Here is a 72,089-nt window from a genome sequence, read left to right on the forward strand (position 1 = left end):
GTTTTAAGGTAAAACCAGCACAGTCCTTTTTGGTATCCAACAAGGGGTTCAGAGGGTTGAGATAACAACAGATTGGATTATAGTGCTTTAGAGAGAATTTACAGTTATCATACTTAGTTAACAGTTGCTAGCCACAGTCTTGTCTTGTTTGCTCTTAATATTGTGCTATGTGATCCTGTTTTATGTGATCCATGTCACATCATTCTCCCTTTTGCAATACATAGATTGTTAAAGGCTGTGTTTTTGTTTGTTTGTTTGTTTATTTGTTTTTCAGTTCATTATGCTGTAAAGCACTGGCCTTGAGCCTAATCTGGTATTCGGGCCCTATCAATCTGATGATTGCTATCATCTCTGTCCTTCAGGAACTATCTCGTAGAGAATATTAACAACTACACTCTTTTTTTCTCCTCTGGAAGTCAATTGGTGGAGGATATCAGGAATGGTACCTCCTCCTCCCTTCTTTATAGGTTAATTACAATAGATTCTGAGCATTTTGAACATCATAACCAACATATTCCTATTGTTAGGAAAACTGAGCATGTCGCTCACCAGTATAGACAGTCTTCTGGAATGTCACAATAAAAGTTAATATTACAAAGATGAGAGTGGAGACACTGGCCACAGCAGTGTCAATTAACTTTTTTTTTTTCTTTAGAAAAATTTGAACTTCTTCACATGAACATTTTTCTTCCCCCACTGACTATATGGGGATTTTATTGCCTGCATATTTTATTGTATAAGTGCCATATATAAGTAAGTCAACTCAGCCTAAAGCTTTCTGAATGAAGGGATTTTTCATTTTCTTTTTTTTTTTTTTATTGTTGCACTTTAGATCTTCAAAATGCTCCACTACACAGTAGAGGTTCGATAGCACCATAAACATCTGCAGAGTAGGGCAGGTTGCATGCTTTAGCAAGTGGGACGGAGAAGAGTTCTCATGGTGAGCACTGCAGAGTTCACCAAGTGGCTAAAGACAGAGTTCAGTAACCCTTACACTCCTTGAGGAATACATTTCAGAAACTGTTGAGCTATTCTATAAATTTTATAGGTTGCTGAGGTGAGAGTGGAGAAGAAAGAGTCAGCTTTTCTAATGCTCTTCATGCTGTTTTCCCACTGAGATTGCATTCGATTACTTGGATTGCTCATTGTTTGCCAATGGGTTCAAACATGGGTGAGGTTACAGTTTCAAATATTGTTTGGATCAAGGCTTGTCATTTAGGAACTGGAAAAATTGGGTTGTAAGGTGCTACAAAGTATGTCTGAGGAAAACAGAGACAGCACGTTTGCTTTTTTTTGCTCTAATGTCAATGAAGTGGACTTTTGGGGTGGGAAGGAGGGAGAGTAGAAGTGCAATACAAGTGGAACTAACTAATAGTATATGTCAATGTAGCATAGATACAATAAATAGCTTCTTAATGGACCTGTATTATTTGGTCTAACTAAATTGGCATAATAGACTGCAGGTAAACTTTGTTGTTTTCTGTTATGCTAGTCAAGTTTAACATTTGCTTAACCAAGACAGAGTTCAGATCTGAGCAGTCAGTTTAGACCCTCACCAAATTGCCATGTTATTCAGTCCAACGGGATCCATATGTGGTAAGGTCACAGTTCTCTATTAACAGCAACAGGTTTCATGTCAGTAGGCTTATTCTTTAGGCATTAATCCTCTGTCTAGCACTGTTTCCTAAGAACTTGGATATTGAAAATGAGTTTTTACTTTCTAGAACTCTCAAAGTCATTGCAGGAGATGAGCCACCCAGGCCTGTGTGTTCCACACTTGAGACACACAAATAAAATAAAATAAAATAAATAAATAAATAAATAAGCTAATACTGCATGCAATTCTTAACCTATGTTTTAATATTGCTGCTGGATTACTGTTCTGAGAGAGGCATTTAGGTTCTCTGGGCCAATCGGGCTTTTCTTCAATCTCGTGACTAATCTTCTCAGTTCTAGAGATTTCCTTGTTCAGCTCACCATACTGGGTTTATGTGGCAAGATTTTGGTAGCAGGGAGGCTGCAGGGATAGCCTCTGTGAGCAGAGCCCAGCAGCTGCCCCATGTCAGATCAGAGCCAGCTCCAGCCAGCACCAAAGGGGACCGACCACTGCCACCACTGGACAGAGCCGAGCCACTGAGTCACAGTATCACAGTATCACAGATTTCTAGGTTGGAAGAGACCTCAAGATCATCGAGTCCAACCTCCGACCTAACACTAAGTACTCCACTAAACCATATCGCTAAGCTCTACAGCTAAACGTCTTTTAAAGACCTCCAGGGATGGTGTGACGCTGGGTGAGCCTCTGGGAGAGCTGAGTTAAGGAAGAGGAAAAAAAAATGCTGTGTGACAGCATCTTGGAGAGAGGTTTGAGAAAATGTGAGAAAAACAACCCTGTAGATACCAAGGTGAGTGCAGCAGCAGGGCAGGAGGTGCTCCAGGCACACAGCAGCAGTTCCCCTGCGGCCTGTGGAGAGGCCCCTGGTGGAGCAGGCTGTCCCCCTGCAGCCCACGGGTCCCACACGGAGCAGATCTCCACGCTGCAGCCCGTGGAGGAGCCCCCGGTGGAGCAGGTGGATGTGGCCTGGAGGAGGCTGCGGCCCATGGAGAGCCCCCGCAGGAGCAGGCCCCGGGCCGGAGCTGCAGCCCGTGGAGAGGAGCCCACGCAGGAGCAGGGGGTCTGGGGGGAGCTGCCGCCCATGGGGGACCCGTGCTGGAGCAGTTTGCTCCTGGGGGATGGATGGACCCCGTGGTACGGAGCCGTGTGGGAGCAGTTCCTGAAGAGCTGCTGCCTGTGGGCAGCCCCCGCAGGCTCAGTTTTGGAAGGATGGCATCCCGTGGGAGGGACCCCGCATGGAGCATGGGCAGAGAGTGACCTTGAAGGAGCAGCGGAGATGAAGCGTTAGGGACTGACCCCAGCCCCCATTCCCTTTCCCCTATGACTGCTCAGAGGGAGAAGGTAAAGTGTGGATGGGGGGTGGGGTGGGGTGGGGGGCAACAGTGCATTTTTTTATTATTATTTTTTGTTTATTTGTTTTTTTAAGTTTCTCACTGCTCTAGTCTGCTAGTTGTAGGCAATACATTTTATGAATCTCCCTATGCTGAGTCTATTCTGCCCATGATGATAATTGTTGAGTGATCTTCCTGTCCTTATCTCAGCCCTTGAGCTCTTTCCACCATCTTTCCTCCCCCTTTTTCTTTGAGGAGGGGGAATGAGAGAGTGGTTAGAGTGGAGTTCAGCTGCCTTGCAGGATAAAAGCACCATACTCACATCTTTGATTTTCTCTGCAAGTGTTTCTGTGCTAATGGATATTGTCTTCTCTCCTTCCACAAACCTCTACAGTCCTTTCTTTCTTTTTCCATCCCCTAACTGTGTCATGTTGGCTTCCATGACCAATATGATTTTCCCATGTCCTGAATTCCTTCTTTCTGTATATGGTAACTTCCATCATTCCAAGCCACTTAACAAACGAGAAAAAAAAATAAAAATCTGAAGGTTTTCAGTTGTATCAAACTCCCAGCTTTCCCTAAATATAGTATCCACTAATTTTAGTCAGCAGTCTAGGTCCCTGCCAGAAATGGTGACTTCCCATTCAGCTTTTTGTATTTAGCAATAAAAAAAGATAATCAAAGCAAACAAATGAAATTTTAAATACTCTTAATTTTATAATGTTAAGTAAATAGATAACTTTTTATATAGGCATAGTAATGTGAGGTGATTTGTTGTATGCAGAATACTAGTCTATATAACCCGGAGTCCTGTTCTAGATGACTTGAAATGTCATTTCTCCAACAGTGTGTCATAAAAGAATACATGAACAGACTGATCTTTCCCCTCTTAAAAGTTCCCACAGTTGGTAGTTTAGATCCTGCCTGAGCCAGAAATTGTTCAGTCTACTTACTTAATAGCTACATATCTTCTAATTTGCCTAATCCCTTTTTGTAGCTGTTCTGGTCCCCACAAAATCCTATTGCAAGGAAGTCTACAATTAAATTATGAATTGGATGAAAAAAAAAATGCTGCTTGGTGTTTGTACTGAATCTGCTACCCAAGAAGTCTGCAGTGCACCAAGCTACTCCTACTTGAGCAATTCCTTACTAACAATGTCTGTTGTACTATTCATGATGCTTAACCTACCTTCTGTTTTCTGTGCTGAAAAGGGCTTTACAACTGTCGCAGTAGATGTGATTCTGATCAGCATATTTCTCTCTTTTATTCCTTTTCACATTTTGTTGCTTCTTCTCAAGGACCACATACAATGGGGAAGGAAATGGTATACCATGCATTTATACAGGAGCAGCATTTTCTATTTATCTGTTCCTTTCCTAATAACATCTCATAATCTATTTGGCATTTTGACTGCCATGCAACACTAAGCTGATGTTTTCAGAGATCTGACAGCAGCATAATAACTGAGAATACATCACTGCATAGATCTACTTAGAAATGCATTTATTCAAGTACACTTCTTAACACTGAATGTTGTCTGTTCATTTTGCTACTCAGTATCACAAGATTCTTCTAAAAATCTTCAGTCAGCTTTAAATTTGACTATCCTGAACAATACTGTATCCTTTGTAAGATTTTTCACCACTCCATAGGCTCACTCTACCAGGGCATTTATCAATGTATTGAACTGCTCTTGTGCAGATTTTACAAACCCTCATAGCTAGTATGTAACACGGTGTTGCATTCTCTTGATTTTACTTATGACAAGGGAGCTACATTTGGTGATCAAGATCTATTACAGAAAAGCTAGCTTATTATTCACAAGAAGTCTTCACATTTACTACTGTAAATATAATCCTCTAATGTATTCAGATATGCTGTTAGTAAGCTGGACCTCTGCAGTCTCTCAAAATGTCCAGGGAAAGGACACTATTAAAACATAATACAAAAACATAAATATATTTCAATGTTGTGAATATTATGCATATAATGTGATTATTGTACACCTTTGAAAAGAAGATTCTCTGTAACCATAATCAAATATAAAAATGTTGTCTTGATTTATGGCAAACTAACTGTAAATCTCTCTGAGCCTGATTCAAGTCTTGTGCTGATTTAATCATTTTAATTGCAGTGAGTTGGTTTAGATTCAGGTCTTTCTGTGTCAGGCTTCTGAACATAAGACCCAAAGCAAACCTTCTGATGCTGTTGCTGGCTATAGAATAGTACATGGTTCTCCCAGTCATGGTGACAGAGATGACAACCTGTTTATATTTATTTATGCAATTTCAGCCTTCTTTCTGAGTTTCTTGGTAAGATTTTCAAATGTGTGATTTTTTATTTTATTTTTATTTTCCCAGTCAGTGGTGGAACTATGAAAATTCAGAACTGTTTCAGCTGTTCAATGTAGTATTACTATAAAATCTAACTGTTTTGCCTCTGGAACATTCAGTAAATTCATAGGTCTGTGTTTTGCATACCATCCCTCTCTATCACCTGCCCCTCTATTTTGTAAAAGTTGTCAACATCCCCAGGCTATTCGGTACCTAGAATTGAAATGCCTCACTTAGGAAGATTTTCAAGAAAACCATATCAGCTATTCTGAAATTAATATTTTTTTTGCTTGCTTGAAAAAAGTCATTAAGTTAACCAATATTCATAAATGTCTGAACTACAACTGCTTTTTAAGCCAGTAAGTTTTTTAATTGACAAAATTGTACCAATACCCATTTCAGAGTCAGTATACTAGTCCTTGCTCATTTCTGTGCAAAAGTGTTCTCAAATTACTAAATGACACAGAATAAGAGTTCTGCAGATTGAATTCATTTCATCTAACAGACTGGTGAAAATCAGGACCCATTTCACTGGAACCAGTGGAGCTAGATTTGATTGCTATAATATCTTGATAAATAAAATAAATAAATTTATAAATAAAAAGAAAAGATTGAAATCTTTCTTTCTTTACCTCTTCAGATTTAGGTTTACATTAGAGTATTGCAACCCCATTAGTCATAATGGGATTGCACAAGAGTAGTTCGTAGCAGAAATTTTTCCAGCATATCAATGATCCATTAAGGATAAATGCTTTAAAATGCTAAAATTCTGTACAGTCTTCCTATTTGAAACACAATAATGTCTGATGCTATTTACCTTCTTAAAGTTAAATTTTAATAATCTTTTACTGTTCCAGCAATACACTGTATCCTTGCAAGCTTGAATCCATTTACCTTACAGCAGTGCTGCATCGGTCTTTTCTGGTGAGTACGTTCTTTGTAGCATGCCAAATTACACCACTTTGTTTATCACTGCTCTAGAAGGCAGCAAAAGTGTGCAAATCATAATGTTCCCTTTTTCTGAACAGTTAAGATGAGTAGTTTTCTGCTGTTTAGTGTCAGGAGCAATGGACTCAGAGTTTTAATGCTTTCTAAGAAATGTAAAATCAGAAGCTCCATGCATGCTTTCAAAGAAACTACAGTGCTTCCATCATGCTGAAGGAAAAAAAAAAAAAAAGAGAGAGAGAAAAAAGAGAATAAAGAGATTAACTGTTAAACTGAAACAGTGGTGTCTAACAATAATACAACAGCCAAAGTTTGCTTTGTGCCCTATTCTTTTCCTTTTTTCTGTTTTGTTTTTCTTATCATCCTTTTATTTGTGCAGAACAAAAGGTGGTGTTTCCTTCAGGGTACTTCGATTACATGAGAAATAAAGCATGAAAAAGACAGTTACCATCTGATAAAATACTTATTAAACTGAGGGGCCATTTATATCATGTGGTGTTATCTCTTGGCACTTGAACTTTCTCATCCTGAAACCAAGACTTGGCAGCAATCCTTATTATTAATACTATCAAGAATGATACTAAAAATCATAGCTTCTGGTTTCTTCTACTGGCATTTTAGACTGTTTTTCAACATACCAGAGAAATTACCTGAATTTTTTGGGGGCTATAGATAGATATTTCAAATGGGGAGGAAAATGTGTAATATAAAAATGAAGAGGAAAGAAAAATGATATCTGAACAGAAGATATTTACAGGCTAAGAATTAAATATGTAATAGGAAATGCAAAGATAACAGTCATTCCAATCTGAAAAGTGCAGTGAGATGAAATGATTAGAACTCCATGGATTTCTTAGTAAACATTTGACAAAAATCTCAGAACAATGCACTTTTGAATAATAAAAAAAAAAAAAAAAAAAAGGCTGAATCCTCCATTTTCTCAGATTTTTATCAAACAAACAAACAAATAAAAAAAACTCATACTATGCTATTCATTGTGCTGATTATTTTCTCTGGTCTTCATTTCAAGACTAGTGTATGCCATTGTTCTCAATTCAGGTTGTAAAGATGTTTTTAAGTATTCCGTTCAAGTTCAGAGATCTTTCTCCTGCTGAAGTTATTTGCTATTTCAGGGGCCAAATAACTGATCCATATTTAAAATTCCAATTACACTTAATGTGAACTCTATACCAGTAATGGGCTGGCCTGGTAATGTTGTTAAAGTGACTAAGGATGTCTCACAAAGTCAATAATATGTAAACCTCAGTTTAAGTTGGATATTGTTCTTACCAAGTTTACATCATTCAGGTTAATAATATTTATGCTGGGTTTCCACAGTCCAAGTAAAATCAGAATAATAATTTAAGTGAAATATTTCATATGTTCAGGAAAGGGATTAGAGAACAGTACAATCTCTTGCTGAAATTAAGTAAAACAAAAACTTTCCATGACCTTTCCAAAGCAATTTTCTGTCATTTATTTTGGGCTTTAGAATATGGCAGAGAGGTGATTTACAACAGATATCTCTTCCTAAATCTGACTATTTTAATTCTTTAAAAATGTATTTGCACATTTGATAGAGATTTATCAATCTGCAGCTATATTCTCTGTTTAGAATGTGATAGCTGCTAATATAAGAAAACGGCTATCTGTCAATAGCCATTGGTGAAATAAGAATTATGAAGTGACCTGATATCTTACAGTCTCCATTGCATTTTTTTATTTACATTTAAAGATGCCCAAGATGATAAAGACTGCTTAGACAGATCATTCTCCAGTACTCAACATTCCTTCTATTTCACTGCTGTGACAAAGTCTTTCAGTGTGAGGTACAGCTGCATGGGACCTGTCTAGATCTGAGCGCAGTATGATACAGTACCAGATCATATCACCCACATCTTATATTATTCTTGGGGAAAACACATTTGTTTACCAGAAAAGTTGATATTCTATTCATGCCTTTTATTTGTCTTTGACAGATTCTTCTGTTAAACCGGACTTTAACTCTTTCACGTACTCAATGAATTCACATATTTTGAAGAATATGTGAAAAACAGAAAACCATAATGAACACTTCTTCTCTTCAAATGATATTTTTCTACAAGTCCTGCTGACTAGAAATGTTAGATTCTGTGTTTATTTAAGACAAATATATGGTAGACTTAAGAGATGGTTCTTCTAAACTCTATTTCTGTTAAGAGATTCTTATTTTTGTGCATCATCTTTCACTCCAGTATTCCTTCAACACTGTTCTATGTCTGCTTTTAGAAATACATGTTTGTGAATTAGGTGAAGCAAACTCTGAGATACATCTTCAGTACTTGCAGAATACCACAGTCAAAGAATGAGGCAGGTTTACCTTGAAAATAACCCTGGACTGCTCCACAAAGTACTGAAAGCAGAGGCTGCTGAACATCCAGCAGTTACAGAATCGTCACAGAATCGTCACAGAATCGTCTAGGTTGGAAGAGACCTCCAAGATCATCTAGTCCAACCTCAGCCCTAACACTAACAAGTCCTACACTAAACCATATCACTAAGGGCTACATCTAAACGTCTTTTAAAGACCTCCACGGATGGCGACTCAACCACCTCCCTGGGCAGTCCATTCCAATGCCTAACAACCCTTTCAGTAAAGAAGTTCTTCCTAACATCCAACCTAAACCTCCCCTGGCGCAACTTTAGCCCATTCCCCCTCGTCCTGTCACCAGGCATGTGGGAGAATAGACCAACCCCCACCTCTCTACAGCCTCCTTTAAGGTACCTATAGAGAGCGACGAGGTCTCCCCTGAGCCTTCTCTTCTCCAGGCTAAACAACCCCAGCTCCCTCAGTTGCTCCTCATAAGACTTGTTCTCCAGACCCCTCACCAGCTTCGTTGCCCTTCTCTGGACTCTCTCGAGCACCTCCATGTCCTTCTTGTAGCGAGGGGCCCAAAACTGAACACAGTACTCGAGGTGCGGCCTCACCAGAGCCGAGTACAGGGGGACAATCACTTCCCTAGACCTGCTGGCCACACTGTTTCTTATGCAAGCCGGGATGCTGTTGGCCTTCTTGGCCACCTGAGCACACTGCTGGCTCATATTCAGCTGCCTATCAACCAGTATTCCCAGGTCCTTCTCTGCCAGGCAGCTTTCCAGCCACTCATCTCCCAGCCTGTAGCGCTGCTTGGTGTTGTTACGCCCCAGATGCAGGACCTGGTACTTGGCCTTGTTGAACTTCATGCAGTTGACCTCAGCCCACCAGTCCAGCCTATCCAGATCCTCCTGCAGAGCCTTCCTACCCTCGAGCAGATCGACACACGCACTTAGCTTGGTGTCATCTGCAAACATACTGAGGGTGCACTCGATCCCCTCATCCAGGTCATCGATAAAGATATTAAAGAGGACCGGCCCCAGCACTGAGCCCTGGGGGACTCCACTAGTAACCGGCCTCCAACTGGATTTGGCTCCATTGACCACAACTCTTTGGGCCCAGCCATCCAGCCAGTTTTTAACCCAACAAAGCGTACGCCAGTTCAAGCCATGAGCAGCCAGTTTCTTGAGGAGAATGTTGTGGGAAACGGTGTCAAAAGCCTTACTGAAGTCAAGGTAGACCACATCCACAGCCTTCTCCTCATCCACCAAGCGTGTCACTTGGTCATAGAAGGAGATCAGGTTCGTCAAGCAGGACCTGCCTTTCATAAACCCATGCTGACTGGGCCTGATCACCTGGTTGCCCTGCAAGTGCCGCGTGATGACACTCAAGATAATCTGCTCCTAGACTTTCCCTGGCACTGAGGTCAAACTAACAGGCCTATAGTTCCCCTGGTCTACCCTCCGGCCCTTCTTGTAGATGGGCGTCACGTTTGCTAGCCGCCAGTCGACTGGGACCTCCCCTGATAGCAAGGACTGCCGATAAATAATGGAAAGCGGCTTGGCCAGCTCCTCTGCCAGTTCGCTCAGTACCCTCGGGTGGATCCCATCCGGCCCCATCGACTTGCATACATCCAAGTGTTGTAGCAAGTCGCCAACCATTTCCTCATGGATAGCGAGGGCCACATCCTGCTCCCCATCCCCTTCCACCAGCTCAGGGTACCAGGTATCCAGAGAACAACCGGTCTTGCCGCTAAAGACTGAGGCAAAGAAAGCACTGAGCACCTCAGCCTTTTCCTCATCTTTTGTAACTAAGTTTCCCCCCGCGAAGTTAGAAAGCCTGCTCTTAAATATTAAGTCAGTCCAGAAGGAACAATGAAAAGAAAGATTTTCACAGAGACCTGGGATACTGGAGGAAGTGAGAGAAGTGAGGAAATAAGGGACAGAAAGGGAGAAGGAGGGAGAAAGATAGAGGGAAACAAGTGGAAATTGGTATGGGAAGAGGACTAAAAACGTTCTAGGAGTGAGAAGGAGACTATAGGGAAAAAAGATGCAAATAAAAAGTATGGTTAATACCTTTGGGAAAAATACTGCAGGAAACTATAGTCTGTCTATTATTTGATGTCTTAAATCCAAATTGGATGCTATTATGACAGACATTTTCTAGTAAAAAAAAATAATAATATATATATATATATGTAAAACCACTGAGTAATATGTTCTGTCCAATGTAATTCTTTGCTTTTCCTTGTGATCTCTGTTTACATTTTTTAATTTCTCTGAAAATATCATAACACCTATCGGATGTCATGTCATTCATAGCCTGGATGTGTGAAACTAAAGTTTCAAAGTTATGGGATTCAACATTTTACATAGAAGGCTTTATTTGGGCATTCTACTATTCCCAATTTATTTTAAAACAGTATACAGCTGTGAATATAGGTTAGTATCACTAAAGCCATCAACATATGTAAGATGACTTTTTGAAATGCAATGCATACATTGGGGCACTTCAGCTAGATAACATTCTTATAGATTCTTTTTATAAAGCATATATATATATATAGCATATATATACATATGCTTTGTAAAAACACAAACCCGAACATATTAAGGGCCTAATCCTTTTTTAAAGTATGTGCTTCATTACGAGTTAGTTCAATGAAATCAAAGGATTTGTATCAATACAAGCAAGAGATGGATTGAAACTTTTACATCCAGTTTGAGATCTATCTGAACATCAGGAAACACGTCTTTATTGTGTGGGTGATGGAGTATGGGTGCAGGTTGCCCAGAGAGTTTGTGTAGTCTGCCTCCCTGGAGACCTTCAAAAGCCACCTGGACATGGTCCTGGGCAACCTGCTCTAGGTGGCCCTGCTTGAGCCTGGGGGCTGGACCAGACGTCCTCCAGAGGTCCCTTGCAATCTCAGCGTTTCTCTGATTCTGTGAATCTTCTATGTATTTAAAGCCCAAGTTAAAAATCCACTGATAACTGTACTAACAATAGATCACCCTTTGGCATGAACAGGATTACCTTACTGTGCTCTTCATAAATAGCTCTTGAGAGACTCCAGGCCCTTCATAACTCATCTCACGGGGATATTCTCTTCATCAAGGGAGTTGAACCAGATGTACTCCAGAGGTCTCCTCCACTTCAACCACTCTGTGATCCTGTGAGTCTGTGAATCTGATCTGTTTCTGAGAGGAAATAGATGTAATGAATTAATATTAAATAAATTTTGACAGATGGTAACTTTTCAGTACAGCAGAATTTCTCATATTATCCAATTAAGAAAACAATATGTTTGAGAATCTGAAGGAAGACTGGAGACTACTTTTGATCATTTATGTAATTACATTGTCTTTTTTAGGTCTTAAAGTGAAGGTACAACATTTTGATCAAAATATAATACCTTGGTTTACTGTCATACTTCACCAATGGCTTGTATTGTTTTTAGTTTTTAGTTTGTTTGTTTGTTTTTCTAGAAAGTTAGCTCCACATATAAAATAAACCTGCCGATGTAAACAAATCTAATTGTGAATCCTATTGGTCAAAGAATTCAATGCTATTTTTTTCACCAAAAGATATATGTCCCAGTTTTCTTTGTGAAGAAGATTCACACTAGACAGAAATGAACTGTTTTCTCCTTGCTTACCTGATTCACAGCCCTCTGTTCTCAATAAATAAATAAATAAATAAAACTTATTAATATTTCATATGTCTAGCAACCTACTGCATTCAAATTAGCACAGGATTGTGAGGCTATATTTCCCAATATTTACTTGAATTTTATGATCAGATACTAATAAAGGAAAAATATGCATATATAATTCTCAAATGCTCTTATAATGCTTGCTGTTTGGTTCTTTAAAATGTTAGATGAGTGTACAGTGAGGAAATATAATTTCTATTTAATGAAATAATAAGTACTGAAAGGAGCCCATTGTGTCTGAAACAGAGAGCATAAGAGCTGAGAACTGACTGATAAGTCTCATTCTGTTTTCCCCCAAATATATTTTCTTTAACCTGTTTAACTGAAGTCCATAGTTGGATTTTGGAAATCTGGCAAAATCATGTGTCTTTTGAAATCAGAACAAGCATTTCCTCAGAAGCTTGTAGTCAGCCTCTGGTATGCTACTTGGCCTAAGAAAAGTGAAGTTGATCAGAAACAGTTGAAACAAATACACACTCATATTTGTTGAGGGCATCGGATCTGTACATAACTGACAGTTTTAATTCAAGGTTTATCACCAAGAAGTTTATCATTTAAGAGAGTCACACCTAGAGCATAAATAACTGCTTATCAGGTTTGATATGTGTAAAATCCTCTTATTCTGCTTATGCAAACGTGGGGTTTATAATTTTAAGGAGATTAATGTTTATATTTTACTGTACCATTTTATTAATTAAGGTTGCTTCTGCAGAATATGATGTGCAGAAACACCCAAGCTACATTTGGTAGCATGATGCACCATAAGAATTATTTTAGGTTACTTTCTAGCCTGACAGAAAACAATGTTCTTTTTGATCATGTAAACTGACCTAGAAAAGTCAGTCACAATCTACCCATTTGTTGTGCTTGCTATGCATAGCTGTGATTAGAGCCACCACATCTAAACATCCCTGGAAAAATGGTATTCTTCCTGCTTTTGGCAGTTCACACAGCTAGTTTGCTTTCAGATTGTATGAAACAGATCTCTTGTTAATTTATTTTGTCTATTGCAGGAATGTGAATAAAAATAACCTGCTTTGTATGTTTGCAGCACCTTATTGTGCCAGCTTCACTACCTTGTACACATTAATAATCCTTAAGTAACACTGTGAATTAGAGAATGATTGCATAAATGCAGAGATCATGATTTTCTTGTAAGATGCCTGTGGTGGAACTTGGATGGGCATGACCAACTATTACCTCTATCGTCTTCCCTCTATCAGCTTCAGAAGTCTTCAACTAGAAATCTTCAATCTCCATAGTGCTTCAATTATAATTATTAAGTAACCTTGCCACTACAAGCCCTTACTAGTGTAACAGAGTGAAGGCTATGATCTGTACACTTTATCTGTTCCATGTGCATATTTAATGGAGCAATTAATACAAGCTATTAAGCAGTGTATTGTCCATTGCCCAACCTTCTCATAAATACAGTCCCTTGCCAACACAGTCAGCTTTAATACAGCAGGGATCAGTGAACTGTATTTAAATGTGTCCTGTCTCTGCAAAATGACTAAGTAGTATATGATAAAGATGTTATTTTCAGTCTGTGGTTCCATGACATGTTAAGATCAATGGAATGCAATGAACCACCATACGAAGACAATGAAGAAAGGGATAATTAGCAGAAATAAGCTTATAGTGTTATAAAAGGTTACATAAATCAATAAAGTCTCTGAAAGATATAACATCTTTTCCTCTCAGCCCTCCTCCAACCTTTTTTTTTTCTTTTTTTCTTCTAATTGCACAATACAATTAAGACAAATCCATTTTCTACCCAAAATAGAAAGAAAATTGTATCAGTTCTAGTGGCATTTCAGAAGAGCTTCTCAGAATAGGAATATAGCATTTACAATATAGTACATATCATTAGAATTGCTGAGCAGAATGACTTCATAATAATTTGAAAAATAAACAGCTGTTTATTTCTATGCTACTGTTCCAGCTGCTTTAAACAATTTTGTGATAATGGATTATTAATTACACTGTACTTGCATGTCATTTGACATGAAGGAAATGTTTATATTGCTAAAAGATTTGTGTATACAAGTGGCTATGCAAACTGAGTACTTTAGAACTGGAAGTCTCAGACATTTAATGAACATTAAAATAAAAAAATAAATACATAAAATAAAATAACAAAAAATAAAATAAAATAAAATAAAATAAAATAAAATAAAATAAATAAAGAAATAAAATAAAATAAATAAAATAAAATAAAATAAAATAAAATAAAATAAAATAAAATAAAATAAAATAAAATAAAATAAAATAAAATAAAATAAAATAAAATAAATGAGAGAGAATTACAAATAGGCAGACCCACAATGATATATAGGCTGCGGTTCACCTTTGGTAATATCATAAATCTTCAACATCTTCTGTGTTAGCTTTAAGCATATCCTTTTCCCAGGAGGCTGTTCCATTAAGCTATTGTTCTGGATTTGGAATAAACTAAAGAGCAAAAGGAAATTAGACCTTATTTCCTGTAAATGAGACCCTATTTCATGTTCTCACAGGGCACTGATTGCTTCTGCCATAATCCACCAGCTGTTTCCAAAGTCCTAACTCAATAAAATAAATTAAAAAAATATATATTCCAAGAAGTTTAGTCTGCCCATACATTTTATACTGCATACTCTAAAGAGACTAATTATTACTGAAACTTTTTTTTTTTTTGAGTGGCAAGGAGGAAAAAGAACAGCTTGAGACAGGGATAAAAGGCAGAATATTTTATTATGAGTGGCAAGCTTTGCAAAATTATAAGATACTGATAGCTAAGATATGAGAGTTTTTAATGAAAAGCATTAGGTGACCTTAATATAAATGTCACTATCACTTAGTTGCTAGAAGGAGAGCTATAGCAGTTGTGAATTGTCAGAATTCATTTTAGTCTGAAAACTAATTTCAAATAGAACTTGTTCGAGAGTCTTTTGGGATCACTTTCCATGAACAGTTAATCTTAAGTAGTCAAAATACATGAATGTAGGGCCTAATTCTCCTCTCATTTATATCATCCTTGTGACTTAATTAGCTTCACACAAAATTATCCTAGTCTAACACAGGAAAAACGGGAAAATCAACTTCAAAATGAAACCATGTGTATGGATGTTAAACATCTGTTTATACCATTTATGAGTAACATTTTATATTATGTTATCATGTTAGTGTTATTGGGATCTTTTCAATGAATCCACCTGTACATGCTTATGCCTAGTCATGAGGAATCTCTTCCTTTCCTGAGATAATATGTTGTAAACTATTTAGCAGGAATCCAATCCAGTCAGGCATTGGAATGGATTGCCCAGGGAGGTGGTAGGGTCACCACCCCTGGGAGTGTTTAAGGAAAGGTTGAAGGTTGGACCTGGAACTTAGAGACATGGTTTAGTGGGTGACATTGGTAGTAGGGTGATGGTTGGACCAGATGATCTTGAACGTCTTTTCCAACCTTAATGATTCTATGAAGAACTAGTCAGCCAGTGCTTTCTGGTCCTGCGTTTCCACTGACTGCTCCAATTCATTCAGTTACAACTGGTCTTTAGGTGAAAATGCTCCAGGCACTGGCTTCTAAACCCATTTGTGTCTGTCTTTGTTTTTGTTATGTTTTTTTTTTTTTCTACCCTAAATTTCAATTCAACTCTTCAAAACAAGGATACATGTATTAATACAATCCAGAGGAAAAAACTTTAAATTCAAGTACATAAGGATTTTTTCTTGCCCTTTTCCAGAAAATGTTTCATTTCATCAAACTGTCATGGTGAAAGCTAAAGACACATTGCACCAGAGCTGAAAAAAGAATTTTTATACAAACACTAAAATGTTATTTCCACCTCCATATCTGCCTCAAGTTCTTTCACTTCTAACTTTTTGAACTCATGCCAAGACTGGCCAAGCAGCTAATATCTCAAGCACTGAAAAGCACACTGTTCTGTATCAAAATCAATATTTAAAAAGTGGAGAGGAAAGAGAGATAAAGTCACTTTTGAATAATCAGAAAACACAATATCATGAGCAGCTGGCCAAAACAGAAAGGGCTTATTACTGACTGTTAAGCTTTAGTGTGTAAAATACTCCCTACACAAAACCATATTCAGTGGCAGAAGCAGGTTTCCAGTTCCAAATACTTCTATAAATCAACTAAATCCCATGAACTGCTGGAATGTTAATGGGGAAGTTGACATGAATTACTGTCTAACAGGAATACTGAATCCTTAAATGAACTGTACGCTCACATTTTTTAATGGCAGAAAGCTGAAGCCAGGCATAATAAAAATAATTGAAAGGAGTTTTTGAATGCATTAATCTAGATGAGAAGTGTTTTAAAGAACAAGTGAAGCAGAAAAACAGCCAGAATGTATACAGCATTTACTTGTAGACATCATTTACTTCTGATATTAGCAGTTACCATTAGTAAAATGCAGAAAAGTAGAAGAAAAAAAATCTTGTAAAATATTTTTAATGTGTGGCAATTAAGGAAGAAAATCATGAAACTACTGCTTTGTATCAGACTTCAGTGGTAATCACATTCTGTCACAGCTGAGTCAGTCATATAGAAATAAGTGAGGGGAAGAAATGACCAAATGCCAAAAGGGGGGCACTGGCAAACCATTAGGCTTCCTGAACGATAGCTACAAAGTAACTACCTACAAGAGGCTGCAAGAAAAATGTGAAAAGTGAGTCTGGTCTTTTGATCACTGAAAGGAATATTGAGGACTTTCGTAGCTCAGAAGCACCAGCATAAGAGACCCTTTATAGATTGCTGCTGTCACCAGTTGTAAAATCACTGATGACCACACTGAAAACAAGGAACCAATGATACCATTCAAGACCAGAAAGATCATCTAACAAGCTAAGAATCATTGTTGAACATTGCAAGAGTAGCTGGATTTCAGGACTTAAATACCTACATTATATGTTGTTTTCAAAGCAGTTCAGTTCTTTGCAGGCTCAGTGGAGAAGCTGTTGAGAAGCCATACTATAGAAAAAGGGCCCACTCCATGTGCTCAGAAGCCTGTGTGTATGTATGTATATACATACTTTTCTATATCTTAAATTTGTCCTGCCTAGAAGACATTGTCAAGGGCAAGATTTCCTTTGTAAATTTATACATTTCTTCTTTTATTTTTGCTCTATGAATAGCTTAAACCTCAGCAGCTCTTAGTCTCTGTTCTTAGAATAGCTGGTAGCTACATTATGAGAAAATCAGAATGTCGATATGTGTATTTCTTAGAAGCATTCCTGCCAGACATGATTTCTAATATAAGGCCAGCATGCTCTTAATATAGAAACCTCCTCAAGCTCTGCCAAATCTGAATAAGTGAATTGTTCAATTCACTTATTTCTAGGCTGACCTGAGAAAGTCAGATATATTAAGAGTGGCAAGGAAGGAACAAACATTGTAAAAATCCTCTAAAACCCCCTGTGATTCTACAGCACTGCATTGTAGGCTTATAGCACTTCACATCAGAGCTTTATTGAAAGTACATTAAACTAACAGGATTTTTTTAAATATTATAAATTAATATATATATATATAATATATGTATAACAATATGACCAGCAGTGAAGTTAGTCTCAGAGTTAAAACTAAAAACTGAGAACAGAAGTCAGGAAAGACTTCTGCTGTGACTCTGATACTGGGGAAGAAAAAGACAAGAAATGAAGGAAAAGGAAGTCAGAAAACCTGAGAGGGTTAGGAACTAAAAGAGCTAGTCCAAAGCATTAATAAGATGTGAAGCAAGTAGGGTATCTCATGATTCTAAAGGAGACTTAAGGGAAGATGGAACTCTCTCTGTTACAGGAGCAACACAGAAGAAAAGCCTTTTTTATATGTTACTAGAACACAACAGAGTATTCTTTTAGAAGTAATGGTGTTAAACCCATACAACAACAAAATAGAAAAGGCAAAGTTTAAAGCAATAAGTAATCATTCCTACTGAACCAAATGGAAAAACAGTGGTTTAAGGATTAGACACAGAGGGGTCTTTCATGAAAGTCTACACGCCCAAAAGCTGTCTGTTATTCCTTGCTACATCAGCTGTAAAAGATGCTACATTTCCCTATAGACTTTATCTTTGTAGTATTCTTTTACGAACATCCTTGAATATGTATGCTTGAGAATTTTCGTGTACAACTATCAATTCTTCAAGACACATCTTTAACAACAGGACATCAATGTGTGTGTTATTAAGAATGTCCCTAAAGATTATGTTAATTTTTTGTTTGTTTGGTTGTGTTTGTTGTTGTTGTTGTTGTTGTTTTTAATCAAAAGTGAGTGACTCTTATTAAAAACAACAACAAAAAAAAAAACCTCTGTTTTTCAAGGCCTAATGTGATCTGTAACTTCATTCCTAAGGTACTTGGAATATTTTTAGGTAAATCAAGGAATTTCAAAAATTCTTAGAAAGTGCACATCAAAATGCATCTCTTAAGCTCACTTTGCTGAAATGTTTCATCCTTGGCTGTGCACATTATCATTTAATATCCCAAACTATAACAAGTTCTGAAACAATGTTTGGCAGAGAGAAGGAAGGTTAAATATTAATTGTAAATGACTCAGCTTAATAACAATTTTCTAGGTTTTTATTTACATATGTGGGTTACGAACAACAGTTTTAAAGCAAAGAATCATCTAGCTCCCTTCAAATATTACCTTAGACAATATCTAACCATCTTTTCTCAATTAGCAGTTCAAATATATCATAGAAAATGAACATTTTAAAACTTTTCTAGTTTATAGGCTGTACTGCTGAGATAGACAACTGTGTGTACGTTGAAATGTTTAGTTGAAAGATATGCTGAAGTATGCTAAATTGTTGTTGCAAATTTGCCATTTTGAAAAAGAATTGGAACACAGAATTGCCAGTGGAAACCTTTTGGTGCTTCTACTCTGGCAATTACTGCCATAAGCAAAGACAGATATGTTTGTTTCTGCCTTCATCTGCTGCTTGGAAATCTGTTTCTGTTTTTGCTCACATATTTATAGATTTTTAGCTAAGTAGTTATTCTGAGTTTCCATAGTGATAACTGCAATATGTATTAACACTAAACTTCAAAGCATATTTACTGTTGGCATTGCTTCATAAATTACTTTTTCAAGTGCAGCTTCTCAAAATGTATTTCCTCAGTTCAGCTCCCCACTTGATTTGTGATAGATACTTTTGATATAGCTGTATTTATCTAGAAAAGACATTTTTCTCTTTGCAAGATTCAGTATATAGAGTTTACCTTTTTTTTTTTTTTTTTTAATCTTTACTATCAAATGGCCTGAAGAGATGAAGCTTCTGAATTCAGGATATCTTTGAAATAAAAATGGACTTAAATTGGCCTTATCTTCAATTAAGATTTCATTAAGTGAAGCAACATGAATAAAATAGGCAGTATAAAATAATACAGATAGCTTATCTGTATTCATAATCATGAGTATTTGTATGCGGAATTTGTTTTTCTGGTTACCATCAGATTAGAAAAGGATAACCCATTCATATGATCTTATTTAATCAGAAAAGCTCAATTTCAGCTCATCAAATATGTCCAATGCATCACTTCTTGAAAAAAAAATTCTGGCACAACATTTTTCTAAACATTCTGTTCATGTTTCCCACTGTGCTTGTCTGAAGATTATTCCAGCCTGTTCTGGGATGCCATAATGTCATGGAGAAAGAGGCAACACTAACTCAAAATTGATTTGTATCACCTTCCATCAAAAAGAAAATGTTTGTGTATTGCTTGTTTTGGTTTGTTTTTAATGAGTGTTTGAATATCAAACACATTTGGAGACAAAGATAAATGTTTTCAGGAAATATCTGGAGGAATGACTAAACAAATTTCCTCTTCATTTCTGTTAATTTCTTCTATAAATGTAACTGAATTAGAGATTATTGGATGAAAATCTTTCACTGTTTATGTCAAACATACCCATGGCTGGATTCTGTTCTGTACTAAACAGAACTGTCATGCATATAAATACAAGGTGACAAGTAATGTCAGAGACAAAGCCTAGACAGGGACTTGAGCCCGAATTACTGAAAGTGCTTGCCTGGCTCCTATTTTACCATGTTTGCAAGGAGACATGCTTTAATCTCTAATTTGCCTACTTGGTCTGCTTTTGATTTAAAGAAGGGAGTGCTTACATTTGACAAATTGCACTCTCTATTCAGGTGTTTTGGAAATCTAAAGCAGTAGAAAGCAGTCTCATTAACTGCAGCTGCCTGTTGTGTGCCATAATCCTGTTGTCCTTATAATCCTTCTTGTCCTCTAAAATCTTAACACCTATGCTCACATGGCAACAAATATGAAACAATACTCTCCAACTGTTATCTCAGCAAACCCGTATCTCCAGGTTACAACTCCTGAGCATCCTTTTTCATTATCCTTACCTTAAATAACAATTTGTATTATCTTAGCCTTTCAGGGTTCATAGCAGTTCAAATGTTTGGGTTCTGAATAGTGTCTCTCTCTCCTTCACTGGCTAACAGTGGAGACTCCTGCACAAGGAGGATGCCCTCTGCAGTCATGTCTTGTGTCTTATGCAGCTCTGGTCTTCAGTCATCCTCACTAGGACTAAAGAATAAAATGTATGACTCTCCATTTTGTTCCCTGCCATCCCTGGTAGCTGTCAGAGTCCTGAAGCTTGAAGGCTTTGTGTGCAGAGCTGTATTTAAACTCAGGCCTTCGATCCTTGGTTGCACAATGTTGTAGGTATGCCTCTACCAGGCCACAGACCTTGCTGGCCCTGACCTAGTGTGAATAGGATGCAGCCAAGCTGTTCATGATGGCCCAAGCTCTGCACAGTGCCTTCACAATTTCAGTGTAATCAGAAGCTCAGCAAACCTTTTGCTAGCAGTATCCTGTGTCCGATGCGGTGACTCCTAGGTCCCACTTCTAGGTCAGTAGGAGGCACGAATGTGGAGAAGCAGCTGCTCTCTAGAGATCGCAGCAGCTGGCCCTGGGCCCTGCTGAGCTGGTCATGTGCCATGGGAGTCACTGACCTGCCAGAAACATGGAAAAGCAAACGCATTGCACCCTCACCATCTGCCTTTGAGATGTGCGCCAAAGCAAGTCTTAAATGTCTGTTGTATAACAACTACTGCTATCTCAGTGATTTTCCAACACAATTGCCAGGGCTTCACAAAGTAGAGTATAAATGAGATTACTGAGTGAAGCGTGTTGCATAAACTTGCATTTAATCCATGACTTTTTTCATTCCAGCCCACTCTCTGTGAAACTGTGGAGATTTACCTTCAGTACTGAAAATATAAACTTGAATGTGTTCACACATATGTAATTGTGTGAGGAACAATATGCTCCCGTATATTAGCTATTCTCTGATATCTGCCTATTTGTAAACATTTGCTTTCACTGAAAATATGAGGTACATTGCTATTTTCCCATTAATGTACAAGATACATAAGTTTATTTTTTGATTGCTAAAGGATTGCATGTTTCTTGCTATCAACTTCAGCAACTTGTTAGCTAGTAACTTTCTACTGTGCCTTCAGTTTTCATAAATATTTCGTTCCCTAAAACACCTGCTCTGCTGTAATATAATTGTATGGAGACCTCCTTCTTGAAAGAAAAAAAAAAAAAAAAAAAAACAGTGGACTACCGACTTTTTTCCTTTTTTTTTTTTTCTCCTTGAAAATAAAGCTCTCTAGAGAGCTCTACTCACTCAGAAACAGTGGATATAAGATCTACAGGCATCCTGGAAATGAAATGTTCTTTGTGGTTTGACACAGAGAGGATATTTTAAAAGCATACTAGAAAATGCTGTGCACAAAAAGAAGGGTGCACAGGATCTGGCAGGGATGGAGTTAACTTTCTTCACAGTAGCCCATATGGTGCTGTATTTTGGAGTTTTGGCTAAAGCAGTGTTGATAATGCACCGATGTTTTAGTTTTTGCTGAATAGTGCTTGCATAGCATCAAGGTTTTCCCTGGTTCTCATTCTCGACCCCAGCAAGTAGACTGGAAATGGACACGAGGAAAAGAGGGAACACAGCCAGGACAACTCTCAGCTGAATTGACCAAAGAGATAATCCACACCATGTAACACCATGCTCAACAATAAAAAAATGGTGGTTTGGTCTTTCCAAAATAGTCATTTCTGTAAGACTAGCTGGGCATCAATCTACTTCTGGGTGAGGTGGTGACTGATTGCCTCTGCATCACTTGTTTTTATTTTGTTTTCTTATCTTTTCTTTTTCCTTCACTTATTAGAGTTCACTTTGACTCACAAGTTTCCTTGCTTTTGCTCTTCCAGTTCTCTCCCCAACCCTGCTAGGAGGAGAGTCAGCAAGGAGGTACTTCATTGCTGGCCAGAATCAGCTCATCATCAAGAGATAGTTGCTATTTCTTCTAAACTAACTGAAACACTCTTACTTTTTTTCCTATAAATTGACTCAATGGCAGGAAGGCAAAGCCAAAAAAATGGAAAATAATGGGAAAGCTCATTACCATCTCCCCTTTTTCCTGAGAAGAGTGGACAGTTCATGAAGAGAAGAGAGAGAAATGATTACTTTAACCTGCAATAGTTTTACCTTATTTAAATTATTTTTTTCAAAAGTTCCATGCCTCCAAATATACGCAACAAAGCTGAGTATTTCTTGGAAATTAGAACATTCACCATTTCCTGAACCAACAGTTTTGCTCTCGTATTATAAAGGAACAATTTGCCACTAGACATCCATTTCATTTTCAGTCCTTAATTCACACAGTCTTTTTAAGCCTGCAGGTTCAGGAAGGTCAGGCTACTTAGTCTAAGTGAGAACAGGAAAGTAGAAAATCTCCAGCATTTCTAAAATATATCCCTGCAAATAAATTAAAGAACGATATTTCTGCTGAAAATACCTTATTTCAAATAGAGGCAGTTAAGCCAAAATGCTCTGCTATGTAAATGAGTTCCTGAAATAAAAGGAGGTAGTGTTATAAGGGTATATTTTTACTCAGTTATGTTTTATAACAATTTTGTTGTACATTGACATCCAATGACATTCTCCCTCTGATGTACAGAATAACTTCAAGATAAGCTTCAGCATTTAAATAATGATCCAGCATCAATGATTTCACAGAAACAACATATGATAACCAAGTAATTGACTTTTATTTAATCAAATTATCAGGACCATATATTTATGTTTTTTTTCACTTTTAGTCCCATTATAGTATGTGCATGTGCATATGTTTGTGGCAAGATGGAGTTTACCCTTAAGCAAGAATGAATTGCCACAATTTATGCATATGCGACTATCATTTATTTAAGGAACAGAACATTTTTTGTTGTTTTTGTTTTTGTTTTTATTATTTTATTTAAATTCATGGGAAGAAGCAAGTTAATTTCCAGATACGGGTCAGAACAAACATGCTGCAGAGCCTGCCTCACCTCTGGATAAAATCTCCTATTACTATCTTTTGAAATTATTCAGGGAATCAATAATAGCCATGATCTATTATTAAAATAACATTCACCAAGTCATAACCAGAGGCATGATCTACATTATTTTCAAGGAATATGTTGAAAACATATGTCCAGTTGATGACAGAAGTCCCAGCAGCAATTTATTCTTACGCTTCTTTCAATACAGTGTCCTGGGATGATGGAGAGTTTTATAATTAACGGCAGTTATGCTGGACATACTCTGATAAGAAATGATGGGCTTGCCATTTACAAACATCAAATTTTATGAGCTGGAAATGAAATGCAGTCATAACAGGCCAACAGACCAAGAAGTGATATAAGCTGTAATTTCATGATAGTGTATCTTCTGCTAGCAAAGCAAAAATAGTTCCCACATGAGCTGAATAATGCTGTGGGGTTGGCTAAGAAATGACAAAAACATTGCAGTAATTTTCAGCTGGTTTATGGTTATCCACTTCTTATCTGGAAAACAAAAAAATAAATTTTTGTCTTTCATTTTTTTTTGTTATAGATGGAGGAAATATTCACCAAAATTCCCCTTTCCGTGAAACAGAAAGTTTCACTGAATTTCTGTGGAAAAAGACTGTAAAAAGAAACAGCAGAGGCTGCTATAGGAACAAATTGACAGTGAACAGAAGGAAAGTAATGGAAAAAAATAATAGAGATTTTCAGCATTAAGTTTACAGATTTTTTTTTTAATTTAGTATAAACTATAGAGCAGCAGCACATTTTCTGCTTCCACATTTTCTTTTGGAACTGAGGAAAAAATAGTTTATTTTTCCCAGAATGAAAAGTGATAATGAGATAATGATGTCCCACATCAAATGTGTTTCATGAGAATAAAACATACAAGAAAAAATCAGGAACATTATTTAGAATCACCACATTACTAGAAAAAACATACAAGTGTAAATTTGCTCCTCAGTGTTTGCAACCTAAACATTATGAAATGCAGTATTTTCATTTCAAATGGATTGTTACATTAAAAATATCTTTTTCCAAGATTAACAAATTTTGAATGTCATCAATGTTGTTATGAAGATGAGTACTTTTACATTAAACAAACATTCACAAAAAAATAGAAATAACCACAGGAAAAAAAAAAAAAAAAAGCTCAAAAATGGCCAGATTATCTCTTGAAGTGCTCTTTTCAGCACTTTCTCTGTTGCCTTTTAAGTTCTTACTATAATTTGAAACTCAAACCCTTCCAGAAAGCTATTAAAACATCTTGTTTGCCTTAAAATGAGTTATTTATTCCCATGTCCGTGCAGAAAAGTAACATAAGTTCTGAACACACAGTTTTTGCCATACTCTTTCAGTTTTCCTCCTCTTCCCAATAAATTTAGTGCGGATGGAAATATAAGAGAATCAAAAAAATGAAAGATGTCATTCCTAAAGTGGGTTTAAAGATAGTATTTCTAAATGTACTTACATTTTTAGTTGAGAATTCTTGACTTATGACTAACAAGGTATTATAATACATTTCCTCATATCTGTATTTTGAAACCAAAATGTCACATATCTTAAATTCTCTCACTGAAAGAGAGCATTGTGTTTTAGGCACAGTACATATTCTGTGCACATGATCTACTTTTCTACTTTGTAAAGCATGGTACTAAACCCAACTCTTAGAAGGAAATTATCAGTAATGAAAAAAAAAAAAAAAATTCTGCCACTTAAAAAAAAAAAATCCATTTGCATGCAAGCTTAAGATCATTTAGATATTCTGCAGGCAATAGAGTTGGAGTTGGAAATTCTTAAATCTTTTTTACCATCATTGAAAGACTTGGCACTGAAACAGAGGTTATCAGGACTTAGCAGAAAAATTATATCTCATGGTCTGATAATCTTCTGAGCTACATCCTAGCATAACAATGAAGAGGGTGGAAATTATATCCTATAAAGAATTTTTAGGACAAATATGGATTTCCATGAAATATGTGGTCAGAAACTAACTGTTATAATTTTTGTATTGTTCAGATTTTTTTATTAACAGAAGCAAATAGATCTTACTAAGGATGTAGTAAACTTCTGGAAATTGTTGCTGCAGGCAGCTGTGGAGGCAGACATTTCAGCATGTTCAAAAAAGGATTAAACAAATTCATGTGCAAAAAGTCATTAAATGGAAAAGCCCACAGGAGTATATAGCCTCTGTTGTATAATAATCAACAGGTTTGTAAAGTACAAGGGGAAAAAAGTTTTTTAGAGCCATTATCAAAAGCAAAATACTGGACCATTGATCTGACTAAATAGAGCATTTCTTTTGCCTTTATGCTCACCAAATTCATTCTGCTTGCAAATTGTATTGTACAGTAGATTAATTTAGGTAAATCAAATAGGAATAGTCCTAGATTAATATGCCTTCTAAAAACAAACCTAGATTTTAAGATGATGAAACAGGCATTTCAAATGCAAGTCTGTTGTACTTAGGACTCCAAATGAAACTAGTCAAATGTAACTATTTATCTGTTTGTAGAAAGTTAAAAAATTACCATAAATATAGAATCATAGAATGGCTCAGGTTGGAAGGGACCCCAAAGACCACATAGTTCCAACCCCCCTGCCATAGGCAGGGACGCCACCCACTAGATCAGGTTGCTCAGGGCCTCATCTAACTTGATTTTGAACACCTCCAGAGATGAGGCATCCACAGCTTCTTTCAGCAACATGGTCCAGCGCCTCACCACCCTCACAATAAAGAATTTATTTTCTTTTAGTTTAAAACCATTACTTCTTGTCATATTACTACACACCTTGGTAAAGCATTTCTCCCCATCTTTCTTGTAGGCCTCCTACAGATATTGGAAGGCCACAATTAGATTTTCCCTTGCCTTCCCTTCCCTTCTCTTGCCTTGCCTTGCCTGCCCTGCCCTCTTCTTCCTTGTGTGAGACCAACCTTACCTTCTGTGAAGACAATGAGTAGCATGGATTACTCAGTAATTATATACAGAAAGCCTTCTATTATAGTGGTCTTTCCTGCCTACTGTAAATAAATGCCAAATGCAATTTTCATACACTTAATATATATTTTAAATTTAAGCAGAAGGACACAGATGACACAACCCAACAACCCTTACATAAATTCACACAAGTAGTGTGATACCTTGACAAACATACAAACTCCCATTCAGCCGCTCTCTTCCTCCCCTCCTCAGCAGAACAGAAAAAGAAAATAGGATGTGAAACCTCATGGGTCAAGATGAACTACCTCAACTTTAGGAAAAATAATTTAATTTCTTGCCAGTTGCAGTAGGTTTGGGTAGCTAAAATAAAACTTTTAAACAGCACCTTTCCCTTGGATCAGGTCCACTCCTTCAGTCCCGATTCCTCTTCCTACCCTGGGCTGCGCGGTGACCTCCCACACTTTCCCTCTGCTCCAGCATAGGCTCTCCACAGGCTGCTGTCTTTCAGGATAAATCTGCACGGGCTCCCCACGAGCCATAATGGATATCTGCTCCCGTGCCATGGAGCACCTCCTCTTCATCATCCTCCAACTGTGGTGCTCTGTCTCAACTGTTTCACACACTTTAGTTCCCTTCTCTCTCTCTGGCACTTTTTTCCCCTTCCTTAAAGATGTTTCCCACAGGCACCCCAGGGTGGCTGCTGGGCACATGGGTGTCCTGCAGCAGGGCTGTTGGAGCCATCTGGAACCGTCTGTGTCCTGCACCTCACCTCACAGAGCAGCCCTGCGGTCCTCCACTGCCAGCACCTAGACACCTGCATCCAGTACAAAGAATTAGTGATATTTCTTCAAAAAAGTGGCATAATGCTATGATAATGCAATCATTTAACTGGGACTTGGATGTGTTTAAAATACTAATGTGGACTACTTTTTTAAAAAGTGAAAGACTTTGAATGAGCTGCTCTTGCATCCTTAACGGTCTTGAACTCTACTTCAGCATGACTTCAGCAGATAAGCTTGGCATGGATGTATAATGCAGAAGAAAAAAAATAGTTATCTGTACACTGTAAGAGAAAAAAAAAAAGTCAATATATTAAGAAGCGAAGTTAATATTCCTCAAAAGCCTGATGGTATACTGTAACTGCAGCAAGTGGATAGGAGGAATTGCTGGCCACTGAGCACTGCAGGGGAGGGAATTCCTGCTTTGTCTGCACTTCTTCAGATCCATTTTTCTTCTAATCTGAGATATATTATATTACCCTGCCTTATGACATTTGGATTGCCTGACTGCCTGACTTACCAAACCAAACTGCAGTGTCATCTTCTATGACGTATAATTTCATATTGATAAGACAAGCATATTTCCACCATACTGCAAGTAAACACAACTTCAATTTCTAAGAATCTCATTTGCCTACATAATTTACGGGTCTTGTTTCATCATGTTGAGATTTTCTTTCATTCAGCCAAATCTTTTTGATCATTATGGGCCTTTCAAAGTTAGGCTTCAATTTGTGTCATTTCCCTTACGATCATGCATCACTTCATAAATGTGATGCACAGCTGGATTATACAAGGAGATATATGATAGGATTTAGGGGCATAGGCACATTCAGTACAGAGGAGTTAAACAAAGAAACAGAGAAGGTTTTCTTAAGAGTTCGGGTGACAACTATCACTTCTAGGTCATCCTTTATTACAGATATATGTCCTTTTCCTGACTTCCTGGGTAGAGAAAATGTGACTTTTCTGCATAAGCATATTCTGAGTCAAAGTGTCATGCTAAATCAGTGCATTTAGATTTGTTTCAATGGTCTATGCAGTTATTCATAGGCTATAGCGTTCATCTTGTCTAACTTCTTAGACTTAGATATTTAGGTTACAGATATTTCACCATCTAAATCTTTCACAGCTGGGTTCATTAGGCCAGATATAAGTGTTTACATCAAGGAAATTATTTCGCCTGCTTCTGCAATCCTAGGAGAGAAACAAACACTTCCAGAGATATATTCATCCCATCATTACTTCCTGGGGAAAATAGGTGAGATGAATCCCATCCTTAATTTTAGACATTCACATTTGACTTAATTACCCTAAAGTCCCTAGCCTGAGTGTAACACCTAAGGCAAGGCAATTGAGTCTTGCCCTTGGTTTATATCCAGGCAGGGGATTTGTTGTTTGTTTGTATTTTAATTGAGTCATAAAAACATAGGTCCATAGAGGGTGATCTAGAGCCTCCTAGAACTAGCCCTACAACTAACATATCATCTTATATATAACATTTCATCTTATATATGATTTTTTTCCAACTGCTGCAAGAAACTTTGAAACAGTGGATGGAATTACCTTGAAGCAGTTTTTTTTTATATAAAAGTGGAACACAGCTGAGTAGCTGATATTTTTGCACTTTTATAAGTAGTGCACAACATAATTCTGCTCTATTATATATTCTGAAATGTTGCCATAGTGGAAAGAAATGATAGTTCAGAAGCATTTTAAAGGTGTAAAGACTTTTGAGTGTAGAAGTGTTCTTAAAAATTGACATCAGCATACAATATGAAAAAAAAATAATAATAAATAAAAAAAAATCCAAGAAGACCTTGATTCTTCTAGGGCTTGTTTTTCTCTTAAGTATGCAAGAAAGAGTACTTGCAGTCCCTGCAGTGATGCTAAGTTTCTAAACATTTTGTTATAGATCATTACAATGAACTGAGGAAGACTAAACCAGAAAAGGGATGTTTCATGTAGCCTATTAAATATGGTATTGCCTTTGTTAATAATAATAGGCTAAAAGCATTTTACTGACTCTGCAAATCTTCAGGACTGGAGCCTGTCAGGTTTTCTTAGGCTGGACTTGTCAAAAGCTTGCCTGGAGCTTGCTTATTTTATCTGTAATATCTGTTGTCCAATGGCAAGGAGATTACCAAATATTTTTAGTCTTGCTTAGCTTTCTATAATTGTAAGATGCAATGTCAATTGTTACAATAATTCTGATATATTTCTGTAAGTAATAGATGGTGATAACATGTAGTTATATAAAGCATGAACTACTGATGACCCTAGAATACAGGTGTGGCATAGAGAAATACAAATGTGCCATGCTAATAAAGGCCTCAGAAGTGTAAACACAGGACAATATCAGAGGCACAAGGTCTATAACCAAAACACCAGTTGTCAATTACTGATCATTAAATGAATGCATCCTTGGGACTTGGGTAAAAGCAATTTTAGCAGTAAGAAAGATAACTGTATGTTATGGGCACCATATGCAGCAAATTTGGACATAAAATGGAGTTGGAGACCAATGAAGAAACAAGAAAAAAAAAAACATATATAGAGTGTTGGAGAATGTATAAAAAATAGCCATGGATGTGAAGAGAAAGTAACTCAGCATCATGCTCCTCTCAGCAAAGAGGAAGAAACCCCTCAGTTCTAAAGTCATACTTCTCTAGGTGAGGGACTTGGGATTCTGACGGCTTTCCATAACCCCTTCACCCAGAACAAAGCCATCAACCTTATGACTCAGAAGAGCGAGAATAACAGAGTAAAGATAAATACATTTTATATAACTATTTTAATAATATCGTTAGATTTTTCTATATTTCTTAGATAATTGCCATTATGATTGGTATTGTGATAATCAATGAAAAAATAGTAACTCTTGTAGTTATTATATTCTAAAATATTTCATTTAGACTAATATTGAATTCTGTGTTTCACCTATAAAGTAGGTTTCTTTGGCCCATATAAACTACACAATATATTTTTGCAGCAATGTCACGTTATTCTTTTCAACAGTGGTGGCAGATGGTAAGGCTTTGCTCTGAGTGAATTTTCTTGTTGAACTTGAAACAGGTTCATAAACACAATATTTTATAAAGGAATCTATGATATTAAACTGTTCTCTGGACAGACAAGCTCTACATGGTCAAAACTGAAGAATCACAATCACACAATTCAGCATGCTGACACCGAAGTTCAACATCATTTTGTCTTGCTCTGCTGCTGGCGTTTAGTGGTAATCCAGCTTTTATTATGGCCTCCTGGGTGAAGCCTTAGTCAGGACTGGATCCCTATGACTGCACATATCAACTTGAATGATCTCTTAATATTTACCTCCTTAGTTAATTTTTTTCATCACCAATGGTTACAAGAGAAATTTTGAAGACTTAAGGTCTTTGTAAAAGAAATACTTTTTTCCAATTCTTCTTGACACTTAGAATAGTCCTGGAATCATTGAATCACAGAATCATTTAGGATGGAAAAGATCAAGTCCAACCATCAACCTAAAACTACCAAGTCCACCACTAAGCCATGTCTCTAAGTACCAAAAAAATGAATAATTATGTGTTTAAGCAGAGGATTAAATAATAATAAAGATAATGAATTTTCACAGTATGTTGCATTACGACCATCATTATTAGACTGCAGTGTCTTACTATGGAGCAATATCTTAGGTGCAGGTAATTTATTAGCCATTATTTTGAACAATAATCAGTCTCCTGTTGTGATAAATGTTTTTGTTGTTGTTGTTTGTTTGTGGTTTTTTTTTCCCCACACCACATATTTAACCCTGTTTATTTCCTTTCTGCAAGTGACTTTCTACTAAGTTAGTTTTTACGCTGTTCTTCCTTTTGTATGCATTTAGTGATAGTATTTTGTAATAATCTAATTTAGTCTTAAATATTTAGCATGAAAACCACATCATCATTCTCTAGTTTTGCATAACTAGAGAACATTTTTGGGAAAAGGTGATTCACGACACCTTCATTTTAAGGAAACAGAAGAATTATTTGCAATGGAGAATGACTGGGAGAGGAAAAGTATGCAAAAGTATGCTTCAAGCTTTTCTTTGAAATTGAACAGAAATATCGAAAAAGAGCTATGCCAGAAAAACATGGTGTGTTGTGAGAGAGGTTATTAAAGAAAATAAAGGCATTAAAAGTGATTTTTTTTTTTCTTTTAAGAACAAAATATAGATTTAACAACACTAAAACACTGCTTGCCGTGGTGTCTGGCAACAGAAGGTACTGTTTGAAATTATATTTTGGAGTGACAACCTGGTGCTCTGGAGAGCTGGAACTGTCAGTGACACTGAAAATGTGTCAATAAAACTATTATATGTAGACATCCTAAATGCCGAAGCAATGAGCTTCTGAATGAAAGGAATAACCTTTCCTCTCCTTGAAAAGAAATACATAAGCAAGATTATAATTATAGGAGGCTGAATAATAAACAGTTTTTTCTTCTCCTCCCAGGGCAGACTACCATGAGACTGATGGACTCACACCTCCCTTCTTCAATGTCACATGGACAGTTACTTTTGCATAACAATGGAAGCTTTTGAAGGTTTAGACGCCTACCAGACAGACCTAAACTGACAGCTAGGGTAGGATTATCTTTTTGCAGGGATAGGAATACAGTATCTCTGGCCAGGACTAGGAATCTTAAAATGCCACTTTAGAATCAGGCCCCCACCTAAGAGAGGGAACCAGATGGCAGAAATAATCTAATAAATTCCTGCTTTCGGGCAAGACCTCACTAGAGACTGAAGGTCTGCTCTTTTTCCTTAGTCTGACTTTGGTTGGTCTGTGATTTCCCTTTATTTCTTTTCCTTCAGTGTCTAGCATGTTTCACCAGTATATTTCACTGGCTGAGTACATGGCACATCATTAACCCTGGATCAGTCATTTTTCTCTGTCACACTTTTGCCTTTCCCAATCTTCATGATATCCACAAGCAAATATTTGGTAGTTGTTTTTTTTGTTTGTTTGTTTTGTTTTCCAGCATTACATTGTACTCAGAAAATAAAGTCTTTCAAAAAATCATCCTTTAGATGAATTCAGCACAGATGTCATTTAGGGTACAATACATTTACTTGAAAAATAATCAGTTACAGTGTCTTTGTAGTCAATAAAAAGCCTCAGGAAGAATTACCAAAGTGCAATCTGTTATCTTAACATAGACAATTCATAGTAGGTCAGATGAATCAAACTTCAGGAGCATTTGCAAAGGCTGCCTAGGCTGACTGGCTCAGATATTAATATCCACCATCAGAAGAGTTCCACCTTTTTGTCTACAAGGACATTTCTGCAAAGACGTTTCCTCATGACTTCAGGGGAAACCAAGATGATCAATTCAGATTTAGTGTCTAAAATTTAGGTGTATTGATTTAGGCAAATGAGCCTCACCAAACTAGGTTTCAGAAGGTGGTGAACTATATCCTTTCAGGCCAAATAGTATGTAGTTCTTACTGTGTAGTTCTTTACTGTCATGTAATAAAATACTCCATGGCACAAAAGAGCTAAACTGGCTACTGACTGCAACAAAGAATTTCACACAGATAGCTTGTATTGCAGAAGTACATGTGAACTGGAAGAGGTTTGGCTTCACTGTCTCAAATATCTTTTCTCCGATGAATCATATGAATGAATGTTTGGAATCACGAGACTTACTGTTAAATCTTTTTTGAGATATATCTTTACTCTATACACTTTCAGTAAGGCAGGGGTAATAATATTACTGTAGATGTTTCCACCTGCTGGTGAGTGTGCCAGATTTCATCTGTTTCTATAAATTCCATTGTTTGAGAGAAAAACAAGAATAGTATATCTGCATTTATTTCTGTTGCTATATTACTTTTTTGTGTGATATTGATTTCTGCTATTCTAATTACTAGCATCTAAAACTCCATGGTAGCCAACAGCAACAATAATGTATACTGATTTTGATTATTGAATAATAATGATTATATTATTGGTCACAGTAGTAATAATAGTGATTACTGGTAAAAAAAATGTAGCCCATAGAATACTAGAGTAATCCTTGCTACTGTTTTTTCTTGGTTTCAAACACATTCTGACATAATCTTAGTTCAAAGAATCTATTAGTCCTATATCTGTCACATAATTTCACAATATTCTAATATACTTAAGGCTTCACCTGCTGAAGATCATGATTTTCCAGATCTACCCAGAGCAAATGGGCTACGAACAATCAAAGTCACAGTGATCATAGAATCATAGAATATCCCGAGTAGGAAGGGACCCATAAGGATCATCAAGTCCAACTCCTGGCACAGCACAGGTCTACCCAAAAGTTTAGACCATGTGACTAAGTGCACAGTCCAATCGTTTCTTAAATTCAGACAGACTTGGTGCAGTGACTACTTCCCTGGGGAGCCTGTTCCAGTGTATGACCACCCTCTCGGTGAGGAACCTCTTCCTGATGTCCAGCCTAAACTTCCTGTGCCTCAGTTTAACACTGTTCCCGCAGGTCCTATCACTGGTGATTATGGAGAAAAGGTCACCTGCCTCTCCACTCCCCCTCGCGAGGAAGCTGTAGACTGCGATGAGGTGCCCCCTCAGCCTCCTCTTCTACAGACTGAACAGGGCCAGTGACCTCAGCCGCTCCTCATATGTCTTCCCCTCTAGGCCCTTCACCATCTTCGTCGCCCTCCTCTGGACACTCTCCAACAGTTTAATGTCCTTTTTGTATTGTGGTGCCCAGAACTGCACACAGTACTCGAGGTGATGAGTGATGAAAATAAAGACCAAAATACTTCTAAATGAGAAACTGAGGAGACCATCAAGAGAACAATTGTTAGCTAAGCTCTCATGTAAAACAAATTGGCATGCAGAACACAAGATACAACATCTTACTGATTGGTCAGAGCAGACTGAAAATCTGGACAGGGTTATTCTGTGATAATGTAGTCCACAGAGCCAGCATGTGACTGACTTTGTTACTGTTCATATAGTAAATGTGTTACCAGTATCACAGTTAGAAATCTGCTTTCTTGTCCATCTTACTTTCTACTTTCAGTTGATTATCTTTCCCTGAAGATATTTTTTAGTCTGAATATTTTAATTAACTTGATAAACTCCTCATTTACCTTCATAGGAATTTAATTCATTTCTCTTAGAACTGAACACACTTTGTATTCAATATCTCCTCCTCACTTCATTGTTCAAGGAAGATCAGGATCCTCAGAAACCCATGAATGATTCTCCAATGACCTGGAATTTCCCACTGGTGTCAAGTTTTCATCTTGCCTAAAGCCGCATCTCACAACTACTCTTAACCAGGTTACACAAACAAAATATTTTCTATGAGGACTGCAATTACACTTCCTACATTTTTCTCCCTGCAGTCTCACATGTGTGTCTCAAATGGACTCCCTAGCCATAGCAGTACACAGAAGTCATGTAAAACAAGCTGTAATAAAGAAGACTGGGATGAAAGGAGAATATACAACAGGAAGAATTTTATGTGGCGCCAACCAGATCATTGTCTACAAGGTGAGACAGGCAAAGTGAAAAGGGACACATAATGGGGTAATTAATATAGCATTATTTGAGAAAAATCAGCTAGGGAATAGATGAAGTAACCTATATCAGGAAGGGTGTAGGTATGTCAACGTAGAGGGAGATCCCCTGTAGATAGAATACAGAGGTCAGGGAGTAAGCTTCAGGCACTGCCTACATCTTTCTGCTGGAAGAAGAAAGACAAACCTAAGCAGCAAGCCAGACATAGCTTTTGGGTTTAAAGAGGTCCTTATTTCTGCTAGCAATTTCATAACTGTAAGGTATTTCTGGTGGTTTGTATTCAGCAATATATATGTCTAATAACTCTAGTCTACTAGAGTTACAGTGAAGCTATCCCTATCTATCTATTCAAATTTATATATGAAGCCCCACAAATGGATTATGTTATCTGGTTATGCTTGTCCAACTTCTTTTGAATATACTTCAGCAACATGGTGATTATGAAATGAGTTTTGACCTGCATTAAGCCCAAGTGGTTTTTGACATATGCTCAAAACTATTAGGTAATAAGAACTTGTATCTACCAGAGAACTGCCTGAAAATAAGCACATGCAGAACCCTGTAAGAAAACAGGGACTTAGATCACTCAGAAGACAATTCTATGCACATCATATAATTTTCTTTCTTACATTTTGAAATTCACCTATTTCACTCAGTTTTATCTGATGAAGCAGTGTGAAAGAAAATGATAGGAAAATGTTTTTTTCAGTCTCTCTAAGTTGTTCCATTCCAAACCAATTCATCCCATTCATCCAAAGATTTATCTAAACCTCACACTTGGTTGCAAGTATTTTGTGCTTTGTGCTTTATCCCTTATCAAAAGGGAATACTAAGGGGATGAAAAAATAAGATCAAGGTAGGGTTCCTACTTCAGAGAATCACTGTTGACTACAGCTCCAGACATTCATACAATTTGTTTCCAGAAGTGCTGAGCAAAATGAGCTCAATTTCAGTGAGCTTTTGCTTAGAGATGAGGACAAAGTTGCTTCCCCAGACCACCAGCAATGAGACTGTGTCTTTTCTATTTTGTCTTCTAATATTTCTGGCAGAAGTGGGAGGGTAGGGCTAATGAGGTCAGCTACATTGAATTAATCTTACATTTCCTACTTACTGTTTGAACAATCCATGCCTGGCAACAATCTACTCCAGCAAAGGTGAAAAAATAAAGACAAATAAATAAAAGACATTTCTTCCATGCACCTAATGAAATTCTCAGATGTATCTCAGGCATTGTTTTAAATATTAGAATACAAATGTCCTAACAACAAACAGAGGTCCATAGTTCAATGTAACGTGCAATGATCAGCTTCTTAGTAGGAAACACATGAAAGTTAGAAACTATCTAGAGCGACACCTACTAAAAGAATTTTCTATGAATGATTTTATACAATGCAGAAAAAAGAAAAAAAAAAGAAAAAAAAAGCTATTTAATATACAAAGATAAACTTGGCTATGATTGTAGTTTTGTATTATTTCATTTCCTGAGTTCTAGAAGAATTCAGATTATGAAAGTGAATAGTATAGACTGCCATCATGTTTCAAGAAAGATACCATCCTTAATATAATATTCAATTTCTACTTAAATTTTGCTATATATAAGTTAACATATAAAAATATATAATGTAACAAATAGGAATTGTGATACCAGCAAAGTAAAAAAATCAGAAACAGATAAAAAATTTCAGACAGAGTCATAGAATCATTAAGGTTGGAAAAGACCTCCAAGATCATCTGATCCAACCGTCCCACCACCACCACCAATATCACCTACTAAATCAAGTCCCTAAGTATCATATCTAACATTTCCTTAAACATCCCAAGGGACAGTGACTCCACCACCACCCTGCACAACCCATTCCGATGCCTAACCACTCTTTCTAAGAAATTTCTCCTAATTTCCAACCTGAACTTCCCCTGGCAAAACTTGAGGCCATTCCAAGCCTTTGTATCTTTATCAGAGGTATTGATATGGGCCTTATTTGAATACCAAAAAAGGTATACTTAAACATTCTGGTTTTAAGATATTTTTAAATTTGGTTTGAATAAGTTTCTTTCATGTAGTTAGCAGTGTCGTAAATGCAGTTACTGATACATTTTTACAGAGAGAATGCAAAATTAAGCAATCTGCTTACTATGTGCAGGGATATTAAAGCTGGGAGATAATTCAAAATAGAGGGATTTGCAGATTGAGGGAGACTTTTGTGTTCTTCCCCCAAAGGTTTTATTTCAGTATTTTTACCTTTTTTTTTTTAAAAAAAAAAAAAAAGCAAAAGTCATTGAGACCAGTCCTTATCTGAAATTCATTTTGAAAGCCTATATAACAAAGAAGCACCCTCTTGAGGATAGAACGGAATTGTTAGTCACTGTGATGCAGGGATGGAAACACCATTTTCTGTCCTTAAAAGGCCTGTGTGCAGGCCTGCAAACTGCAGCTCCGAGAGAAAGGAATTTTCTGTAGTTCCTTATCTATTATTGTTTCTAAGACTTCAATGTATCTTGAAGTTTTCTAGAACTATAATGCTACTGCTAAGGAATCCCAGTTCTATAGCTTCTTTTGTTTCAAAACGTAAGTTGTGGGAGTGTGAGAGCATATGAGTTGTGGGACTGTCTCTAAGATAACTGAAAAATAAATTTACACCAAGAGAACAAGTGTGGTTAAAAGACACATTTTACAATATAAATAAATTCCAAACTATAAAACCATATTCTGTGAATATGAAAATATTGATGGTACACAAAAATGAAAAATCTCATTTCGTAACTGTCTGATACTCCAAGCAATGTAACAAAAAATTAGGAAAAAAAAAAAAAAAAGATAATAGACCATTTACCAAAAAGGTGAGATTTAATTAAACTCAGCCTAGCAAATGTGTCCTCTTGGTTTTCCACTAAATAATACCCTGACCCATAATAATAATAATAATAATAATAATAATAATAATAATAATAATAATAATAATAATAAAGTAGTAGTACAGGTACAGGTCCCTACAGCACATCATAAATTACTGTTTTTAAAGGAAAGAGAAACCAAAACCACAACACACATGGAACATAAAATTGACTTCCTTTACTGCTATCTAATTAGATCCAATTTCACAGAAAATTTTCCTGTGCTAAAAATATCTCTCTTTCACTTCCACTGAAAACTAACTGTGGAGTCTGCTAAACATCTGTGAGAAGAGACTAGGCACTGCTCCCATGTTGGAAACTGCCAGTTCCAGCCAGCTCTGAAAGGTACCCACTGCTGGCCAAAGCTGTGCCCATCAGCATTTCTGGTTGCACTTCTGTGGTAACGTATTTCAGAAAGGGGGAAAAAAAATGCTCTGCAGCAGTTTTGAGAGAGAAAAGTGAGAAAAGGAAGAGATTCCAGGCCAGAGCTGCAGCCCCCAGTAGGAGCAAGGGGTCTGGGGGGAGCTTCCACCCATGGGGGACCCGTGCTGGAGCAGTTTGCTCCTGGGGGATGGACCCCGTGGTACGGAGCCGTGTGGGAGCAGTTCTGGAAGAGCTGCTGCCTGTGGGCAGCCCCCGCAGGATCAGTTTTGGAAGGATGGCATCCCGTGGGAGGGACCCCACGTGGAACAGGGGCAAAGAGTGACTATAAAGAAGTATCAGATGGTGAAGTGTTATGCACTTGACCACATTCCGCATTCCCTGTTCCCTTGCTCCGCTCAGAAGGAGAAGGTAGAAGAGTCAGGAGAGAAGTATAACCTGGGAAGGAGGTGCATGGGGGGGAAGGTCTTTTTTTATTTTGTTTTTGTTTCTCACTATCCAACTCTAGTATTAAAAGGTAATAAATTAAATTAATATTCCACAAGCTGAGTCTGTTTTGCCCATGAGGGCAAAGGCCAGGGTTTAAGGGTCTTTGAGCAATCTCATCTAGTGGAAGGTGTCCCTGCCCATAGCACGGGGATTGGAATTAGATTATCTTTAAGGTCCCTTCCAACCCAAACCATTCTATGATCCTGTGATGTAAATTTTTGAGCAATCTCCCGGTACATACCTTTAAACCCATGAGTTTTTATATTATATTTTCTGCCCCTGTCCTACTGAAGAGGAGGAGTGACAGAGTGGTGGGCACCTGGCAACCAGACAAGGTTAACCCACAACATCTTGCAAGGGACCAAGAACAAAGTTCTGCTTTTTGTGTGCATGAAAGGGAAAGAAATGATCAGTTTTATGGCATTTTAGTAAATGATAATAACGCCCTGTTATTCCAGAAAATCTCAGCCACTCTTTCCTCACCAGTGTTTGCATCCTTTGAAATCAGATCCACTGCCCAGAGTAATATGGCATACAGAAAGAAAAATATAGGGACAATAAATGTCTGTTAGGTGACACTATTTTACTTTTGAGTGCTAATTGCCCAGGTGGGGTTACCCAAATGACACTCAGCCTTTCTCTCTCATGGGTACACTCTTTCCCCCAGCATGGAGAACAGTGCAAGCTTTATTCTTCGAAGTAATGAATGAACCCAAAGGATGCTCTGTCAAACCATGCAAAATTAATTAGGTCAAGGACATGAGTGAGTGTATGGTGGCTCTTACGCAGACATTTTTAAACCAATTGCCTATAGTACAGTAGCCCTGATATGCCATTCCAAATATCAGCATTATGGGATGTGTTCATCAAATCACTGAGCATAATCATATTTCTTTTTATGACTGTCAAGGTTTCTTTCCTACTTGCTCCATCCCCTCCCTTTTTCTTCTGCATTATATTTATTATTGTTATTTTGCCTACAAGAAAGGAATGGTTGCTGAAATACTGCTCTCTGCTTTTTTTCATTTGTGCAACAGCTCCCTCTAATGTTATTTTTCTCTTTTCCCTCCATTTCTTGATGGAGCATATTTTTTCAATCTATATTTATGATTTGATGAAAGGGTTTTCTTTGGTCATTCTTCTGTGTTGTGAATACATGAATACTCATTCAACCTGACAGGAATTATGTATATATTAGAGAATTTACGTTCCTTCACTGAATAGGTTTTATCAACAGTACCAAACAATTACGACATGATTAAAAAGACCATAACTATTACTGAAATTGGCTGCCTTTGAACAGACTGCTTTGGAGCTTTTCAATGATTCAAAGATTTAGATATGATTTGATGGTACAGACTGATTTACTGATAATTTATTTATTTGTTTCATTCCAATAACAGCCATCTCTGAGAGCATAAATATCTAAGCTGACTAAATGTTGCTTGACCAGATTGGTTCATGGTTATGCAGATGTGCTGCTTTGACCTCTTTTTGAGAAGCATGTGAATAACAGAGTATTGGATCCAAGAAAAACATAATGCCAGGCACAAACTTACCGACTATTGGGGCCATTGAGTAATGCCAAATGGAGAGAGAAAATCTACCTACATGAACAGCAGAGTAACAGAAACAAGACAGTCTTTACAGATATGGGAAAATGAATTTAGAAAGAATCGTAAAAGAGAGGAAGAAAGACAATAAGGTGGGTTAGGGAATGGCCGGCCAATTAGATAAATAGATTATAAAATCAAGAAAGCCACTGCCATCATCCCAGTCAGTGTACACGCCTGCACAGTGTAAGCCCTATATCTGCGTGAGGTGCATTTCTTCTTCCCAGATACAGAGCCCCCAAATTCTGTGTTTGTGCTTGTTTTCAAACAACCATAGCTGCCTGAAAACCTGTGGTTGTGCATGCTCAAAGTAATCACTTCCAATCTCCTACTTTAGGGTGACAAAGCTTTTCATTAAATCCTGTTAGTGTTCAGCTATTCAGGGTGAAGGCTGTTTCAGGGACTACATAATTAAATAGCTACAGCAGACTAATGGCCAAACAGCCACAAGATTTAATAATTAATTAGCGTTCTTGTTAAAAAAACTTGGTACAAATACCTAAAGTTTGTTGGACCTAGAGGATCAAGTTTTATATTAATTTGTTTCAATTAAAATTTCATCCTTTTTTCTTTTTTCCTTTTTTTTTTGTTTTTTTTTTTCATTTACTTTCCAAGTTTCTTAAATGTAAAATAATATTTGAAAATGTAAAAAGTACATCATATTCACTGGGAGACTGTGTTTATGAATTATTGCCAAAAATTCTTACTGGTTATTTAGTGGTAATTTTTAGGAATCTCAATTTGAAATGTCAAGGATATAAAATAGCTAGTTTTAACTGTGTAAAATAGCATCTTGTTATTAAATTAATACTGCCACAAGTTCCTCAATTGCTAGTCTAAGCAACTACTTGCTTTTACTAACTCCCAGAGTCATATATGCTGACATCTTTATTCATGTGACTGTTGTCAGATATCATGATGTTAGCATGACCTTTGAATGTTAACCCATACAAAAATCCACTGAGCTTTCAGAGACAGCTATGTGAGAGTCTTTGAATCTAAATTTCTGACTGTTGTGCATCTGTAAACATGAATAAATCTTAGAGATGCAAAATCTCAAAAATCAAGTTTAATCTGAATCTCAGGACAGTCATTTAGGGTACATACAACCATAAACTAAAAAGTAAAAACAAACAAGATGCCCTGAAACATGGGGAAACATTCATTTAGAGAACATAAAGAGAGAAAATCCTAATTGTAGACAAAACCACATTTTTGGAATTTGGTAGCACCTGTCTTCTAGAGCACTTTGCTGGAGCACCAGGTTTTGGGTTAGTGACTGGTTGGTCAGTTTCTGATTTGAAACAGTGGAAAAAGGGAAGCTGATTATGTTCAAAGGCACATAAGCTCTAAGGCAGAAGATGGAAAATCAAGTTTTTGTGAGAAAGAATCCACATGCAGTACGGGGGCTCCTCCTTTTTTTTATCCCATCTCCTTCAGTTACATTGCCAGCTCTGCAGCCTGTGGCAAGGTGCAGCAACACTATGTAGTGTGGGTAGGGCAGGTGGTTGACTGCCTGCAGCCAAGATGAGGCTTAGCAATGAGTTGAATTGCTTCTTCTGCCTTGCCAAGGTCCACATAAGGAATATACCCCAGGGTGAGAGTTGATAGTTACTAAAATCTTAAATTTAGAGCTCAGTTTGAGGCCATAGAAAAGACACAGGTATTTGTAGCCAAATTAGAGCAGTGAATATAAACCTATGGGGAAAAAATAAATAAATAAATAAACAAATAAATAAATAAATAAATATTGGTAGTTGTATTTTAGCATGAAACAGAGATATATATATATATATATGTGTATCCTCTATACCTCTATACATTCTGTGCCATGCAGGGCTTCCCAGGTTATATTTCTGTACCAGTCAGCTCTGAGCTCTCACCTGGGGACAAACATGCATCTTGGTTCCTGTTTATACCTTCAGGCTTCTCACCTGCTTAGCCACATGCTGCAAACATAACTTCACATTACACCTTTTAATTGCCCAGGAAGCCAGTTCCCTCAGCACCTTGCACTGCATCTGTCGGGCTGACCGACAAAAGGCCGACCCCCACGCAGGGTGTCAAGAGCAGGGAGGACTAAGGGGGGGGGGGGGGGGGGGGGGGGGGGGGGGGGGCAGTGGAGCCCCTGCCTGCTGGGCAATAGTGCTCAGCCTGCATGCTGGCTGGACCTCTATCTGACTGCTGGCTTCAGCAGCTCCTTAACAGTACTCCATGTTTCACATCCTCAAAGATGCAGTATGTTCCTGTTCAGAAGAGGGCTTTTTGTTTGGTGGCGTGATAGACTCTGAAGATTCACCAGCTGTCCTCTCCTGGGGAGTATTGCTTGTATTCTTTTTCACAGAGCTGCCTCGGTATTTACTATATATGCTGTAGCACTAAGATTAGCTATGTGAGTGAAATAGTCTACTTTTGCACTTATTTTTTACATATATATTTTTTCCTTTCTCTTTTCTCATACTTCTCTTTTCTCATATTAGAAAAAAAAAATCCTACATAAATATGTGAAAACGAGACATAGAATAAGATCCAAGATGTCTGAACAAGTTAACAGATGATAAGACATTTACTTCTTTATGCAATGCTTAATCTGTCAGACAGCAATAATCCTGCAGTAAAGGAAAGAGATCTATGTTGGAGTTCAACAAGAACCAATTTTTTCTTAATTTCTTTAAATGAATTACACTTTTTTTCTTGACTTTCAGTGAACTTTTGTACAATCTCTTTATGAATCAGCATTTTCTTCAATGGGAAAAATGTTCCACTATTAAATTTACAACCAGCTGCAGCCAGCATAAGTGCCACAGCAGACAGCTGACGTAAGTAAGAGTCTCAGGCCACTTAAGCAAACCAAGACAACAGGCGTGCTTGCTCGGAAGAGTGTTCTAGCTACCAGAAGCATTGTACAAAGTGCTGCCAGAAGGAGTTGTAGGAATGTTTGTGGAGAAAACTAGGATTCAAGAGAGCCTGATTGTTGTAAACAGTGTGCTACTGCTAGAGAAACGCACTAAGTATATTGATTAACACTTTTCTCTGCAAACAGCCTCTCAGGAAATGAGTAACCATGAAGTAATCTCTGAAATCTGGTTTCAAAGTGATACTGGATTTCTCTAAACTCAGCCACACAGGTTCAGTTCTGGTAGTACTGCAGGTTTCTTTGCCACTGTGAGCTCATGGGGGTCTTTACAGTGAACAACATCAGGCAGCTATCTTAGCTGGCTCTGCAACAGCAAGCGGGGGAGCACAGCTGAAAATGATCTGGAGAGCAAATGTATTAGTTCCCAGCATCCAGACCACCTGCAGTTCAGAGGTTGTACTTCAGGCCATTTCTTGTGCGTTTCTGCAGACTGAAAGCCTCACAGCAGCTGGAGCATTTTTGTACTCCAGGCACATTTTGGGTTAATCTCAACGGAAACCCCAAGCCCCAAGCCCTCTCCATTCTGCCAAAGCATGGTAAGAAGGAGCAATGAGGAAATTTGTTTCAAAGCACTGAATCCAAAGTACAGTGCTAATGTAGACACCAGATTAAGTGATCAGATTAGAGACCTGTACAGGAAAAGAAAACAAGTAGACATTATCCTGACCCTTTGTCCCATTGGAGGAAAGTACAGACCGAATCTCTTAATTTAAGAACTTAAACTAGATGCCAAAAGATGATGTTCCCAAGCTCTCTCTGAGGGATCTACTGTTCAGTTAGGATGAAAGTATTGTTTTGTTTTGTTTTGTTTTTGTGTGTGTGAGTTTTCTTTTTTTTCCCTTTCTTTATCTTTGCTGTTTATTGACTTATTGTTGACATCGTATTCTGCAGCTTCTAGATAACACTTGTCACACATAAATATACCTAAAACATAAGTGAGCTATTCTTTCTCTTACATTGTAGATACATTCACAGTCTCATATCTGGCCATGGATATCTACATTAGCTGTCAGCTGGAAGCTTTTCTGTCTTCAGCATCACATCATATCAGCTATGGTTCAAATCTGATATTAATAAAATCCCTGTAACTTTGCTGTTCTCTGAATGTGGTATTTTCCTCTAAATCCCACTTCAGACAATATTGAGGATGAGCTGAACAGAGGCTTTAGACAGCTGGCTAATGCTGCCGCTAGAATAAAGATGGTGTTATCGTCAGATGGGGCTTTGTGCTGTGCAGCTCCTTTCTAGCTGCTTGAGTTTAATTGTACACGTTCCCATGGAGGTCAAAGCAGCAAAAAGCTCCCACTTCTGATTCTTAAACACATTATTTCTTCAGGCAGGCACAGGATTGTCTGTACCTTAGCAATTTGTGCGGCTCTGGGTACACTCACTGCGTTGTCTTCACCATAATTAAAAATAATAATTATTGTCACATTTAAATAAGAAGCTTTACATTTACAAGCTACCTTTAGTATTTTCTGAAGGCAGCACTCAGTGTACTACACATAAGAAATGGACTACTGCAAGACAATAGGTGAGATAAGCCAGTACACACTGAAAATTTCGTGACACCAAGGCACAGCCGCATGCTTCACACAGATGCATGTTTCTCCCTAAATCTCATAATAGGTAAGCATGTTGTGGGAGTATCAGATTCAGTGCAGACAAGCAAAAATGGTATCTACAAAAAACATCATCTTTTAAAGAAGACATCAATATATGCACAAGTATCTAATATACAATATGCCAGTGGAAGTAGCATCAGAATATTCTGCATTCACTTTAAGTTTTGTATTATTAACAGTTTTGGGATATACTTCAAATTGTTTTTGAGTGCCTATTATCAACAGTATAAAAATTGGGATATATACAGGAAAAATATGATATTTACGTAAGCAATTTCATATGCAGCTGAAGAATAAAGATAACTGTAACTGTCTCAGCCTAGGAATTAAGAAAAAGTAAGGGGAAAAGTCTATATCAGATATAAGTGTTTCATTCCATCTAGAGAAATTGAACAGCAGCTGTAGCAAGACAAATATCAGACAGATGTCTCTAGGAGCTTCTTGAACTTGTGGATAAATTTGGCAGAACCAATAAAAATCAGGCATAACCAATGAGCAGCTATTTACCCTGAGAGAGTAGGAAAAGACATAGTTGATTAATATAATTGTCTCATACCTCATTAGACAGCTAACCCTTGCTGTGCATTAAAGACTTTTTACTAAGTGTATTATGGCACCACATAAGAGAATTACTTTCTAAAAATAATGCAGCATGTAAACAAAGTTACTTTGATTTTTATTGCTTCTCACAACAGTGTTCAGTGTTCCTCCACAAAATAACAGGGAGTCATGGGACTTTACATCTGCCCCTCTACTTGATATTTGCTCCCCTAAACATAAACTTTAGGAATAAATGAAAAATAAAGGACATGTTGAGTTTAAAATTTAAAAAATATTGTTTATGTCCTGGATAAAAGAGGACACATTTAGTTTCGACACAAAATTACTTATTAAACCAAAAATTTTTTATAACTAAAATTTTAAAATTTACAAATGCTAAGAAGTTGTTTTTTGTTTTTTGTTTTTTTTTTTTAAGTAGTATTATGGATGTTTTCTTTCTTTAGAACAGGTTATTCATAAGCCTTTGTACAGATATGTCAAATAGCTTTTGGAAAATGACATGGATCAAAGCCATGCATCTGTATGAAAGAAAGAACTAGAACACGGGTAACTTGGAACATTGATGGTTAGTGAAACCAAAATTACTTTTATCAACTCAACTTTTCAAAAATAAAAATAAAAATGCTGAAGTAAGGTTTTGCTGAGAAAATTTAGATTGTTGACATTACTTTTTTTTTTTTTTTGATAGCTAGTTTGCAATAGATGAAGCTGAGTAATCAGTGGATCTTGTCTAAAATAAGAACCCCTAAATTTGAAGTATATCTCAAGCTTATGGTTTTTAAAATTTGTAATAGTTAAGTATTCTCATAATCGTCACTGTTTTTTAGCTTTTTGTTCAAATTTAGCTGAATATTGAGCATCAAAAATCAGTTCCTTTTGTACAGATGCAAAAATCCTTTGCTGAATTTGCATAAGTAGGTTTATTCTTTCTGCATATTTTTCCTGGAAACTTTTTTTCTAAGTGAAAGAAAATACCTACAATAAATAAATAAATAACAAAAAGAGAAAAATGGTCCATAGTATATATAGTTCAGGCCCAAGTTCTCCCACAGAGGAAATGGCTGCTTGTACCAGAGGAGGTTTAGTTTGGATATTAGGAAAAAAATATTCACTGAAAGATTTGTGAAGTGATGGAACAGGCTGCCTGGTGAAGTTGTTAAGTCCCCATCCTTGGAGGTATTCAAAAGACTTGTAGATGTGATGCTTAGGGACATGGTTTAGTGGTAGATGTGCAGTGCCAGGTTAACGGTTGGACTTGATGGCCTTAGAGTTCTTTTCCAAACTAAATGTTTCTACAATTCCACAATTCTCTATAGTGAAAAATTAATATATTGAACATAAATGCTGCTAAAAAATGTTTCTAAAAAGATTCATGAGTAGTCATGTAAAGTTATTATTTTATTATTATCATTATTATTATTTTCTCATCTGCCTTCTGCCCTCTAAAATAGTAAATTCTAAATCTTCTTCGGTACACTGTCACCTTTCAGTCAGGTGCACGAGTCAGGTGCAACTTCTTTTCACTTAGCTACTGTAGGTAGCCTATCCTACTCCACAGGGGCACAAAGAACACTGCTTGGTAAATTTAAGAATTTCTGTAGGAAATTAAAATTTGCTTCAAACCAGTAAATTGCATTACAAGAACCTATAACGCTTCAGATTATATTTGCAATAATAAAAAATAAAATAATAAACAAATGCCTTTACAGACAATGGGTTTAAACTGAAATAAGAGAAATCCCTTTTAAATATTAGAAATATATATATATATATATATATTACTTTAAGAGCAGTCAAATACTAGCTGTGAAGTCTCCATCTTTGTAGATACTCTAACCCTGCCTGGACACAGGCAGACACAGGCAAACTGCTGTAGCTGACCTTGCACTGAGCAGGGGATGGGACTTGGGACCTCTTAGTCATACCGCCTCAGCCTTATTGTGATTCCTAAACAATGAGAAAAAAATTAGACAATTAACCTGTTAAAATTAGCCATTTTAAAGAATAGATCCAATAGAAGTACAGGAAAATAAATAAATAAATAAATAAATAAAATTCTTTAATTTACCACTACAAAAGGTAGGGTGATTAAAAAAAAAAAAAAATCCACCATAAATAAAAGTGTTGACATACTTAAAAATAAAGAATTATCCCTGTTGAATAAAGACATACTTTAAAAGAAATGTAATGATATACTTTTAAAATAAGCAATAAAATAGAGATTGCAGCATGAAAATAGATAAAATAATTTGATATTAATAACAAAAATGATAAAAAAATGTTCTGCTTACACTCTTTGGTAAGATGTGCTATAAGTCCCTTTCAGGCACTGTTAGGAGAAATAAATAGATAGATAAAGATTTGAAGCTTTCTGTGTAAAATCTGCCCTCAGTCTTCTCTTTTTTCAGGCTAAACAGGCCCAGTTCTCTCAGCCTGTCCTCATACGACTGGTACTCCAGTCCTCCCATCATCTTCGTAGCCCTCCTCTGGACTCGCTCCAGTAACTCCACATCCCTCTTGTGCTGGGGAGCCCAGAACTGGACACAATACCCCAGGTGAGGCCTCACCAGGGCTGAGCAGAGGGGGAGGATCACCTCCCTTGACCTGCTGGCAACACTCTTCCAAATGCACCCCAGGATACCGTTGGCTTTCTTGGCCATCAGGGCACGTTCCTGACTTGTGGTCAGCCTGCTGCCCACCAGGACTCCCAGGTCTACCTCTGCAGAGCTGCTCTCCAGCAGGTCAGCCCCCAGCCTGTACTGGTGCTTGGGGTTATTCCTCCCTAGGTGCAGGACCCTGCACTTGCCTTTGTTGAACTTCATGAGGTTCCTCTCGGTCCAACCGTCCGGCATGTCACGGTCTCTCTGAATGGCAGCACAGCCCTCTGGGGTATCAGCCTCTCCTCTGAGTTTTGTGTCATCAGCAAACTTTCTGAGGGTGCACTCGGTTCCATCATCCCGTCTCTTCGACCAAGGGAAAGTCCTCCTTTCTCTGGACTTCCTCTCTTGTCTCTGGGGTCTGAGATTCCTAAGGGCTGATCTTAGCAGTAAAGATTGAAGAAAAAAAGGCAACTCTTACTTCTCCATATCCTTTGTCACTAGGGCACCTGCCCCATTCAGCAGTGTGCCAATGTTTTCCCCAGTCTTCCTTTTTCTACTGATGTATTTGAAGAAGCCCTTCTTGTTGTCCTTTACATCCCTTGCCAGATCTAATTCCAAATGGGCCTTGGCCTTCCTTGTCACATCCCTGCATACTCTGACAGTGTCCCTATATTCCCAAGTGGCCTGTCCCTTTTTCCACATGCTGTAAACTTCCTTCTTTTGTCTGAGCTTTGCCAGGAGCTCCTGGCTCATCCATGCAGGTCTCCTGCCCCCTTTACTTGTCTTCTTACTCACAGGGATGCACTGATCTTGAGCTTGGAGGAAGCAATGCTTGAATACTGACCAGCTGTCTTGGACCCCCCTTCCCTCTAGGGCCCTAACCCATGGAATTCTTCCAAGTAGATCCCTGAAGAGGCCAAAGTTCGTTCTCCTGAAGTCCAGGGTCACAATCTTACTTTTTGCCCTGCTTCCTCCTCGTGAACCCTGAACTCCAGCATACCACGGTCACTGCAGCCAAGGCTGGCCCTGATCCTCACATCTCCAACTCGTCCTTCCTCATGTATTAATACAACATCCAGCAGCACACCTCTCCTTGTTGGCTTCTCCAACACCTGTGTCAAAAAGTTGTCATGAATGCACTGCAGAAACCTCCTGGACTGTTTATGCCTAGCTGTGTGGTTCTCCCACCAGATAGCAGGGTAGTTGAAGTCCCCCATGAGAACCAGGACTTGTGACTGAGAGGCTGCTTCAAGCTGTCTGAAGAAGGCTTCATCTACCTCCTCTTCCTGATCAAGTGGCCTGTAGCAAACACCCTCAGCCATGGTAGCCTGCCCTTTAATCCTTACCCATAAGCTCTCAACTCACTCTTCACCCACCCCTAGGCAGAGCTCCATGCATTCCAGTTGCTCTCTCACATAAAGAGCAACTCCACCACCTCACCTTCCTGGCTGGTCTTTTCTAAAAAGCACATATTCTTCCATGACAGCATTCCAGTCATGTGAGCTATCCCACCATGTTTCTGATTGCCATGAGATCATAGCCTCGTGACTGCATGGAGATCTCCAGTTCTTCCTGTTTGTTTCCCATACTACATGCATTAGTGTACAAGCATTTCAGGGAGCTGAAATGCTTATTTCTCATGCTGTGTGTATATATAGAAACACTTCAGATATCTTTCATTCAACCAAACCTCTTGTGGGGCAGACTGAAGGGCCTCACCAGCATTCAGTTCTTCAATTGATATATTAAATGACATTTCCATTTAAAGATTTTGTCTGTGTCTATATATCTGTTTATATAAAATATAGAATTTCATTCTATTTTGGAATAATCAAATAGGATAAATTCAAGAACTGGATCATTTCCACATCCAGAGCTTTGCCATATGTTTCCATCAAACTGAGATCCAAAGGCAGTATTTCAATTCTTTAAAGATCTTATTCTCTTGTTGCTCAAGAGGTATTTGCTTCCTGTTTTATTCTGTTGTCACTTTCTGTGTCTAGAGAGGGGTAATTTTGCTACTTACCTTCTACTGGTTTCAAAGTGCTGTAAGAATTGATCAATAAACTTCTTTACTTTCACCCCACAGAAAGGGATCTGGGGTTTTTGATTGACACAAAGTATGAACATGAGCCAGCAGTGTGCCCTGGCAGCCAGGAGGGCCAACCGTATCCTGGGGTGCATCAAGCACGGCATTGCTAGTCGGTCGAGGGAAGTGACTGTCCCGCTCTACTCTGTGCTGGTGCGGCTTCACCCCAAGTACCGTGTGCAGTTCCGGGGCACCACAGCGTAAGAAAGATATAAAGGTTTAGAAAGTGTCCAAAGGAGAGCAACAAAAATGGTAAAGGGTCTAGAGGGTAAGATATATGAGGAGCGGCTGAAGTCACTTGGATTCTTCATCCTGGAGAAGAGGACACTGAGGTGAGACCTCATCGTGGTCTACAGCTTCCTCACAAGGGGAGAAGAGCAGACACTGAGCTCTGATCTCTGGTGACAGTGACAGGACCCAAGGGAATGGCTTGAAGCTGCAACAGGGGTGGTTCAGGCTGGACATTAGGAACAGGTTCTTCACCAAGAAGGTGGTTGGGCACTTGGACAGGCTCCAGGCTCTCCAGGTATATTGTCACAGCACCGAGCCTGTCAGAGTTTAAGAAACGTTTGGGCAACGCTCTCAGACACATGATTTGTGTTGCTTTTTTCTTGGGTGGTCCTCTGGGGACCCAGGAGTTGGACTCAATGATCCTTGTGGGTCCCTTCCAACTTGGATATTCTATGATTCTGATTTTCCTTCTTCTCACCAACTTTAATTAAAAAAAAAAAAAAGTACAAATAATAACAAAATTATTTGAATTTGTGACCTTCTTTTGCTGAACTCCTCAAAGTTCTCATTGCATTATACATTGTTTCTTATTATATTCTTAGATATAGCCTACCTAGATACTCCAGAGCCTAATTATTCAAAATTTAAAATGTACTCAACAAAGAAATATAACAAGACTTTTGTTTTTTTCTCCTAAACTTAAGCATGATTTTTTTCCCTCTATTAGATCTGTCACAAACATTTTTGTCATCAGAAAAATATTTTACAATATATGAAAAAGCACATATAAGGAAACGATGCTAAAATGTTGTTGGCATTACTACTATAGCCTGAATTCATGAAAGAGATATAAAAATGACTGTGATACACATTTGTATTCAGGCTCCAGTGAAAACTCAAATATTAGTGACCTAAATTCTTACTTGCCATTACTGCTTGTTGCATTTTTCTCTTGTATAACTAAAGGCAACCATAAAAGAGAGAAACTACTGATACTATTTGGCAGCTCTCTTCACAGCCTCTATTTTGCTAGTTTGGAAGTAGAAGGGATCTGTTGTGGCAGTAATTCAGTAAAACCCCTTATGGCTCACAGCTGTTATCTGTGTGATCAGCCTTTCTGTGGGCAAGAGAAGTTTCTCTGGTCCTGCAGTCAGAGGTGGACCTTTAACACTGTGTAACCCTGTGCACCTGACATTTTGAAACCATAGAAACCAAGAAATGTCACAGCATTTGGTGACCTCTAGTGGACATTTGCATTTCTTCTGGATGAAAATCTCTATTTTTTTCTATGTGTTTTCAGGAAAGGGTGCAATGCAGTTATTGAATTCTGATCATTTGTCTATTTAGCAAAGTAATTCCAACCTCCAAAATTTTCATGTGTTCTAGTAATTGAGAATATGCTTAAACTGAATTACTCTTTATACATATGCAAGATTAAAAAAATCTTAAGATAAAACCATTAGTAGGTGTAAAAACAAAAACAGATCAAACACATTAAAACAGCATAAAACTACGGATGTCTGTTTCCCAGCTTTTCAAATTTGAATTTGGGAGGTTGCAAAAATCGTGTTCAAATTTTCTAAAATATTTTTTCCTTCAACAGGGTAAATCATGGCATTTTCTAAGGAAGTTCACCTTAAGAACTATAATCATCAATTACCCTGTCATAGTCCCACGTGCACCTTTCTCCTGTTTTAACACTAGCTGTAGTATAAATGCTCATGTCAGCACAGCATGTGAATAAATTAACTAGTTTCTTTCAGACTATTTCACTAGATATTACAGCTGTTTCCTTTCTCACTATGTATGGTAAGTCCTTCTTTTCCTCCATGCCATCTCCTGTTCCTTGATGGGGCTTCTCTATCCCTTCCTATGAGAAGGAAATATCTTACCTTCACCTGTGTTCCCCTGAGGAGCTCAGGAGTGAAGGATCAGGAAATTCTCTTCACTTACTTTGTTATTATACCATAACCATTATTTTATTTTTTGATTATTCAGGGTGAAAATAATTATACAGTTTCCACAGCTGATATCAGAAGGTCAGTTTTCTTACTGCGTGTCGTTTATTGCTTTATTATAGCAGCCTGTGGCAAATCAGAGGATGAATAACAGCTGGATTCAAGTCTAACTAGGAGCTGTAACTGAGGGGAAAAAATAGCATTCACTCTTGGTAATATAAACATCAGTGACAGTTAAATAACAAGTATCTCAAACATTCCTAAATTACCACTGTATTCCCTTAGGAAGGAAAAATAGGACAGAGTAGAAGAGTAGGTCAAAAATGTCTGTACATTCTTCAGTTGTGATAAGACAGTTGTAAAGGCAATAGACTGCATACAACATGCAGCAGGCAATAAAGCGTAATGTCTTCACAGTCAATGAAGTCTGACTCATACTGTCTTCTTCATCATGCAATTCATTACATAGGCATGGTCCTGAGCACTTCCATCCAATTCAACCATGGTTAAGATCCTTCTCAGATGCCTCTAGCAATTTAGCTTTTTTTTCTTTTTTTTTTTTCCCCTAAAATTAAAAACAATTATAATTAATCAATCTCTGATCCACTGCTTGACTGTAACATTTCCTGCCATGTTCCATGAAGGAACATAGACTCCCCTGATGGGCAATAATTCAAACCAGTTTTTTACTCCATCAAGGATAGATATTTTGAGTCACACTTCCAGTGAAGCATGTAGGGATGCATTGTTGTCCTTAATTATTTAATTAAGACACCAATACGATGCAGAAAAGCGATGCAAACTTAAAAGGTGAACCTTGAGATACACTGAGCCACAGGACTGCTGCTATAGCTATTGCAGCTTCTGGAAGATTGCTCTGGTGAAAGGAAAGAGGAGTTGTGACAGCCTCCATCTGTCTTCTGAGTATCTTGCATCAGACCAGTTGCTTGTGTCTCTGCCGTGTGTTTAGTGAACTGTCCTTACCTTTTATAAATTTTCTACTAAGCTGCTTCAAAGTTGAGACGTTTTCCACTTTGGATGTAACACTAATGCAAGCAGTTCCCCTGCCAACACAGCATTATGCTGCTGTGACACTGAACCCTGCTACAACCTCTACAACTCTGTTTTTTCCCCAACAAACTCATTCTGTCCTGTCACTGAGGAAGATATCTTCATACATACTTAATCTATCCAAGCATTTCTTTAGAGACTATCCCATTTTTAAAAGCCCCTAAAAACAGCATCACAGAGGAAGATTAATCTACCCTTGTGATAGTCTCAAGTGAAGGTGATGTGCAGCAGCAGTATCAAATTTGCTTCATTAGCAGTAGTGTGGGAAAAAAAAAATGCAGTCTAACTGATATTTCTTCTCCCCGCTTAGTCATCTCCATAGGTATATAGAGAAATACACTTACTGCATAGAACAGATTACAAGTCTCTTTCTGATCTTTTGTACCTGAGATTGCTCCAAACCTGAAGAAGGACTATCAGTTGTCATTCCAAAGTTTCCCATATTTATAATTAATATAAATTACATTCACCACTGCCTAGGACTTACCTATCCTTCTGTGTAGGTAGCTCAATCAGTGGTCAATCGGTGACCCATATTAGTTTTTGTTTATTTCACCATTATTCTGTATTTCATTCCATATTCTGTGTCATTGCCCTTTCTTCCCTTTACTGCAGGGAGCACTGGCTTTGCTCCTACTGAGTCAGGCTTGCTAGTTAACTTTCTGGTCCTGTACATGGAAACTTTAAACCACACGAATTGTTATTGACATTTGCTCCACTCAATATGGTTGAAGGCTTCTTGAGAAAAGACATGCTTGAGCAGACACAGAGCAAATCACTGGGATGGCTACCAGATAGCATTATTCCCTCTCTGGCAGGAGATAACAACAGGTGCAAAGCTTATCTTGCTGGGCTGTTTTGTTAACAGAGTTGACATCTACTTTAAAAAAAAAGACTTAGAAAAGAAATCTGAGTATTCATTATAATGGATCTAATGTATGGCCTCTTAGCAGCTGTTAGTATAGCTGGACAAAACACATTTGCAGTCTGTTTAACATAAAGAAATCCGAAGGATAATAACCTATCAACACTGATGTTTAACAGTTACTGGAACAAACATATCCACTACAAAGAGTTAGGAAACTCAAATGAAAGTGTGATAGTTATTTTCAGCACAGTAATTATGCCTGGTAAGTGCATGTTTACATTTTTTGATTAGACGCTTAAGAGACTTGCAACAATCTACCCTTCTATGAGCTGTTCAAAATTACTTTTGTGATTGTACAGAATATGGTGAATTTTAATTACTGTGACATTTGCTTGTGCAGATATTACAGAGCACTAAGACCTTTTACATTTTAATGAATTATTGTGGAGGCAGTGGGACTTAATGGGTAGACTATGGGACCAAGATTCCGCATTCCCTTCCCAACTCTACCTCTCCATCCCCTCTTTATGTGGTCTTAGACAATTTCCCTCACTTTTCTGTCCTTTTCTTTCTTCGATTATAGAACAGATATAATATTTACCTCCTTTTAAATGTATTTATATCTATGGATATATATACATATTCTATGGAAGAGTGTCATGAAAAGCTAAACTTTATTTATTATTAAAGTATAACTTAATAGACATTACTATATAAAGGTATTACGCCTTCCAACTACAACAGAGCAGGCAATCTTCCTGAGAGCCCTGTATGCAGTACAACAATAGAAGGCTGCATTAGCGTATTGACAAGAGCCATTTTGTATTCATTCACACAAATAAATTCAGACTTATCCAGGCACAAGGTTCAGAAGTTCTAGCTGTATCAAGCAGCTTGTCTGAAAATTAAAGAAATGAGAAGAAATCATGAGTGCTTAGAGTTTGAAAGAGTTGTGAAAATGCTGAGTGATCTTAAAAAAAAATCAACACACAAACAAAAAACAATTTTATTTTCCAAGCAGTCTCTTTCTTTTATTATTTCCTACATAATACTTGTAATGTAATGGTCCATGTAGAGATGCCTGCTGTGGTTTAACCCAGCAGGCGGCTCAGCACCACACAGCTGCTCACTCACTCTCCCCAGGTGGGATGAAAGAGAGAATCAGAAACATAAAAGTGCAAGAACTCCTGGGTTGAGATAAGGACAGTTTACCAGGTAAAGCAAAAGCCACATGCACAAGCAAAGCAAAACAAGGAATTCATTCACTACTTCCCATCGGCAGGCAGGTGTTCAGCCACATCCAGGAAAGCAGGGCTCATCACATGTAACAGTTTCTTGGGAAGACAAATACCATCACTCCAAACGTCCCCCCTTCTTCCTCCTCTACCCCAGTTTTATTGCTGAGTATGATGCCATATGGTATGGGATATCCCTCTGGCCAGTGTGGGTCAGATGTGTTCCCCTCCCAGTTCCTTTTGCACTACCAGCCTCCTCACTGGAAGGGCAGCACAAGAAGTAGAACAGTTCTTGTCTCTGTGTAAGCACTGCTCTGCAACAGCTGAAAACATCAATGGCTTATCACCACTATTTTGATCTAAAATCCTAAACACAGCATCACACAAGCCACTACAAAGAAAATTGACTCTATCCAAGCCAAAACCATGACAACACCCAAGGACATGTCTTTGAAAGATATATATTAAAAAATTATAATAATAAAATAAAATAAAATAAAATAAAATAAAATAAAATAAAATAAAATAAAATAAAATAAAATAAGCAGCACATCAGTCTTACAGTACTGCAACTATATGGAAATGCTGAATTGGAAATAAGTAAAAATAGTTTATGAGCAACAATAACATGAAGAGTTGACAGCTCTTCTGAGGACAGCCTTGAGAAACAGATTGTGTTTATGCATTCAGAAAGCATTATCAGGGAATGCTATTTGTGTAGCCCAGTGCCATCAGGTCACCTTTGGCCATGATTTCTGATCACATGCACAACATCTGGAGAGAGACATTGCTGAATGCAACCACTTAGGTATAACATCTAGATCTCTGGAACAACTGTTATATTCTGACAAGATACGAAAATACTTTTGCATTTCCTGTGAAAGACCACATAAAATCTAACAAAAGTGTTGGATAGTGCAGGCTTCTGTAGACATTAAAATAACATATGTTCCCTGGATACTCCAAACACAAGAAAAAGGTGCCACAGGACACTATTCACTGCTACAGCTGTCTGTAAATGGTAAGGTTTTATTTAAAGGAAAGGCAGCAGTTATTCCAATAGATTCAAGGTGTGATATCATGAGCAAATATTATTGCAGCTAACTTCAGATGTCAAGATGGAAGTAATATGCACTTTAAAAGTCCAATGGATCTGAATCTGCCTATGCCAGGAGAGATGAGATGAGATGAAGAACATCCTGAAAGTGTACTTTAACTGCTATTAAAGTAGGTGGCTTGCTCAGACACATCAATCTGTATAGAAGACACCTGAATATAACTGGGTAAATCCCACCCTATTAGATTGAATATTGAGTAAAAAAAGGCCAAAGTCAAGAGAGTCCAGGCAGGTGCAAAATCACAATTCAAAAGAAAACATTAAACAATGCAAAAGGTACAAATCATGTAGTCCCATATAACAGATTCACTGTTTAGCCACCTTGATGTAACAGCTAAACACTGGAAAAGGCTTAATGAGAAAAACTGTATGATGACAGTAGGTCAGTACTCTTCAACGTGTTTTAGATAGGTTTTCTGATGGATAGGTAGGTGAAAGGTGGAAATAGGAGATACGTTTTTAAGACTACAGTACAGTAACACTCTCTGCTCAGTGAACAGTTCAGATGTACAAAGACAACTAAAATTATCAAGTAACATATTAATGTTACTGTGTTATAAATGTCACCTTTATTTTAGTGAGAAACCTCTTTTGCTTCTCTTTCAGTAAAACATTGTTACCTATAAAAACAGCCAAAAGATGATTGATAAAATGAGGCATTTCACATCTGGCAATGTTTGGCCACAATATCAAAACATTTGGCCACAATGTTTTGGCCACACCACTAGGCTGAATGAAGGCTTAGAGTCAGCTACACAGGAAAATCAGAACAGCAGAGCACTAGGTGGCAAGAGTGAGAAAGAGTTAAAATAATCCCAGAGTAAGCAGCTCCCCACCCACACCCAAAATTAAATAAATAAAATATTTTAAAAAAAAAAAAAAAGGAAGTATCAGAGATCAGAGGCTATATACAGATTAGCAAGTGTGGGTCTAACCAACAAGTAGATCTATAAATATAAAAGACAAAGCCTTTTTGAGGTATCTTGTATGTAGCAGCTTCAGCAGCATGAAGAGTAATGGATATAAAATCAAAGATTTAATAGATAGATACCTAGTCTGCACGGATAAGCAAAGCTAAAACTAGAACTGTTAGAACATAGGTAAAGCCACTGACTAGCTGAGATGATAGGAGACAGAACAGGTATGCACATAAAGGAGCAATGGCAGACCTCCCCTACATACCGAGCAACCGCTGTCCTCCCAAAGGTAACTAATTACTTGCAAATAAAGCTTACTGAAACAAACAAACAAACAAACAACAAAATCAGTTACTACTCTGAAATGGATCATGAAGAATCAAACATCGAGATGTTCAAACAACAAATTCCAGATAGTAGGAAGAAAGCATTCAGAAGAGAAAGCAAGAAGCCGTTCTGCATACTTCAGGATTTTTCCAGGAATTTTCCTGAAGAAGAAATGTGTGTGTGCTTTTTCAGCATGGCCTTGCTTCTTGCTTTTACCCAGAACACAGTTCATGAGACACAGTATAAAGCTTGCAGATTGAACAGCCGTGAATGTTTTTAGTGTCTAAACAACAAAAATTCTGAAATTTCTTCTGACCAAAAAAAAAAAAAAAAAAAGGAGAAATTTGAACTGAGGTCTACTGGGTGATCTGTTAAACCATGGAGCTTTTGGTTTGAAGGGGTCTGGAAGTCATAAGCAGTTTAGATCATCCAGAAGAGAGGAATGAAAACCAGCCACAACTACGGCTAAAAGTGTTTAAATCAATCAGATAATTATTAATTATATTTTATTCCTGGCAGCAGTGCATTTCCCCCAGGGCAAATTTAGTACTTAAACCTGTAGCGAGTAATTACAGCCTGTTTTCATTGTCTCGCATTGAACAAAAACCACCGCAATGAGTCTTTTCTAGGAGTTTGCAACTCCCTGATAATGTTTTTGCAATCTCCCTTAGGGAAGTCATGATACTGCTCAAGATAATTAAAATTATCTTCTCCCTTACATCTCTTGAAAAGCCATTTTACTGTAACTGTCTTTTCCTTTTGGGAATCTAACCCAGAAGGAACAAACATGACATAAGCAAAAAAAGAGAGAAGAATGCCCACGCCACCCTCACAGGCTTGGATAGGCTCAGAACAGGCAATAACTTCAGATAAAACTTTTATTTATAACGAGTAGCATTTGCCACTCCCAATCACTGGATCAAATAAACAATGATGGATTGGTAAAGACACATTAACTGTCATTTCTCTGCAATGACTCCTCACTAGATGGTAGCACAAGATGGACACGCAGCCAAGAAACACATGGACAGACAGACCAGCTCTAAATCTCTTAAAGTCAGGGCCATAAAGCTCACTCATACCCATGATCTTTTATCTTTGCCTTTCTGCCTTCTGGCTATGTGTCTGCTGGGTTCTATATGAGGTCCATAAACTCATTTCTCATCTTAATCAGCTTCTTTTTTCCTGATCCTAGCTCATTCCTTTAAATTTACATAAAGGAAACTGAAGACCTCCCCAGTAACAGTAGTCTGAGCAATGACATTTTAAGGAGCTACTTCTCTTCCCCCCATGAGATGCTTACCTTGTGATCTGGTAGAGCCTGGGAAATAGATTCCCAGAAAATGATACAGGAAAAGAAAGTCTTTGGACTAGCAAAGAAATTCCCCAACACTGGGAATTTTAAAGAATCCCACTATTTTATCCTTTGTAGCTTGTGTACTGAACATACAAAGGTTTCCTTGAGGCCTCGCCCATATTTTGTAGCAAAACTGTCCTACTACTTTCATACAGAAATGGTTATGTCTCTTCAGAATATGAGCAACTGAAATATTTTGCCAATTGCCATCAGTTTAAGATGACTATCTGGGCAGAAAAATTGCATGACCCTAATAATTTTATCAGCAGGAGGCCTTGTGTCTCAGTAATATTAGCCTTTCATACCTAATAGTAATCCATAGTGGCAAAAATAGTCAGGTAAAATATGGAGGAAAACTACTTGTTTAAAATAAAGCCATTTGGGTTTATCGTTAAAATTGCTAGAAGGCTGCAGATGGTAGGTAGACAGTTGATGTCATTGCCAAGGGCCCACTCAGAAAAACAACACAAATATGTTTAAAGTGGGACTTCTCTTTTCTTCCAGCTTCTGAATTGACCTACAGTATGGATTAAGCTACTGTCCTAATAAAGCTATTCTTCCCAGAATATGTTTACCTTTCACTTACATTGGGCCCATTGACTGCAGTGCTCTAATATCTAAACCACTGCAGTGCTTCAAGAGTGGCAAGATGACTATGAGTTCATGCTTGAAACACCTGCAGTGCTTCTCCCTTGGGTCACCCAGACATACAGAAAATCTGGGGAATCACAGCACTCCCAGCAGCAGGGTCAGTTTGCTGAGTTTTGCAACCATTTACTGTGTCAGGAAGCTCTCTTCTGGTCTCCTGGTCTCATCTGCTGAGAAGGAAGAAAAAACAAAACAAACAAACAAAAAACAAACCACCAGCACTCTACAGAAAGAAGTGCCAAAATTCTTATTATCAAGTTACTTGACATGGTGACCCGAGAGAGCCTGAAACTGATGTATAACTCTCTCTCTGTGAAGCTCATATATTTTCATATACATATATATATGTATATATTTAAAGGTAAACAGTTTATGCATCATGATAAATGATCTGCTGACTAGTGGACATAAATAACCAGCCACCTATTCTATGAAACACTTGTACTATTTTATTAAATGCGTAATCAAGATGAAAAATCCATCTTTGATTGAAGTTCTCTCCTTCCAAAGGTAAAGGAAGCATTCAAGCTACAGCTCTCTCAGGTGTTGTATCACAATTTATGGGTTATCTGCAGAAAGTTTTTCAGCAGGTTTAGAATTAAATGACTATGCAGAAGTTAAAATTCATTTTCCTTTCATGGAAGCCTATATTTTCCAGAAAGTGCATTTAGATAAGACATTCTCAATCTACTCTGATAGCCATTGTGCCAACAGTCCAAAATGTCCTTTAGAAGTCAGACTAGTGCAATTATCAAAAATTGCCTCCCAGAAAAAAAAAAATATATATATATATAATATATATATATATCCTCCAACAGAGACTTCAGAAAAAGCAAATGCCAAAAACATTAGAAGTTGATTTCCAAACTTTGAGATGTTTCCTTTATGTGTGTTTTTTATGCAGTGACTTGCTTAGGAATAGACAGCTTTTGAAGGTCAGGGTTAGAAAGTGGAACATTTCTTTTTATTAGTGAACATTTACTCACTGAGTCTTTGACTCATTGGTTTTTCATCAATATGAATAAGCAATTTACAATTTGATCTCAACTGAATGAGCCACAGATCTTCCATGAAGTAAAAGCTTTATGAAATAAACCACTTCAGGAAATTTCATACATTAGCATAGACTGAAGTGTACCAGTTGCACTAGTCATATATCTGAAATTTGCAAAAAAAGTGGTTCTGCAATTGCTGAAGGTTATCCATTTGAACAGTATTTATAGGATATTGATCAAAACCACTTTTCAGTAAACAGATGACAGATTGTACATGTATTCCTGATAAGTGCGTGTTATTCTGCTTGTAAGTGCTATTATAGATTTCTGTTATTTCTTGAATATTTTTTCCTAGATAGGCTTTAATAACACCAAATGGGAATTCTTTTGTAATTTTTTGTGATATCTTATGATATCTTAAGAATTCTATTCAATACCTGTTATTATATTTTAACTTGTTTTTGTTAATATATTTTTCTTGTCTTCATACAATAGTATGCATCTTTCTAGTATCAAATCAAGTCTGTCACCTGCAAGACCCTGTTTCCAACACTCAGACACTCCTCCTCCAACATGTCTAACTCCCATTTATGACTGAATCAGTATTCTGTGCACATGGTGGTTTTATGCTGTCTTTTCCATAGTACTAATATTCATGCCTAGTCAGACTTTGAGCATACCTTCTCAGAGTCAGATTTAGAAAAGCTTCACTTGCTTGTGAATGTGCAGCTTTATGAAACTTAGTTTCCTTTTCCTAAGGCAGCACTAGTCTGTGTGTCCCTCTCGGGGCCCTTGCTATGGCAATTGCAGGGAATATCTTTCTCTTAAGCTAGGTGGAAGTATATACATTTGCAATGTAACTGGGTTTTTGACATTCCAGGTTACGCTGCACTTTACTACTGCATTAATCCCTGCAACTTTGCAAACCACTCCTTCACAATTATTAATTGCTTAACAGTGTGGCATTCGCAAATCAAATCAAAGTCTCTTTTCAATTCATCATACACTTCTAATGAAATAATTTCTTTAGAATTTCTAAAAGCTTTATCTCTGCTTTCACGACATCCATCACCCCTGTTTTAATCCTCCATGCAAATTCAAAGTGTTTGATATTATACAAAGAAGTAACCTTTCAGACTCATTTCAATCCTGCTTGATTTTCTTTTTATGTGGGATGTATAGTGTCCAAAAGATGCTTAGGAAAAAAAAAAAAAAAAAAGACTTAAAGACTTTCAAGGTCATTCTTAGTACACATCCTCCTCTGAGGTTTGCTCTTTCTTTCTTTGAGTCTTCCTACAGAAACACTGTAGACTTTCTCCAAAATTTTACCAGGCACCAAAGTGAGACTGACAGGCCTGTAATTACCAGGGTCTTCCTTCTTGCCTGTCTTGAAAATTGGAGCAGTTTGCCAACTTCCAGTCAGCTGGGGCTTCTCCATGTTCCCAAGACCATTGAAAAGTAATTGAGATGCCTCGCGATTACATTATTCCAGGGTACATCTCTGAGTACCCTGAAATGAATCTCATCGGGCCCCATAGACTTACATGCATCCAGGTGGAGTTGCAAATCCCTAGAAGAGGAATGCACGCAAGAGAAAACATCAACCTTTTAGAAATAAGTCCTCTCTAAAGGTTTTCTTTACACTTTAAGACCCCAAACCCGACTCATGTCTTAACCCAGCAGAGGGTGCTGCTGCTCCTAAAGAGTCATGGAATGTAGCAGCCTGAGGACAGCTGGGAACAGTGCCTTTGCAGGCGAGATCCAAGCTTTAGCTAGCTAGAGCCAACTGCTAGAGGCACTGGGCAGAGTTGCACCATGGCATGCCAGAAGTCACGTCCTTAATAACAGCAACAAAAAAAAGGATGGAGGGGTGGGAAGAAAGAACAGAGCAAGACAGACTGAAATAAATAGATTAAAAAGGTATTAAAATGGAATACCAAGGGGAAACAATTAATGAAAGAGAATGACAGAAAATATTTTGTTAAGCTATGCTAAAACTTTTTTTTTTTTTTTTGCTATAAGAACCAAAACAACAACAACAACAACAAACTCAGATTGCAGAAAAGAGATAACTTAGTGTCTTTATGGCCCACATTTCTATGGATGTGATTCCAGCAATTCAGAGTGGTCATTAAAATAAAGTGTTTGTGAGTATTTGGTGAGCTTAAGGCTCAAAATAAACTAGAGCTTTCTATACAGACATGGATTTCAACTAACTGTAACAGGTTAAGTGGCCTACTGCAGATAATTCACAATAACATAAGAATATAACTGATGGTTTTTTTTGCATGCATTTTTAACGAGAAGATACCTAATTGCACATCAGCATTGTCTTCTCTCATGTGAAGACATAGAGCAACTGAGATACAAAAATGGAAAACAACTAACTCTCACTCAGGAAGCTGTTGTCAGAGGCGAGAAGACACTAAATCCTTCTAAATCAAATCCCAAGTCTCTAATCCACTTGGCATGCTGGAGAAGGTTGGCAAATCACTTCTGCACAAAACTCTTTTGTGGGATTTTTAAGTGGGATAAGCTCAGGTAAACAGTAGTGCTAGTCAGGTTTGGGATTTTGCATGTGTGCTGCCTCACCTCCTCATAACAAAAGCACAGGAGTTATCTATCACAATGTACCAGACCAAAAGTCCATCTGGCCCAATACCATTTTTCCAACAATGAAAAGTAGCATATGCCAAAATATTAAAAAATAATAATAATAATACACAATAAGTACAGAGAGATCTTTCTTCAATTTGTCTACCACTTCTGAGCAGCCAGCTGTTCAACGAATCTCTGAGCCGGGGCAGTGGCAAGAACATTGTATTAAAAAGCCACTGATGAATCTATTCTCTGCAAATTCTTCTAACACCTTTTAAGCTTTCGGACTCCACAAAATCCTGTGGTGATCAGGGTATTAGGCTTATGTGGCAAGGTTTTGGTAGTGGGTGTCTGCAGGAGGGGCCTCCGTGAGCAAAGCCCAGCAACTGCCCCATGTCAGATCAGAGCCAGCTCCAGCCAGCTCCAAAAGGCACCCGCCGCTGGCCAGAGCCGAGCCAGGGACGAACGCTGGTTGGGCCTCTTGGAGTGCAGATTTAGGAAATGGAAAAAACCTTCTGTGCAAGAGCAGCTTGGAGAGAGGATTGAGAACATGCGAGAGAACCAGCCCTGCAGCCCCCAAGGTGAGTGCAGCAGGAGGGCAGGAGGTGCTCCAGGCAGGCAGCAGCAGTTCCCCTGCGGCCTGTGGAGAGGCCCCTGGTGGAGCAGGCTGTCCCCCTGCAGCCCATGGGTCCCACACGGAGCAGATCTCCACGCTGCAGCCCGTGGAGGAGCCCCCGGTGGAGCAGGTGGATGTGGCCTGGAGGAGGCTGCGGCCCATGGAGAGCCCCCGCAGGAGCAGGCCCCGGGCCGGAGCTGCAGCCCGTGGAGAGGAGCCCACGCAGGAGCAGGGGGTCTGGGGGGAGCTGCCGCCCGTGGGGGACCCGTGCTGGAGCAGTTTGCTCCTGGGGGATGGATGGACCCCGTGGTACGGAGCCATGTGGGAGCAGTTCCTGAAGAGCTGCTGCCTGTGGGCAGCCCCCGCAGGCTCAGTTCGGGCAGGACGGCATCCCGTGGGAGGGAGCCCACGGGGAGCAGGGGCAGGGAGGGACCGTGAAGGAGCGGCGGAGATGCCAATGCGGTTACTGACTGACCGCAACCTCCATTCCCCATTCGCCTGCACCACTTGTGGATAGGAGGTAGATGAGGGTGGATGGGGGGAAAGGTGTTTTTAGTTTGCTTTTAGTTTCTCACTTCTCTAGTCTGTTGGTAATAGGCAATAAATTATGTTAATCTCCCAATGTTGAGTCAGTTTTGCCTGTGACAATAATTGTTGAGTGTTCTCCTTGTCCTTATCTAAACCAAGTTGCCCCTTGCAACTAAAAAATATAAAGGTGATCAGCCTATTTTTGATTTAGGAGCAGTTATTGTTCTGTTTTGGGGTGAAATATCTGGCATTAACCATTTAGAGAAAGAGCCTGTCACCATATTCTCATTTTTGTTTATTTGTTTTGTTTTGTTGTTTGTTTGTTTTAATCAGAAACTTTATACATTAAATGTAGAGCTCATCATGGACAAAATATAATTGTCATCATGATGGATGCTATAGTTTTAATCAGCCGTGGCCTGCAACCTCCTTCACCTATGTGCTGATATCAGAACAAAAGAACTACATCTAAAAAAGTAGCTGCACAAAAAGATCAGTGTCTTTTATACAGTCTTGATCAATTTTTTAATATTTCCCTACCATTACATTATGCTATGTAGTTCAAAGAACTTTCTCAGTCCTGGCCCTTTATGGTGTTATCCCTTTCAGCATACAGCATCACCAGCACTGAACACCATCACCCAAATAAAACTCTTCTCTCATTTTTCCTAGCTTTGTAATTGCAGACAAAGCAATACTGTGCTTTGTAGCTAAAATAACAATAATAATAACAACAGTAAAAGACTATTCTTCAGAATTGCATCATACTCTTGACTTATCAAACAATAAACCTATTCATTAACATCAGCTGATACTTCTCTGTAACAACTGTGCTGCATGAGTGAATCAAGGGCTAAAATAATACAGATGACTTTGATAATTAACTCTCTTGAGAACCTCATTTTCATCTGGGGACAGTGGCACTTGTTCTCCAAAAGGAGGAAAAAAGTCTATTTTTCCTTTACAATTCCCTGATGATGCAGGTCAAATTTGCAATTAGTCCATACAAGAAATAAACATGATTCTAAGGAATAGATTATGTTTATTTGTGTTACTTTTATTCTGACACCAAAAAGGCAAATCAAAATTCCCAGACTCTTTGACATTATTAACATTAGTAAAAATAAATAAATAAAATTAATTAATTAATATGTAGTGCTTTGACTTGTGTAGCATGTAACCGTGTCTGATGTGACACAGCCATTGCAAGATTTAATATAACACAAAGCTGTAGTTCCTGATTATGCAGGATGGATTACGGGGAAGACTATGCAACTGTAAAGTCCTTATTATGAAACTTCATGCAATTCAGCTGGTGGGAATTCTCCTTACAAAACAAGAGGTTATGTTCAGAGTTGTGAAACTTGGGTGGGGCTATAAACTAAATATTAAGCCAGATGATACACTTGGTAGTCAGTGTCTTAAAATATTCCAAGGAAGTGAACCCACAGTAATTGCAAGAGGAAAAAAAGAGTTCAGCCTTGGCTCCCTACAAAGAGGGTAATACTGGTTGGAAAGTAACACAACGAATGGAGAAGACCTAGTAGGCTCACAGGGCTCATCTTTGCTTTCCAGTATCTTTACAGACTGCTCAGCAGGCTCTACCACACCTATAGTGGAGAAGGGCTTTTGCTACTGTACCCAGCAGCCAGTGCACAACCATTTCCTCATGCCTGTATGAGAAGTTCCTCAAAATAAGAAACCACTGTAGCAAAAAACTTTCAACAGCTAGCAGTTGAACATTCCCCAGAAAAATAGATTATGATGATTTTCATCAGACGCTAGTTTTTTCATGGATCCTCCTCTTCCTCTTTCTGGCCATCTGACAGCTGCTTGGCCTTTTAAACCACTCAGATATCACACATCAAAATTGATCCTCTTTCAGCATACGCTGTCAGCGTAGTTTTGGGGCTCACTACCTCACTTATTGCTTAGCCATAGGTGTAGAGGTCAACATGCATCAACGGAATCCTCATTGATCCCAGGTTACTGGGTTTAGCTTATACCTACTATCAGCATGCCAAAATGAAGGGAACTTCTTAAATTGCTGTAAAATGCTGTAGGATGTTGATCAAGAAGGGTAAAAAAGGTCTCACTCTCTCTGCCCAAAGGATATCTCCTGCAGAGTCAGGCTACCATTCTTTCCCCATCAGCTACCACTCTCCCTCTTCCCCTTCAAACCTCTTTTCTGCTCATTCCTCTTTCTTCTTTCTCACTGGAGAGTACTCAGTTCTTCCGTATGCTGAAGGCTGCTGACTTTCTTACATGAACAGCTGAACTCCAGCGAGCTGAGAGAAGGAACCAGGTGCAACTGGGAGTTCTGCCCCTCTAGTGAACATGGGGAGCAGGACAGGTTTCAGGGCCATCAGTGCAGCACACCATGATTGCCCCAGTGCCTGCAGGAGTAGAATTTCCCAGGAGGAGGACTTCAGTGTTATCTGTGCGTATGAATGCTGTTTGTAATGCTATAATTTTTTTGAGAAATAATGCATTTATATATGTGTATAAAAGAAGAGTTTTACTTTTGCTTTGTATTGTTCAGTCAACTTGTAAAAGGTGATGGGATATTTCCTAGGACCATGCCAACATTCTATCATCAATATTCTCATTAACTTTCTGGTAGCATTGGATGAATAAGATTAATCAAATTTTTCATGAGGAAAAAAAAAAGCCACTATGGATACTTTTTTTTCTTTCATTTTCACTCATCCTGGGAAACATTTTATGAGTACATCTGCAAAATAATTGTATAGTTTTCAATTATATATATATATTTACATTTTGGACAAACTGCACAAGGATATGATATTACTTTTTTTTTTTCCCTGAGTCTATAAACCTTTTTTTCTTTTTTAATTGATTGGGTTTTGCCTAAATCTTTCAAAGCCCTGCTAAATGTGTTTTTGTTTTGTTTTATTAATCTTTCTTGTCTTTATAATTCTGTAAATATATATATATTTTTTTTTGCATCTGATGCATTTGGAGGATGTCACTTCTATTCACTGTAAAAATTCACTTTCAAAACAATCCCTTTGGCAACAAAGGGAAAAAATGCTATCAGTGGTAGAAGAACACTGTATCACGTTACAAATGTTCACTGTCATTAAGCTTTTTATTGTTGAGAACAAGAGACACTCACAAATTGTCAGAAAAGATAAAGAAACACATTTGATATACCTAGCAGAACTAACGAGCTTGGGTGGCTTCATAACCATCTGTAAAATTATGTGGAAAGTCAAACCAACCTCCTCATTCTGGGTGAGTTTGTGAGAGTGTTTCATTCAAATTACCTGCAAGTCTTTATGTGCTGGCCTGATCAAGTTTCTAGTGATTCTCCTGGGAGTCAAAAGACAAAACTGTAACGTCTAATAAAAACTTGGAGCTGGAAGCGGCATTAATATAATATAGAATATCTTCAAAAACAAAAGAAAGGGAAAAGGGGAAAGGAAAGAGGGAGAAGGGGAAAAGGGAAAAACCAAAAGGGAAGCCATTATGACATAGAAGACAAAAAAAAAAAAAGAATATCTGTTTCCCTCTCCTTTTTCAGAACCACTCTATACGGGTAAATTGGTGTTCAGAGCAGTCTATGTCTATATTCTTAAGTGTCTTCCAAAGTAAGGTCTAACAGTTTGTTTCCAAGAGCAGATAAAAGCAGTTGTAGAGGCTTGCAACCAATAGGAGCACAGAAAGTGTAAAATAAAGTGGTGGTAGCTCTTACAGGGTAAGTGAAAAAATACCTGAAGAAGTTTTGGGGTAGAGACAACTGAGGAGAAAATGCTGGCATGAAGGGCAGACCCTCCCAGGAACTTGAGATTTGCTCAGGTATGGATAGGAAAGAAAGATGCTTAGGGACAATTTGGAAAAACTTTGTGGGCAGGTGGACATGGCACAAACAAGGGGTCTCTGGGTGGAAGGGTAAAGAGGATGAGAAGCAGTTCTTGGTGGGAGGGCTTGAGATATAGGGGAGTTGTTCATGGGAAGCAACCCATATGAACATTCAAACAGGTACACATATAACTTTAAGTAGAACCTGCATTTTGGGGTTCTAGTTACACACAAGGCCACTCTTCCTCTCTACATCCTTCGTAACAAGAAAACATTTGTGTGCCCCAAATGAACACAGCCCAGTGTTCCAAGCATCATTACTTTTTATCCCACATATCCTAATGGGGCAGTCCCTACAAATGAGCTTCTTAAAAGGAAAGGAGTGGGAGAGTTGAAGACGCCAGGGTATTATACATAAGGCATAAAGAACACTAATACCAAATAGAAAATGAGAGGAACTTGGGTTTATTTGTTTGTTTTATTTTTAAAAAGTCTAAAATATTGGAATGGTTAAAAGAAACTTTGATAAGAGAGAGAGGAGGAGCAGCAGAAATCTGAAGGAGATTAAAAGAGGGACATCTGTTTGGGAGGGTGCTATAATTCAGTAATCACAAGAAGGGAGTGGAGATAGAGGCTGGAGACCACTTATTCTCCTCATTTTTCTTGACCAGGTAGTCAGCACATAAACAATATGGGTTGTCCTTTTTATAAGAGCAATGAAACTCCTTATATCCTTCACCTGAAACACAGCTAACCTCATGGGTAGTGATACTGGGATTCTCAGAGATCTTTTCACTGCAGCATATGTGCATCTTCTCTGCAGTGTAAAGTCAGAGAAAATAGAGGTGGAAGAAAGTGCAGGTGGAAATACAGGGAAAATTAGGCTGTCAGGCACAAGATTTAGGAGAGGAATCATTTTACATTCTGAACAAACTTGAGTTAATTGACTACTTGATGGGTAAAGAGAACTAATTCGTATTCATTATGCTTTCCATTTAATGTGACAAAAAAAAAAAAAAAAAAGCTAAATTTAAACCAGCATACTTTTACTTGAGCAAGAAAATCATGCAACTTTCCAGTTCCTTAAAGATGAAGAAAAGAGCAAACAGCTGAAGCAGTGTAGGGAAAGAACAAATGTGTGGGTATTTGTGTAAGGCATGTAAGCTTAAGTTCAGTCATTTGCCATGCAATTCTTAGACCAGCACTTACTATCAGCTGCTCTGACCTGCATTTCAACATGCATACTGTGAGACACAAGGTAATACTCCAGATATGGGGTCCAAAACTCAAACACAACTTGGATGGATGTAGGAACAGGTATTTTTCCAGGTGTATTTGGACATACCACCCATTGGGCTGTAGCCTAATCTGCTCAGGGAGGAAATGGGGAAGATATTTTGCTCCTGAGAACTGAGAATTGAAAGCTTAAATTCCCTTCACCTCAGCCAGTAAATCTGTACCTCTGTAAAATGTGCAGTAATATGAATTCATCCACACTATGTATCACCTGAGAAACTGATTTTCTTTCTGAAATATAATTAAGCAAAATAGATAGCAGAGGAAAAGTGTTAATGTAGATCGTTTGAAGGATATCCTGTTTCAGGATGCAAACAATTTTATTAGACCTTGAGTTATTGTTTTACGTTTTTCTCTGCTTTCTGCCTTGTTATTAGTAGGGGTGTAAGTATTAAAAGCAGAACTCAGATATGAGAAGTCAGGAAACAAAATTAAAATGACTTTGCTTAAACTCTGTTGCCTTAACCAAAGAGCAGAGGAACAAAAAAAATCCCCTACTTGTCCCATCTGTAACTTGAAGCAGGCTAAGACTAGAAGTGCCATTTTTAAGCAGATAGACAAACTGTCAGAAACACAAAACAGCCATGTCTCCTCGGCTGACCTTGCTTGTGCTGTGTTACTGGAAAGTGATGCTGGCCCCTGTGTTGCCACCTCTTGTGGAGGACATGAGTTTGTGACTCTAGACAGGAGCATGGCCCCAAGAGAAGCACTCTTTGCTGACACTGCTTCTCTTGCCATGGGCAGAATCCACCAGCCTAGTTCCCCAGAGCTTTTTGGGTGGTTTCCACTCAGCTTGGTTCTTGCCTACAACTCTCCTCCCCCAGCATACCTCTGGGTGACACCATTCCTTTTTGCCTCCATGGACTAGAATTCCTCAGCTTTGCTGTTTCCCATTGCCAGAGGCACAGTGAATTCAGGAAAAACCCTGACCTGTTTGCTAGGCAGAAGAGCTTGCTAGACACAAAGGAAAAGATATAGCTTCACAATGACTTTTTCCTCTTCTCTGAAAAATAGGGATAGGAAAATCATTGAATTACTAATTTATTTATTTATTTATTTATTTTCCTTGAAAAGACATCTTAGGATCTGTATGTGTTCCACCTGACACATACAATTTTGAAATACAAGATTTGCACCTCTGGCAACAGCTTAAGGGAGTTGATGTAGACTGATATGTCATCTGAAGAAAATACTGTTGCCTGAGTCTCCTCCAGGCATTCACGGCACTGTAACTGATGTTTATAACTTGACATCGTATATACTTAAACAAATATAAAAGCACCTTTAATATATGGCAGCTTTGGAATTTTTAAGCTTTCATTTTTAATTAATCTTTTTAGATGAAACTCTACATAAGACAAGTATGAAGAATGTAATAGAAAATAAAGAATGCACTATAGATTTGAATAGAAATACAATGATTTATGAAATAAGTCTCCTACCTTTTAATAGTAATCTTAGGTGTTTATTACAATTATTGAGAAACAACTAGCAGTAGATGTAGTTAAATTAGGGTTACATAAAAACATAGAAGTAGCATGAAATTGATAATGCTTTTAAACATATTTAGTACTTTTTTTCTCTCAGCTTGTCATGAGTCAATGACCATATTTTTTTAAGCAGCTGTTGCTGTTTGCAATGATTTTGATTCGATCTGATTTCCAGCTATTATCAGATCACATAGCAGCTGCAGAAGTATGTTTTCTTCAGCGAGATATCAATGAGGTTTCTCCAGTTTCTTTACAATAGAGAATTTACAGCTGTAATTCATATACTGCATTTCCAGATAGAAGACTGTAACATGATCTATGGAAATCCATCTGGACTACATTTTATCTTCAACTAATATCTAAAAATGCTAAAATATTGAACAGCTTGTCTTGGCATATTTTACAATATGTTTTACTATATGCTTTATGCTATTTTTTCTTGACATAGCCTTTGACTTTGCCTCTGGTCTTCTGAAAGAAAAAAAAAAAGAAAAAAAAAGTAAATTTTTAGGGAATTCTTTTGACTTCTACAATTCTGAATTGCCTAAGTGACTCACCTGAAACCATCCTGCTGATTATGATCACAAAGAGGCTTGCTTTAGAAACTCTGATTTTTTTATATGGCATTTCATCTGTTGTGGAGGTTTTCTATCATCAGCCATCTCGTCTACATAATTGACTAAAGACTTAGCTAAGAAACTCCAAGCACTGCTGCAAGACCAGCTAGGTTTCCGTTAGCAGGGATGGATTATGATATAGATCTTGAATGCTTGTAGTAATCGGTGGTTTCTGCAGCATGAGATTTCTATTTCATGGCTGTTTATTTAAGGATTTACAAAGAAGAGTTAAAGATTGACAGAGCAGAGTTAAGATATTTTCCTGAGTTGATGGAACCCAAGTAAGCATATATA

Source organism: Anser cygnoides, chromosome 1 (genome assembly GCF_040182565.1).
Source record: "Anser cygnoides isolate HZ-2024a breed goose chromosome 1, Taihu_goose_T2T_genome, whole genome shotgun sequence".
NCBI lineage: Eukaryota > Metazoa > Chordata > Aves > Anseriformes > Anatidae > Anser > Anser cygnoides.